Source organism: Phragmites australis, chromosome 6 (genome assembly GCF_958298935.1).
Source record: "Phragmites australis chromosome 6, lpPhrAust1.1, whole genome shotgun sequence".
Lineage (NCBI taxonomy): Eukaryota > Viridiplantae > Streptophyta > Magnoliopsida > Poales > Poaceae > Phragmites > Phragmites australis.
This window is the reverse complement of record NC_084926.1, coordinates 19,331,771-19,403,156: the sequence shown is the minus strand read 5'-3', so window position 1 is coordinate 19,403,156 and position 71,386 is coordinate 19,331,771. Positions and strand designations below refer to the sequence as shown.

The 71,386-nt window shown below is 45.4% G+C and overlaps 4 protein-coding genes, 1 non-coding gene and 1 pseudogene across 5 annotated transcripts; 1 reads left to right on the top strand and 5 right to left on the bottom strand.

Moving 5' to 3' along the window:
• Positions 1 to 19,157: 19,157 nt before the first annotated feature.
• Positions 19,158 to 20,639, bottom strand: LOC133922056 (uncharacterized). The gene is made up of 2 exons (XM_062367213.1): positions 19,812 to 20,639; positions 19,158 to 19,714 (listed from the first exon to the last, which is right to left on the bottom strand). Exons 1-2 carry the CDS (start codon positions 20,275 to 20,277, stop codon positions 19,524 to 19,526), a joined length of 657 nt encoding a protein of 218 aa, XP_062223197.1. The 5' UTR covers positions 20,278 to 20,639; the 3' UTR covers positions 19,158 to 19,523.
• Positions 20,640 to 33,912: 13,273 nt separating this feature from the next.
• LOC133922055 (heat stress transcription factor A-3-like) lies at positions 33,913 to 37,366 on the bottom strand. The gene is made up of 2 exons (XM_062367212.1): positions 36,566 to 37,366; positions 33,913 to 35,258 (listed from the first exon to the last, which is right to left on the bottom strand). The coding sequence occupies exons 1-2, from the start codon at positions 37,052 to 37,054 to the stop codon at positions 34,179 to 34,181; spliced, it is 1,569 nt and encodes a 522-aa protein (XP_062223196.1). The 5' UTR covers positions 37,055 to 37,366; the 3' UTR covers positions 33,913 to 34,178.
• Positions 37,367 to 43,381: 6,015 nt separating this feature from the next.
• On the bottom strand, positions 43,382 to 46,120 carry LOC133923049 (serine/threonine-protein kinase CTR1-like; annotated as a pseudogene).
• A 3,489-nt stretch (positions 46,121 to 49,609) lies between these two features.
• LOC133922053 (PAN domain-containing protein At5g03700-like) lies at positions 49,610 to 51,882 on the top strand. The gene has a single exon (XM_062367211.1). It carries the CDS (start codon positions 49,987 to 49,989, stop codon positions 51,529 to 51,531), a length of 1,545 nt encoding a protein of 514 aa, XP_062223195.1. The 5' UTR covers positions 49,610 to 49,986; the 3' UTR covers positions 51,532 to 51,882.
• A 322-nt stretch (positions 51,883 to 52,204) lies between these two features.
• On the bottom strand, positions 52,205 to 52,364 carry LOC133923286 (U1 spliceosomal RNA). Its single transcript, XR_009910550.1, has one exon. It is a non-coding gene; the product is annotated as a U1 spliceosomal RNA (small nuclear RNA).
• Positions 52,365 to 52,638: 274 nt separating this feature from the next.
• On the bottom strand, positions 52,639 to 58,417 carry LOC133922052 (putative RING-H2 finger protein ATL69). Its single transcript, XM_062367210.1, has 4 exons — positions 58,082 to 58,417; positions 57,769 to 57,991; positions 57,565 to 57,665; positions 52,639 to 53,284 (listed from the first exon to the last, which is right to left on the bottom strand). Exons 2-4 carry the CDS (start codon positions 57,961 to 57,963, stop codon positions 52,852 to 52,854), a joined length of 729 nt encoding a protein of 242 aa, XP_062223194.1. The 5' UTR covers positions 57,964 to 57,991; positions 58,082 to 58,417; the 3' UTR covers positions 52,639 to 52,851.
• Between the last annotated feature and the right edge of the window lie 12,969 nt (positions 58,418 to 71,386).

Below are 71,386 nucleotides of genomic sequence, written 5' to 3'. Positions count from 1 at the left end.
TTGAGAGTGAATTGGATATCCATTTAATTTATTAATCTTATAAATATATATAATATATAAATGACTAATGGATGAGTTCATGCCCGAAGGGGAATGAGCAACTTCCTGTCGCAGTTGACGGCGGTTGATCTCTTCTGAACGGGTGTCTCTACGAATGGGAATGAGCAACTTCCTTTCGCAGTTGATAGTAGTTGATCAAATTGCGTGTAACAATACTTGCATACTGGTACACTAGCCTAGTGTGGCAGTGTTCGACGACAGATACGCCAGATGTCGTGAGGCCATAACAGAGCCATGATGGTTTTCACTAATAGAGCACAACGGCGCAGTGCCAGTGTGGGATATGGGAACCGCTGGCAATAACGTCGTCAGAGACAGAGCCCTGTGTCCACTCGCTATCGATTTGTGGCGAGGCCCTAATGCCGCAGCCACCTCCATCCATGGCAACTTGCGATGATGACTTCGACCTCCTTAGTAATGATGACTTCAATTTCCTCCGTGACGATGACACCCACCACGCGTCCCCCGAAACCCAACCAAACCCCTCTCATTCACTGCCACAGGGCTTCTACATCCCACAAAAGCTGCTTGCCTCCTTTGGCTTTACCAACGATGCTGCCAGTCACTTCTTGCCTGCCGCTCGGGATGACAACCAAACCCCCGACAGCAAGAACCACCAGGTGGCCAAGTGATAGGGCGATGTGGCGAAGGAGGAGCGGGGCGATGTCCCTGAGTACTGCTCCTACTTCAACAATGATGGCTCCCAGAATGGCAATATAGGGAGAGGAGGAGGCGACGCCTTGTCCTCAGGTGTGGACTACTGGAAGGACATGTAGGAGTGGAGCGACGAGGCCATCTGCAGCCTCCTCAGCGTGTACATTGATTGGTTCAAGAAGCTGAAGGGGGGGAACCTCAAGGGCCGGGACTGGGAGGCTGTGGCCACCGCTGTGACCAAATAGCACCCTGCCCATGACGGCAACGGCAAGAGCATGAGGCAGAACAAGATCGACAATCTCAAGAAGCGGTACAAGGTGGAGTGCCAACGGATCGCCGGTGGTGGCAGCATCTCCAGCAACTGGTCATGGTTCAACAACATAGATCTCATAATTGGCAGTGCAACCTCTTTCGCCTCTATGAAGTCTGCCACCTCCACCAACGATGACAAATCGATGCAACAATAGAAACAGAACAACAAGAGGTAAAAGAAACAAAAATCACTTTTATTAGTTCATTTTGAGCACTGGTGGTGACATCAAACATGAGAAAATGATTTGGATTATAGTTGCACACCGTCTAGCGCTAGCATGCTTAGTATCAGTGTTGGCTCCAGATTGACACCTCCCTTGGATGCAAGATGGAAGAGGGCACTCTTGAAGATTAGGGGAAGTGCGCTAGCAGGACCATCTTATGAAAATGTTGACCCAAACGTGTCTATTGATTTTTGAGCCTCTAGTTGAACAATGTGATTATGATGCTGATGATGTTGCTTCTGCCTCTTCTAGGTGATTATGCTAATTGCTAGAGAAGTTCAGGTGGCAAGCCTTCGTGATGTTCTAGGTGATCATGATGTGGAACACATCCAAGCCGGTGATGCCGACCAATATTTGAGCATTATAGCACAACGAGTGCTTAGTGCTCAACCAGCCCATGTGGAGCAAAATCAATGACAAAATATGTTCCAAATTAAGGGTACCATCAAGGAGCGTTCAATTCATGTCATTATCGATGGAGGAAGTTGCAACAACTTGACGAGCATCGATTAGTAGAGAAGATAGCATTGCCTACACGACAACACTCACATCAATGTTACATTTAATGGTTCAATAGCAGCGGTAAGATTAAGGTAACACGAACGGTAAGAGTACACTTTGCTTTGGGCTCATGCTTCATTTAATGGTTCAACAACAGTGGTAAGATTAAGGTAACACGAATAGTGAGAGTACACTTTGCTTTGATTGATATCATGATTTTGTTGAGTGATATGTTGTGCCTATGCAAGTTTGTTCTATGTTATTAAGTAGGCCATAACAGTATGATACATATTGTATGCATCATGGTAAAACTAATCAATACACTCTCATGCATCAAGGAAAGAAAATTGTGTTGCACCCTATGACTTCTAAACAGATTGTTAGAGATGATCTTGCTAGAGCTAGTAGAGCGAAGAATCAAGAATCATCTAAAAATGAAAATCATATTGTAGTAAAAGAATTAGAGCAGCATAAGAAGAAAGATAAACCTACTACAACTAAGGAAGATGAGATTAAATTGAAAGGTTTGAGTTTCCTTGCTAGCAAATTTGAGTTGAATGAACTTGACGCTAGTAATTCTGTTTGATATGCTTTCATGTGCAAAGAAGCTTTGTTTTCATCTAAGGATACTATTCATTCTTTGCCCCTTGCTATCACTAACATTTTGCAGGAGTACATTGATGGCTTTTCAAAGGATGTACCACCGGGATTACCAAATTGATCTAATACCGATGCCTCGTTGCCCAACCATGCACCATACATAACCAATCTAGAGGAGACAAAGGAGATTTAGTGCCAAGTACAATAGCTTCTTGATAAAGGTTACATGCTTGAATCAATTAGCCCATGTGTTGTTCCTATTATTCATGTTCCTTAAAAAGATGTTTCATGGCGCGCGCGCGTGTGTGTATATATATATATTGTAGAGCTATCAACAATATTCCTATCCATCATCTTCATCCTATTCCTAGGTTAGATGATATGCATGACTAACTGAGTGGGTATGATGTGTTCTCTAAGTTTGATTTGCGTAGTGCTAATCACCAAATTCGTATGAAATTAGGAGATGAATGAAAAACAATATTCAAAACTTAATTTGGTTTATATGAGTGGATGGTTATGCTGATTAGGTTGACTAATGCCCCTAGTACCTTTATGAGGTTAATGAATAAGAATTTGTGTTATTTCATTGGCAAATTTGTGGTAGTATACTTTGATGATATTCTGATATATAGTACATCTATAGCCAAGCATGTTGAATGTTTACGTGTTGTTTTTTATGCTCTACGAAATGCGCATTTGTTTGATAACCTCAAGAAGTGCATCTTTTGCACCGATCGAGTATCGTTTCTTGGCTATGTTGTGACTTTGCAGGGAATTGAAATTGATAAAGCCAAGATCAAAGCTATTTAAGGTTGGTCGACCCTAACATCGGTCACCCAGGTGTGAAGTTTTTTAGGACTTGGTGGATTCTACCATCGCTTTGTGAAGGGTTTCAGCACAATTGCCACACCTATGAATGAGCTTACAAAGAAGGATGCTCCATTCGTCTGGAGTGATGCACAAGAAGAAGCCTTCACGGTATTGAAAGACAAGTTGACACACGCTACTTTACTGCAGCTTCCCGATTTTAATAAGATGTTTGAGTTTGAATGTGATGCTAGTGGTATAGGACTTGGTGGTGTTTCATTGCAAGAAGGCAAACTAGTAGCTTATTTCACTGAGAAATTAAGTGGGTCTAGTTTGAACTATTCGACTTATGATAGGGAATTATATGTTTTAGTTCGAGCTTTGAAAACATAGCAACATTATCTTAGTCCTAAATAATTTGTGATACATTCATCATGAGTCTTTGAAGCATATTAGAAGTCAAAGCAAACTGAACTTTAGACATGCTAAGTGCTAAGTGGGTTGAAATCATTGAATATTTTCCCTGTATCATCATACTTTGTTATACATTTTGATCATAAGTCTTTGAGGCATATTAGAAATTAAAGCAAACTGAAACATAGACATGCTAAATGGGTTGAATTCATTGACTCTTTTCCCTAAGACATCAAACACAAAAGGGTAAAGAAAATGTTATCGCTGATGCATTGTCTCGTCGATATACCATGCTTTCACAACTTGACTTCAAAATTTTTAGACTCAAAACAATTAAAGATCAATATGCTCATGATGCTTATTTCAATTATATCTTGATGAATTACAAAGAGGGAAAGGCCTGGAACAAGTACTTCATCAATGAAAGATTTGTGTTTTGTGCTAACAATTTATGCATCCCAGATAGCTTCGTTTGTATTTTGTTGTTACAAGAAGCGTATGGTGGTGCGCTGATGGGACACTTTGGTGTCAAGAAGACAGAGGACATACTTGCTGAACACTTCTTCTGGCTGAAGATGAGGTGGGACGTCGAGAGATTCATTGCTCACTGCACTACATGTCAAAAGGCTAAGTCACGATTTAATCCACATGGTTTATATATATATCTTCATGTTCCTACTACTCCTTGGGAAGATATATGGATGGATTTTGTTTTAAGACTATCTGGAACAAAGAAGGGTGGTGTCGATGATATGGGAACCGGGGTTTCCCGAGTCCCGAGGTCAGGATAGCGTAGTGCCACATGGCGCCCTCCCTCTGGGACCACCTCCCTGAGGGTCCAAGGGAAGCCAGGTCCGGGAGGGGGTGCTCGGGGCCAAGAACAGTTGGTCCCCGAGTACCCAGAGTTCCCCGAGGACCCGAGAAGAGTCAGGTCTGGGAGGGGGTGCTCGGGGCCAAGAGCAGTTGGTCCCCGAGGACCCGAGAAGAGCCAGGTCCGGGAGGGGGTGCTCGGGGCCAAGAGCAGTTGGACCCCGAGTACCTAGAGTTCCCCGAGGACCCGAGAAGGGCTAGGTCCGGGAGGGGGTGCTCGGGGCCAAGAACAGTTGGTCCCCGAGTACCCAGAGTTCCCCGAGGGCCCGAGAAGCCCCATGCCGGTAGACCCCACAAGGACTCCACGATGAGGTGTCGATCGGTGGGAGGCCCGAAGCTTTTGGAGAATCTAATGGACAAAATTGAGGACCAAACTATTATTTTCTACTAGTTGTCATCCCTAAACTTATGGACAAACTGAAGTTGTTAATATAAAATTATCTACAATACTTAAGGCTGTGTTGAAAAAGAATTCGAAAATGTGGGAATAATATTTACCTCGTATTGAGTTTGCTTATAATCGTTCGTTGTATTCTACTACAAAGACGTGCCCTTTTCAGATCATTTATGGTTTTATACCTCGTTCTCCAATTGATTTATTACCTATTCAATCTTCGAAGAAGGTAAATTATGATGCTAAGCAACGTGCTGAATTGATCTTAAAAATGCATGAGACAACTAATGAGAATATAGAGTGTATAAATGCAAGGTATAAACTTACCGGCGATCAGAGAAGGACACATACTACTTTTAAACCCGATGATTTTGTTTGGTTGCATTTGAGAATGGACATATTCCCTGGTTTGAGAAAATCTAAATTGCTGCCTCGAGCTGAGGATCCTTTTAAAATTATTGAGAAGATTAATAATAATGCATATAAGTTTGAGTTGCCTGCAGATTTTATGGTTAGTCTCATATTTAATGCTACCGATTTAAAGCCATATTTGCGAGACAAAGATGAGTTACTGTCGAGGACGACTTCAATGCAAGAAGGGGAAGATGATGAGAACATCGCAGCTGTGATATGCACACTACAAGTAATCGTCCATAATCGGTTATTGCTGCGCCATTACAAGGTCCTATGACACAAACTCGTGCATGTCAATTAAATCATTAGTTGATCTTGTTCTTCTATATTCATAACCATACTTATGAGGATGTGATGTTACTAAATAATTCTTGTGATGTCTTGTTATTTAGAACTATGAGAGAAGACAACTAGAGTCCAACCCTTGTCAAGAATTGTCAAAGCTTGTTAGGAGCTTATCGGATTTCAAGTCTAGTTTCTACTCATTCCCCTACAGTGGGAATGTCGGATCCTAAGTTACAAATGCGCTAGTTGGGTTCCAAGGGAATTATTACTCAAACTCCAAATTTGTTTCAGATTTAACAAACAACCGTGTAACAAAAGGAAGATATCTCTATCATACAGAGTCCAATTAAAGTGTTTAGCCGGATCTTTCCAACAGATCCAACCCCATCATCAGATTCCTCGTCATTAATCTGCCCAAGAAGGGCACCAATGGAAGCGTGTTGTGCTACGATGTACAAGATAAGAGGCCGCTCTTTGAAGGGGGCCATCAGCACATGTGGATGAAGTAGATACTGCTTAATGTCGTCGAAGGCGTTTTGACATTGCTCGTCCCAAATGAACGGCACACCTTTCTTTATGAGCTTGGAGAAGGGCTGAATTCGCTCGGACAAATTAGAATAAAGCATCTGATGTATGCTAGCTTTCCCTGCAAAGACTTGAGCTCTTTTAAATTCTCTGTGGAGGCATGTTAAGGATCGCCTTTATCTTTTTGGGATCAATCTCAATGCCTCGATAGTGCACAATGAAGCCTAGGAAAATACTGAATTGTACAGCAAAGGCATACTTGAGCGGGTTTATCTTGAGTTGGTACTTGTGCAGTCTCTCAAATACGACGCGCAAATCTTCTTGATGATGCTCACGCTCTTGGGTCTTGACCACTAAATCGTCGATGTAGCATTCTATGGACTGGTGGATGAGGTCATCAAAGATGACTGTCATAGCGCACTGGTACGTAGTACCTGCATTTTTCAAACCAAAGGGTATTACTGTATAGTAAAAATTGCCTTTTAGGGTCCTGAATGCCGTGTCAATGGCATCATGTGGATCCATCCTGATGTGGTTGTAGCCGGAGAACCCATCCATGAAAGAGAGGGCTTCAAAACTTGTAGTAGCATCAATCACCAACTCGGTGATCGGAATAGGGAAGTCATCCTTCGAACAAGTGCGATTCAGGTCACAAAAGTCTACACAGACCCGGACTTGCCGTTCTTCTTCATTATCAGTACGATATTAGCAAGCCATCGAGGATATTGCACCTATTTGATGAACCCTGCTTTAATCAACTTATCAACCTCGATAATGATGTCATCTTGTAACTCCGGGCGGAAACACCGCGGATGCTGTTTAATGGGACGAAACTACAGGTCAATTGCTAACTTATGAGTAGCGACACGTGGATCAAGACCTGGCATTTCTTTGTATGACCATGCAAAACAATCTCGATAATTCATTAAAAATTGTTTATAATCTTCACGCTCTTCAGGTGAGAGCATAGCACTTATAAAAGTGGGGCGAGGATCATCCTCACTCTTGAGATTAATCTCTACAAACTCGTCCACAGTCTGCTGCCCGTCATCCTCCAAGTGATAAGAAGCCAGAGCAACGTTGAGGATTTCTCCATGACGAACTAGCGTTGCTTCTTGTATCGTGGCTAAGAGGTATTGCTCATCTCTCAAGCCATGTCGGGCGTTAGCTGCAGCGCAGAACGATCGGGGCTAATGACAGACTTCATATATCTCGCTCAAGTCCTCTTCATCGGATGACGTCTCATCATCATCCTCATGCCCCCATTCTTCACCTGCATAAATAGCGTTACATGTGATGAATTCGGGGTCATCATCCTCCTCTCCATTGGTCTCACACGAGGCGAAGGGACGGTAGCCGAGCCCGTACCTAGTTCGAGGGAGACAATCCTTCTTTACGAGTTGTTCTGACTGACTCTATCATTCTTTACACGCGTTGGGCGGAGATAGAAATTGCTGGTTCCTTTGCAACTTGATTCCAGACTTCTCGAATAAGGGTACCATGCTTAGTGCAACCCTCAAAGTCCCAATAACTTCCTCTTTATCCGCTTCAGGAACCAAAAAATTTAGTACGAGGTTACAACACTGAGTATGTGGAACCTTATAGAAAAGGGTCGGACTTGTGTATCCCTGACGATCGAGAACAGCTCAGACCTCTAGTAGTGTACCAACTGAAGTGTAAAGTGATGGAAGTGGAAGAAGAGGGGAGCTCGAGGCCACCTTCTCAATTTTGGCGACTATGTTCAAGGGGTGTAGAGTCAGCCACTTCGTTGGGCACCTGGAGTGTTTGTGCGTTGATTGGAGGGGCACCTGTTGGGCCCTCATGCGCTATCACAAGAGGCTTTTCAGTATTAGCATTATACTCAAAAAGTAACAGGGAAGATGTGTTCCCCTCGTTTTTAGCAGAAGGCACCTCTATCAAGAGCCTAGTTTCTGACCTCATTATAGTAGTAGTCGTTAATGATGTTGGGGAAGAGGCCTCCAGGTTCCCCACAATCAGGGGCGTCGTGGAGGGAAGCGACGCAGAGTTCCAACTCCAAAACGTGCCTGAACTGTCTTCTTTGATCTCCCCCGATCCTTATTGTTGTTGAGACACAGGAGCGTGCGATCGAGGCCTTCCTCGGTCCCTACTACCATGAACGTGAGGGAAAGAGCCTCTTTGCGTGGAGCATGGTGTGATTAGAAACTTTATCTCAGAATTGGAGGACATCGGGTCAGGTGTAATCACAACATCCATTGTTGGGGTGGAACGACCCAAACGTTCCTATCCATCGGCACTTGGGAAGAAATACTTGGCATCTGCATGCTGAACCTCTTGCACCGTATACGGGGAGAGGTTACCGATGATTCCGTGTTGCTCTCCCTTGTTATCTATGAACTTGAAACATTGATGCAATGTAGATGGGATAACCTGGTATTTGTGTATCCAGGGTCTACCCAATAGCGCCGAGTAGGACGTCATGAACTCAATGACAAAGAACTTTACCTTGAAGGTTAAGGTGGACATTTTTAATTTCACTATGATGGAGCCCAATGCCCTACTCCCATTGCTGTCATAGCCACATATGACCACGTTGGTCGGCCGACATCATCCATTGTGTACCCGGCTCGTGTCAAACTGTGAATAGGCAAAAGGTTGACCGCCGAGCCAGGGTCTATGAGCACACGATGAATGTGCGCTCCCAATGTTGCCTTCGATGTAGAGTGGTCGATTATGGCTATTAGTTTCGACCATCTTGTTTTCTTCGGAGAATGAAATCTCAAATCTCATTGGCTTCAGCAAGGGTACTGAGGAACCGATGTTTGGCTATAGCTGTCTCGTACACATGAGGAGATTGAAGGGCCTTGATTAAGGCCTCTCGCAAGTCTGGCATGAGAATTAATGCATCGTAGACACTCAACAATGCTGGAATGTGCTTCAAATGAGCAATGACATTGTACTCGACATCATCAACTTCTTTTAGCTGCACTTTTGATGATGAAGGCTTTGATTCTGGAATGGGGAGCTTCAAGCGCTGCAACCCATCGGTCTTCTTGACCCGAGACTGTTGAAGCTTTGCGGGTTCGGGAAGTTCTATCCCGTTTCTCAAATTCATCTGCACTTCTTCGATTTCTCCCTCTTCAGCAGATGTAGCTTCCGCTTCTAGAGCTTCACGCTCTTTGGGAGTAATAGCAACTCCCGAGCTTGAGCCTTCATCATCTTCTCTTGCGGTGATGACATTTCATGGCGCCACCTCGGAGGACAGAGTAGCATCAAGAGAATGCCCCTCACTTGACATCGAGGGCTGGCCCCAGGTCTTAGGGAAGAACTGACCCAGTGTAGGCAATATGGTGAATATCTGTGGGAAAGCTTCATCTCCTTCCGACTCGGGAATGAATCGGGGAGGCATACAGCGTCAACTTGGATCATGCCGTGCAACCTTGAATGTACTTAAAGTCACATAGAGGGGGGGGGTGAATAGGTGTTTCTGAAAATTAAAACTCAACAGCGGATTATTCAAAGCTCGGATACTCTGGTAGTCCGAAGTATTCGGTCTAGTCCAGATTATCCGGGTTATACAGGGTTTCGAAATTAAATGAATCTAAGAAAGTTTACTAGAATCTAAAAGATATCACAGGTTCTACTATGAGTAAAATGCTTAAACAACAATAGCCTGCAGTAAGATTCTCACGAATACTAGAATTTGGGAAAAATCCCAAAACTACAACAATTAGTAAAGCTTGCACAAAATAAGGAGACAAGAATTTATCCTAAAGTTTGGCCACCTCACAATGAAGTACCTATGTCTCCGTTGAGGAGCTCACAAAGAGCTGGGTCTTTTTCAACCCTATCCTCTCCTAGCGACCACAAAGATCAAGCTAGGTTTTTTACTCAAATCGATGGCAATTACAAACTTCCCGTGGCACTCCACAATTCTTGGGTGCTCTATGGGCGACGCCTTGCCGTCTAGGAACACGAGACTCCAAGAGATAAGATCACAAATGAGTGCTTGATGACGAACTCAATGCTCAACAACTCAATTACTCTTCCAAACACAATCTCTCAAATTTTGGCTCAAACTAACCACTAGAGAGGTTTGGAGGGCTCTTAAATGCTCTTAGGAAGCTTTTTCAAAGTGGAGCTCAGCAGCAACAGCAAGCATTCAATGCTAGGGGGTGTGGGGGTATATATAGATCACCCTAAAAAACTAGTCGTTATTGTTCTGGTTCACCTAACCCGGAGTATTCGGTGAACATCGGAGTCTCCGGCCTGAAATACAAAACGGGCTCAGAACAGTGTCAGAACTAGCCGTTACAGTTCTGTTGAACGGCCCGGAGTATCCGGTGAACACCGGAGACTCCGAGTGGGACTTAGTCACCTCAAAGAAACATTCCGGAGACTTACCGGACTCTCTGGCCTCTCCAGGTACTGGAGTATCTGGTGAACACCGGAGACTCCAGTCATTTAATTTAAATGCTAACCGAGACTCTCTAGCAGAGTCTCACTCGGAGACTCCGGCCAAAAACTACATCTACCCGGAGTATCCGCTGAACATGGGGGACTCCGGTCTTTTTAAAATAAAAGCTTAACCGAGGCTTTCTGCCAGAGACTTTCTCGGAGACTCCGGCCAAAATTCACCAAACACCGGAGTATCCGGTGAACACCGGAGTCTCCAGACAATTAAAATTAATTCGGAACTGACACTCTCTGTCGGAGTTTCACTCGGAGACTTTGGCCTAAAACACTGAGTACCAGAGTATCCGGTGAACACCGGAGACTCCGGACTCAGGACATTCTGCCTATTTCCCGGTGTCCGTGGGTGAATGTGTCTCTCAACTATTGGTTCTAATAGGTTACTTTGAGCATTGAGACACCATCAAAACTAACAATTGCATCCCTCTTGATAGTACGGCTTTTCCTAGACTCAATTTCAAAGATAAAACAAATTAAATCCTATTGAGTACTACAAACCGCTTCTCTTTTCTTTTCGAGGGACGTCAACGTCATGTATCTTCACCAATGAGACTAAAACATGTTCATAGCTTCAATAAACACATTAGTCCCTTAAACGTTTTGTCATCAATAAGCCAAAACACACTTAGGGGGCCTAGATGCACTTTCAAACCTACACTGGCATTAGAGGAGGAATAGCTTGATATCTTGATCGTTGGGCTCTTGGAGGGCGCCTTCGCGGCACCTGCTGCCACCGTTGCCCTCTCACATGCTGAGTGATGGGCGTGCGTCTGAGCCTCTCGAACTGATCTTCTACTTGGGCGAATGACACCCAAAAATATTCTTCATTTATATGAATGGATGATGAGCCATCATGTTTCACCGTTTCCATGTTGACGGCACGGTAATCTGGGTTCATGGCTTCCAGCTTGAGGGCCAATCTCTTCTCGTCGACCCCTCTTTGCAACCACTCTTTAAAGGCAATGCAATCTTCAATGGCATGCCCTACGTACCAATGGTACGGACAATACAAGGGGTTGTCGGTCATGCCAACCTGCTTGGGCCTTGCTAGCGTAGGTAGATTCACGAGCTTTTGCTCATTCATCTGTTCGAAGAGGCTTTTGATGAGGTCCTGTCGGAATGCATATTGCTTATTTAGCATCTCCCGGAGATTGGGACGCACAGTTGGTCTTGGCCTCCCATTCTTCAGGTCGAAGACTAGGACGACACTCGTAGCATTTGACTCAATGGGTGCCTTTGCCTTGTTGCCATTTCCGGTAGGCTTATTTGAAGACCCGAATCTTCTAGTGTTGTCAACGGAGCTGGCGTTCTTGTACATCTCCATGATGTGTGGTACTTTCTCAAACTCAAGCTTGGTAGCTGCAACGGCATCGCCAAGCGAGCTGAATGTTTTGGGGTCGCGTCTTGATACGCCAACCAACTAATGTTGTAGTATGCCGTGGATACACATCTGCACGGCGTCTTCCGGGTGCATCTCCCTTGCAAGCCGGACATAATTATTTCGAAAGTGGACGATGTAATCTTCAATCGTCTCATCCCGCATTTGCTTGATTTGAGACAACTCTAAGATCAAGATGTCTTTTCTCATGGTAATGAAATGTGACTTGAAGAGCTTTTTCATAGCAATCCAACTGGGCATCGAACCCGCAGGTAAATGGCTATACCAGTGCAAAGCGGCTCCCGTTAAGGAAGCTAAAAACTGGCGCAACAACAACAATGGGTTGTGTGCAGTGTCTCCACACACCGACTCAAAGTAGACGAGATGCTCGGTGGCATCCCCAGTTCCATCGAACAAGTGGAACTTCAGGGGATGCCAACCTGCGGGGAATGCAACTCGATCGTGCCACGCTTCATATGGCTTGTCGAGCTTACTCTCTGATGGTCTTGGAGCTTGCTCGGCCGCTAGTTGATGCATTCTTCTGTTGACCACATCTTCTGCAATACTGTGGTAATCTCTTAATGTTATAGCCAGCACAACATGTGTGGCCGAATTTGCCGGCGCAGCAATGACGCATGGAGGAGTGGCGCCCATCTGATGGCCAGGTGCGCTCCCTGCCCCCATGGGAGAAGGATTGCACAACTGAGACGCAGCTTCCATCTCTGTAGATTGTGGGTCAACTTGAGAAACCCGTAGTGTATTAGATGGTGGTAGTTGTGTGCCTCCTGATGTGAAGTGCAACATCATGGTACAAAGTTGATCCACCCTTGCGAACAACTCACTCACTTGTCTTCCAAGGGCGCTATTTTGCTTGTCTTGAGTGTCCGGATGCGGGGGTACCTACTGGTGTTGACCACTCGTACCCACTGTACCTGCCCCTTCGGGTGGTTCTATATGAGTGTCTTTGTTTTCGTTGGCCATGTTCATAGGCGCAACATTTGTGCCTTCTAGCTCTCCTTCATCCCTAGACAAAGATGTGCGCCAGCTGAGAATAGTGCAGTGACTGGGAGCGTGTTTCAAGAGTCTAATGTATGAGCCTCGGGACTATATTGTCCCTCATCCTCAGATGTGATAGGGCTCCTCTCTATTTTTTGTCGAGCAGTCATCTTCAAGCGGGTATCAGGGCTAGAACGTGTGGCTACCATGTGTAACTGCTCTTTATCTTGCGGCAAATGTGGTGGAATACTCATGTAAGTGTCGTGGTGGTCATACGGAGATGACCCTTCATCAAGTGGCTTGCATCTTCCATATACAGGAAAGCAAGGGGCAACTATAGCCTCCTTTTGTAGCTTTGCAACAAGCTGTGAGGACCTGCTAAAACAAGCCTTCGGATTTGTTACAATCTCTCCATCGGAGGAGTACCCTAACTCGTGTGTGATGGGAAGAGGTTCCCAGTCTGAATCTGATTCTTCGGGATTCAATACCCCGATGGTCCCGCACATCATGACGTCTCCATCATTGGACTTCTTCGATCCTTCGGACGTAGTGTCGTAGTTTGTCAATGCGTCTGAGCCTGGCTCTATAGGCTGCTGAGGTGCATCGATTATAGATAGTGGTGCCGCTTCCTTGGGGACAATTGCAGAGTTGTCCTCCGTTGCTGGATTTTTAGTTTCTTCTGTAACAATGATGAACGAGGGTCGAGATGACTCGCCCCTCTACTGCTGGGTGGCAGGCCCTGGTTGGCGTGGCCTTGGCGCCAGGCGTTCTAGGAGAAAACTGTATCTAGGATTTTTCTCAAGGTTCGGTGTTACCCGAACATTCACTCTCCCATCCTCCGGGTGGACTTGGCCATCTGTCCGGACACAGACTTGTACATGATATAGCACAAGATCTTGCAATTCTTGGAACAATGCTTGCCAGATCCTCTTTCTTCTCTCACGCCTCTGTTGATTCTCATTCAAAGCATACGGGGTAGAGTATCCTGTAGGCAAAGTGGGATGACGTACTGATCGAGTAGGAGCCTCATGCCTAGGGGCCTCATGACTGGCATAAGCCACCTCGTAGGGGGACCTCCGATCGCACCTAGAAGGCCTTCTTGCATATTCTTGATGCCGTGACTCTAGGTCCCATCTAGTAGGCGGCCGCATTTGGCGTAGTCGATAAGACGAAGGTGGATAGCCTCTTGGCTGAGCAGTCTCGGCATGTCTGTCTTGTTGCTCATGACGATTTGAAGGATGGGGATTGCCCCCAGTCCACAAAGTCTCTATTGCAGCAGCGCTGCGAAGCTGCCTCTCGAGACCATTCATTTGGTCTCTAAGTTGATGTAGCTGCCTTTGTAGCTCATCTGGGTGACGCGCCGGTACTTCACTTGGAACCACGATGAACTGGTTTATGTCTTTAGCTGAAGATGGGTCGGACGTCATACCGATGTGGAAGCAAGGCACCCAGTGCTGACAGCCAGCTAGACTGGGGTTATAGAGCCTACGCCACCCTCCAAGGCGTTCCGAGTGGGGAGCTTGGCTTGAGACGCATGGTGAGTCCATGTGCGGGGAATGGCCTCACGTGAAGCCAGTTCTTCTGTTGTAGTGTCAACTTGTGTAAGATGAGAGACAATCCGCTGTCGGAGCCTCTGAGATTTGACGATCTTCTGCCGACAGTTTTGGTGTGCGTGTATTCTTCCACCTGAACAAGCAGTGGCGATGCTTCGATGAAGGTTTTCACAAACTGTGTCTAAGGCCACGATCAGCTCAGCCTCAGACTTCTTAACAAAAGAGAAACTCTCCAACATAGCCCTTGCTTCAACGATGACGCTGTGGCACTCATCCTTGATCTGTGAGAAGGCTCTCTTCTGAATCCTATTTATTCCAAGACCTTCAGCTGGCTCTTTTGTCATCCAGGAGTAGATTGCACCCTCGTGTTGGAGGATGACCACGGGCGGGAGTGTCACGAACTGCAGGATCGTGGGAATCGAGTCGCGGGCAGGGATGAATCCACCTGTAGCCACAACGTCTCTTGGTTAGTATTTTCCCGATGATTTCTTTTGCAAGCAGTTCTAGTAGACTGGAGAGACCATCTGACGACCAGCGCAACGCAGCAAAGATAGGAGGAGAACCATTTCCCACCAGGCATGCCAATCTATTTCGCAGATGCGAAACTTGCCGAGTGTGTTCAAATTGTTGTATTACATAACTGTGAATATATGCGGGCGTGCCAGTATACTGTCGTATACGAAAGGAACATAAGACAAAATGTAATTGAAATACGTAACTTCATTCATTCATTCATTATTGAAACCATAAAGTACAGTTTCATTTATTACAATTTGTTCCACACACATACGCACATGCTATCTGACTAGCTTCTTCTGGCGACTATCTCGTCCTAGTTCCCGTGGCCTCGTGAGACCCCCAGTTAATTACGTCTATCTCGAGCTACCTCCAATTAAGCTGCGCTGCTGGTCGTCGTACTCAGGTCATCTCCGAGTCTGCAAGGCTGTAGTCACATGCATCAAAATAGAGCAGAGTTATTGCGTTAGAAATAAAAGCAATAAAGAAAATGGGACAACAGTCTACCATGAGCTTTAGGGACTGTTTATGTATCCTGAGTCATCATCGGCTAAAAAGCCTCAAAATAGCGTAAGTGATTGAGGCGAGCTAGGAGCATAGCACGACGCATAGCTACAACTGGTACAACAACGAGATCGCAATCGGGAGCCCAACGTCGCGCTTAGCTCACCAACCCCCTCGGGCCTCAGATTCATCCTCATCAGCCATCCAAAAGGCAATGAGCCACACAAGCGAGGGTAATATGACAAAGCCACAAAGGCAGTCGAGGCAAATTCAAAACAACAGTATAAACCAACCATAGCCACATAAGAAAAAGGGACACATAGGCAAAGCCACACAGGCACTGGAGCCACAAAGGCAACATGTAAAGGGCCACCAAGGCAACAAGTAACAGCCGCGAGGACATCAGCCACACAGGCATAAGGGAACCAGCCACAAGGGCATCAGCCACAAAGGCGACAGGTAAAAGACTACGAAGGCAAAAGAGCCATGAAGGCTATAAGCCACATAGGCAGAGGGTGATCACCAAGGAGCCACAAAGGGAGCACATCTCATTAGGCAACAGTAGGGTAGGCATCAGCAAGCCACAAAACCGTAAGTGACAAGAAACCAACAATAGAGAGCTCCCATCAATATTGGAAAGACAACGGCAAGGGCATCAAGCCACTTAGGCATCGGCACAATGATATCACAACCAACCAAAGGGTACATGTGTCGAAGATAGATAAGCAAACTCATCCCAACAGCCGCAAATAACATCTCAAGCCATCATAGAAGGGGACAAGATCCATTTCATCCATAACCAGCCTCCCTCACCACAATCTGAGCTAACAGATGTCCACACCATCTAGGAGGTAAACCAACATAGCACTGATCACAGAAGTAAAAGTGCATTGAGGGGGTAAACCAACATAGCCATGACACATTAAGCCAATCACATCTATCAGGGAGATAACAAGAAGCAGGATTGACCAATTGAATCAACTGGCCACTAGATTAGGCAACAGAGGGCTCATATGCGCCGGTCGAATGCACAGCATGATATCCAAACATAAACATAACAAAAACCATAACAACCGGGCCATGAGCAAGGCACCACGGCGAGTACAACAGAGATCATGGCAACACACGGCCAGTGCGGCATACGCAGCGGCGACCGAGCTTGGATCAACAGGTGTGGCATAGACAGGAGCACACACGGCCGGCCAGCACATCAGTAAGCATGACGGCAGGTCAACCACACAGAGGCACACGTGCATGGCGGCGCTCAGACTCCCAGCCGTCATTCCGGTGGCTCTCTGACTCCCAGTCGGTGGCACATGACATAGTAGAAGGCAAAAAAGGGGCAGCGAACACACCTGCACATGCCGGCCGCATGCCCACCTCCACGGTCACGCCATAAACACTGACCAGAGCTCATCCACATCAAAAGCACCAATGACAACCACATTGACCCGAGCACCTATCCACGGCCACGGTAACAAGACCGGCCGACTTACAGAACAAAAGAGCAGCCAACCACCATATCAAAGCACGGTGCCACTTCCACGATCACAGCAATGCGGACAGCTGGATCACAAGAACAAAAGACAGCCAAACCAAATCACAGTATGACACCACTTCCACGGTCGCAGCAACGAGGCCGGCCAGATCACAAGAACAAAAGACAGCCGAACCAAATCACAGCATGGCACCACCTGTGAGCACAGCGTGACATGGAGGCCGGTCGGCCAAGAGCACCTGCGAGGACGGCGCAGCACGGAGTCCGGCCGGCCAAATCCACAGCACAAGGCTTCATTGGAGGGGAGGAAGGGGTAGAGGGAAGCTCAAATCAAGAGCCCACCACATCCGGTATCTCCTGCGACAGCCATTGGCCGCGGCTCTGGCTTCTCTCTCTCTCTAGATGGATTTTCTCTCTCTCCTCTCTCGCTCTCCACCTCTCTCTCTCTAGCTCTCTCCTCTGATTTGCCCCCCCCCACCGCGAGCACCCCTCCTCGGACTATATAGTCGGCGTCTAGGGTTTCCACGCGGCAAAAATGGACTGAGGCCGTTCAGATTTGAGGGAAATGATAAGAATGGGGAGGAGATAAGCACGGGAAGGGATGAGGACGAGCGCACGCGGCTTGGAGAGGGAGCGACCCAGGGAGCAGAGGGAAGGGGGAAGGAGAAGGGGAGCGGGTCGGCTTGGTCGGTGGCGCATCGCGGGAGCGCGGGTGAGGCGACCGAGCGCAAGGGGAGGCAGCACAGGAGAGAGAGAGGCGGCGCGTGCGAGGGGAGGAGGAAGAGGGCACAAGAGCCGGACGGCTCGGGCGCGCAGGGCAGCTGAGCCGGCTGGAGAGGCCGGCACGCGGGTGCACGAGGAGAGGCGGCGCGCGAGGAGGAAGAGACACAGGAGCCAGTTGGGCACCCTAGGGCAGCTGCGGCGTGGAGATAAGGAGGCCAGGAGCTGGGCTGGGTCAGCCTGACTTGGCGTGGGGGAAAAGGAGCCGGGCCGACCGACGAAGCAAAAGGCAGCGAGCCATTTTCTCTTTTTTTTTTATGTATATGTGTATGTACACTGGTGCAAATATAGCACAAAACGACGTCATATAGTGGTGAAGTGTTGCAATATGCAGCTATGAACAAAACATGCATTAAATGTGTTTCTTACTTGTTTAAGGAATGATTTTCTAAAAAATTTCGTAATATTCAATATTCTGATGGGTTCATATATATATATATATATGGAGCTCCGATCTAATATTGTAAACATATATGACTCAGATATCGAATTTGTACTGAATTAGTAAGCATAAGATGAAACTTTTGCAGCAGTCCGATAGTCCGTTGGTAAAGCTGCCTTCGGGCTTACACCTGCCTGTATTCTGCGTTCTACCTAAACAATGAAATAGTGTACTGGCAATAGACCCTTGGTGATACCTTGATTTTTTATGCTAAATGATACCGTGATTATAACTTTGTTTACATGTTCTGTGAGCGTCTTGTTAGCATATCATTCATGTTTGCATCAGGACCCTTGGTGGAATCCTGCTGTCGAAGAACAAGCTGTCATGCGCATCCATTGAATTGGTCAAACAAAGACTTTCTATCAAAAGATTCATTATGAAGGTATCTTTGTTTTTTCAAATCTCATCATAATCCAGATTTTAGGGGGCAGGCAGAGTCGTGGCATAATGCAAAATTTCCTGTTATCATTCTGTATTAATTATGATATGATAATGGTCCAGGACACTGTCGAAGAACGAATGGAAGCTGTGCAGGCTCGTAAGCAGCGAATGATTTCTGGAGCTTTGACAGGTCAAGAAGTCCGCACCGTACGTATAGAAGAACTGAAGATGCTTTTCTCTTGAGACAACAATAGGGTTATCAAGCATTTGATGACATTTCTTGCACACTGCAACCATGGCTAACACAAGATGATCGGCCTTCTTTTTTCTCAAAGCCGAAAGAGGAAGGTAAAACGAGGGCAAGAATTCCGAATGTTGCCACCCAATTAGCTTCCATCTTCCGGCGTTTAGTTGTTGCACACATGCTTTTGTATATATCATGAACAGCGACTTAAAAAAATCAGAGTCGGCAGAAGAAAAGGTGTATCATTGCATTTTTTTTACGAAATTACATATGAGCATAATTAATGCCTTAGTGGTACCGGCTACCTATCAAGAGTCCAAGACGCATTCTTTGAGTGGGACAGTAACTGAAAGGAACATGGAAAATGACATGTTCTACCAAGATAATCTATTTAACCTCAATAATTCTTTCCAGTTGCTTTTAAATGTCAGTACAGTTGCAAGAGGCTATTCTAATACTAGTAGGATCAGGAGCGGATGACTAATTGAAAGTGAAGTAAAATTCTTAGGAAAAAAGAAATGGATTCCTGAAACAGAAGGCCGTACTGACATTTGCATCCAGCAATCATTGAAAATCCATGGGTAGAAATGAAGGTAATTATACGCTCGATCATTTGCTCGACAGAAAACCCGAGTTTTGTAAGCTGATCAAGCACAAATGTACAACCTACGAGATAACAAGTGTTGTCGTCTGCTATCTGTTTTTACACTGCACTACAGCAGCGACCAGAACTTCATGAACCCAAGCCATGGTACTGTCATCTTTGGCTTGTTGGTAGATGTGGTTGTGGCCTTGCTGGCTTCAGTTGATGAACAAGTAGAGGAAGCAGCAACTGCTGCAGCCTTGGGGCAGAGGAAGAAGCTCCTGCTCCCCAGCTCCATCAGCGTCTCTTCTGGGTCCAAACCTATTTGTTTGTAAAAACAACCATGCCAATGGTGAGGACTAAGGAGTAAGGACAGTAGTACTGGCTCAGGTATGATTGCAGCAGAGACATCACGTACTCTGCAAGCTGAACTGGGAGTAATGAAGCCCGAAGGCCGACGGCTCGGCGGACGGCAGCAGCGGCCGACGTCCTTCCCTGACGTACAGCTCCACCGCCGCAGTGACAAGGTCGGCAACGCGCCACTGGGTGCACGCCATGACGTGCAGCGGCCACATGCTCTGCTGTACGGTCACGGTCACCAGCACCTTGCTCGGCGCGGCCCTCCTGCCGGCGGCCCATGGGGCAGCAGCGTCGCCTCCGGCTTGCCGGATGCCCTGCCCCCTGATGCCCGCGAGCAGGTCCGTATGCGTCCGGGGCCTCTGCCTCAGAAGGTGGTCGCGCTGCTGCTCCTCGGCCACGCCGCGGCCGTGGAACGACGCTGACCGCTGCGTGAGCGCCTCACGAAGCACTACCCCTGCCGCCTTCTCCGCGTGCCGCTGCCGTGGCCCGGCCTTCTGATCCGCCGGCGGCGCAAGAGGAGGCATCTTTCTTGGATCGAGTGGTGTGACTGATCAACAGGGCGGCTCACGGCCGTGTGACAGATCAGCAGCGGATCAATAGAGGTTGGGTGACTGGATGATCATCTGGTTAGTTGGAACTTGGAAGCAGCTAGCTTGCTACGAAGCTTTGCAGCGTTGCAGGACAGGAGGAAGGCGGGCAGAACCCGGGGCCTCTATATACACGAGGGCTCGTCAATCTGGTGATTGGTTTAGATTCTATGCAGGAGAGTGGTCGCGCAAAGTGTGCGGCGCGTAGCAGCGGAGTACCTGCCTGATTCTGGCACTGCGAGGCTGCAATTGCATGCCTTGATCCGTTGTTCGATCCGGCACGGCGAAGAGTCCTGGTGCAGGACCGGAGAGAGAGAGAGAGAGAGAGAGAGAGAGAGAGAGAGAGAGAGAGAGAGAGAGAGAGAGTCCTGGTGCAGCACTACTTGCTGCCTTGTTTGACACATGTAAACTAGGTCGCTATCTCGTCGTCGTGCTCTCAAAACCCAACGATGATGGTGAGATTGCGACTTGCAGTCATGAACTGAATCCAAACAATTTTAACTACCTGGTGACTGTTAATGCTTTTCACTCTGGTTTCCTTTTTTTCTCCCATTTGCAATATTCATGTTTCATGAATAAAATAGCAGAAAAACCTCCAAAATTGTACCTCGTCGTGGCTAGAGTTTTTTTTTTTGAAAATGGATTGGATTTATATTACTAGGAAATTGCATTCCATATTACGAGGCTCTTGAAGAGAAACAAAATTACATGGAAGAACAAAATAAGTACTTCCCTACTTTATCCTCTTCATCACCGTCCATTGCTCCGCCTTGTAGGAACATGGCAGTGAAGAACGTTAGTGGTTGAGACGAAAACTCCTTCCCGGTCTAGCTAAGTGGCGCCAACCCTTAGAAACATCGTAGAAGACAGCATGCAGATCCAACATTGACACACATATGAATCGTTGAACGACCATTGGCCACATCGATCCAGCTCGAGAAAACCCAAAAATAGAAGCCCCAAAAGTGGATCCATCGGCGACAGATTGGAATCTATCCATGTGAAAGAGAGACCCACAACTAGGGATGCATACCCAACCCATCTTCTTAAGGTTGGTCTAGACATACCTCACAAATGACACACCAGAGGTCCCACCATGGACATTGAGGACGCTGAAGGTCGCCCGGAGGTGCAAAAGTCCACTTGGTGTTCACTACGTGAAAAACAGACAAAGGAGATACAAAATTAGTGACGGGTCGTAACATGATCTGTTACTTATGTTAAAAGTGATGGGTCGTAGTTGTGATCCGTCACTGATGATAGTGACAGGTCATCCTAGGCCAGTCATAAGTGACGGGTCAAGTTGTGACCCATCACATCGACTCGTCATCAGTGACGGGTCATCTTAGGCCACTCATAAGTGACAGGTCAAGTTGTGACATATCACTAATGACTGAATCATCAGTAATAGGTCATCCTAGAGAGTTATTGGTGACTGGTCAAGTATTTACCCATCATTAATGACTAGTTTGATGAAATAGAACAGATGAAGGAATCTTAATTAGTCAATTATTAGATGTATTAGTCTTATCAACTCTTCAATTTTTTTTACATAGTTGTGACATATCTAATATATCATTCATAATGTATCAATTATAAATCTAGCTACTATATTAATTAGAAATAATAACTATATAATAGTTACAAGACAATGTATATTTCTTGTATCCAATAGTAAAATTTGCATTTATTTGTAAACCATAAAACGTGTAGTAAAATGGTAAAAGAAAATATCATTTCTAAGGCAATTTGATTTATAGTAGTGTATTCATAAATATTTTTTATTTTTATTTTATTTTTCTCTTATTTTTTTTCTCACCTTAGCAATACTAGAATATGAACCATTGTATATTTCTGCTCAAGTTTGATGTAATGAGAGCCTTCTATAGACACAAACACGCATTCTAAAAATGGTGCAGAAACTTCTGGGGGCGAGAACTCAATATTCCAAACCGCTTTTAGCCTCGAAAAAATTGCCGAACCCAATAAAGTTAGGAAAAAACATATGTACTTTTTTTATATGTCTGTAGAGTAAAAAATATCGAAATCAGAGTCTATATGTAAAAGTTATGCCTGTTTAACTGAAGGCACTCCAGGTCAACTGTTTTGTGTATCAATTTTACCATAAACATTAGTGACGGGTCATAAATGTGATTTTATGACCTGTCACTTATTACAAGTCATAAGTGACAGGCCACAGTTATGACCCGTCACTTATGACCTTCAGCAAAAAGGTAAAAAGGATAAAATATCATGTTCCCTATAGAACGCACACGAGTGTTAGGTGGTAAGGCTGCTACGCACGGGAGGGTATGTTGCGAGTTTGATTCTCACGGAACACACACTCTGAAAACAACTTAAAAAATAGCAAGAGACACGTGACGAGTGGTGATGACCCTGAGTTGGATTGGCTCAAGTGAAAAAATATTTTTTTTGACCTTTTTTGTGTCCAAAAAGCGCGAAAACCTTTCATCAGTCATAAGTAACGGGTTATAACCGTGACCCGTCACTTATTATATTCATTAGTGATGGGGCTAAGTTTTCACCCGTCACCAATGACCTTATTAGTGACTGATCCTTACCCGTCACTTATGACTGATCATCAGTGATGCGTTCGAGGTGATGGGTGCAGGACCTGTCATCCATGGCGATTATAACCCGTCACTTTTGAGCTTTTTTCACGTAGTGGTTGCCGACAATGGCGCCATCAGAAAACCTAGACCTACCAGACTAAAAACTAGTAGTTGCATCGGCCATCGAGAAGTTGAATCCCTCCCGGTGTCGGAGACAGAGCCAAAGGAGAGGAATCGACATAGTCGGTGCTGGAAGTTGGGCTAGCCTCCTTTGCCTGTCTCTGTAGAGAAGGGGAGAAGAGTTGAGAATCATAGTGCTTTAGGTCTAGCAACGAGGCGGATTGGGGCCAAGTTCATCCAAAACGTATCTAACCTAAAACCCGAATTAAAAAATTCGACCTACCCCGAAATGCCTAACAGGTGAAAACCCAACCCCGGCTTTGAACCTGACAGGGATCCGAAACTCGACGGGGTCCCCGAGGGCGGGAGTGCATGATGGCAGTGCGTGGCGAGCGCAAGACGACGACGCTGCTGCTGGACAGTAGCGGGCAGGCTCCGGGCTGGCTTTCGAGCGCCCATGGGTGAATAGGAGCCCCCACCCTCGACCTAAACCTAAATCGAGACCCTAACCCTGGACTCCCGCGGGGCAAATTTTGCCCCCAACCCCGTCCCCGTCGGGTTTAAAACCTACGGGGCCTGACTCAATCCGTCCCGTTGCCAGCCTTAAGTAGCTTGCTCTATGTGGCTAAAGTTTACCGGTTGCTTAGTGAGAGGATTGAAAATGACGGGAATTCGAGCTTTGCCTATGGCCATTTCACTATTCTTATCTAGTCCCCTACATAACTTGGAGAGCATTTAGACGCCCTCATCCAATCTGGCTTTGCAGTGAACTGATGTCATGATGCAAATATGCGATTCGGATTGGCCTAGGGGCGGGGAAAGGAAGGTTGGTTAGGCATTTGGTGATGCACCACGACTTGGGAGAGAGTGGAGTTGTGGCGGAGCTCGTGTATGAGGGAAGCATCTGCTAATGAGTGGTGATGAACCATGATGACTTCGGTAATGGTGGAGGTCTGCTAGCCAGTCATATTACACCCCTTTCGAAAAGAGTACTTTGTGTTCTTCTGAATTTTGAGAAAAAAAATGCATACATGCAGCTCATAAACAACTATATCGAGACACAAAATTTTATTGGAAAACTTGACCATATGCGAGCTACCAAAAAAAACAAGTAACTTGTCTATTTATTTATTTTTGGAAAAAATGCAAATACCCTAACAAGTCACTTAATGTTGCAAATGCCCTCTACAAGTAAAATAATTGTGTTTATCACCCTACAAGTCCAACCCTATTGCGAAATCTCCCCTTAGGGTTACATATATTGTCGCGATATGATATGTGCTCCACGTAGGCTGCCAATATGGAAATGTGGAGATAGGGAAATGAATAATAACATATTATAAAGTCCACTTAATCAAATACATAATTGCAATTTCCTACACAAATTAGACCAATTGAGAATTTCAATGGGTCGTAACACGTAGTTACACTCTCCCCTGATCATCTCCTATCTATACTATTAGTCCACGTGTAGCACTCGATGTCACAACACGGTAAATATGTTAACATGGTCATAAGTGAGAACCCTAAGGAGGGATTTTATAGCATTATTAGACTTGTTGTAGCGAAAATGACCCTATTAGGTCATAATTGTGATTTTGGTGATTAATAACAATATAGTCAATGTGACTAACATGTTTGTCAAGAATATATGTTAGTAGGTCTCATGGATGCAATACATGAAGAAGCTACTGTAGCAGACACGAAGTTTGGTGAATTGGAGAAGTCCTAAGAGATTTGTTCTCATCGGATGGTCCAGTGTACTTGAAGCATCTAGGCCCCTAATTCGAGTTTTGGTAATTAATGATAATATATCTTTGTGTAGTAACATGTTTGAATGAGTTAAAAAAATATTAGTCACAAAGGTGTTACAGAGCTCGAGGTTGCATGAGTGAAAAGCATGAAGAAAGGCTAGCTCAAGGTATATTTGTAGGGCATTTTCTTTTACCGGTCAACGGAGATTAGAGAAGAAAAATTGACCGGATTAATAGGATAAGTGTTGTACTATTAAGAGGGGTTGAAGTGATTGCTTAAAGTTTCTATGGTACCAAATTGCTCAAACTTGCATATCATTTAGAGTTAAATTTTATAGTTTGAGAAAACCTTTGAAAAGACTGCTTTTGTGTGCTCCTGTGTGCTGGCGGTCTGATCGAGCCAGGCGGCGGTCAGATCACTGTATAACATCAAGTGCAGTCTTGCCTCTATAAGAGTGGCCGGTCTCTCCAGGCGGTCTGACCGCTGTATAAACTCCTCCAAAATCCTGAGCAAATCTTAATATCGGTTTGACCGTGGGCCTTGCCGGTCTGACTGAAAATCACACAGAGAGTTTTTGCTCCGGCGGTCTAACTACAGGGTCCGTCGATCTGATCGCCCAGAGTGTTCCAGTTTGATCGAAGGTGGATGGCAGTCTGACCGCCAGGATGTGTCAAAATTTATTTTGACCGTTGTTGTAGCTATTGTACGGCGGCGGTCTGACCACCACTTGTGCTGCGGTTTGACCGCCACTTGCGCAGAGATGTCAGGTTGGCAGTGGCGGTTAGATTTTGTGAAGTTGGGTATATATATGGGGTTGGCTGGCTCATTGATGGCATCTCTTGACTCTAGCACATAAATACAACATTTTGAGCTCTATCCCTCCACTCTCCCTCTCCATTAGCTCGGTGATTACATCTTTGATAGGTTGAGAGTAACTAGTGCATCATTTTCAAAGGTTTGAGTAATTTGGGCACTTGTGATCCTTCAAGCAAGTGTCGTCAACTTATTACTCTTGCAGGTTGCCGCCTCCTAGATGGCTTGGAGGTTGTGGCACCGATGAGACCTACAAGGAAGATTGTGAAGGAGTCACGATGGTGATTGTGTGAGGTTTGAGCACGCCTTGCCGGAGTGGTAAAGTGCTTCACTAGTGAAATCGAGGTTGTGAGTAGTTCTTGTTTATTTCCCACTTAAGGTCAAGTTGCTTGAATGAGCCATTTCTCGTGTGAGAATTGAATACTTAATAGAGAAGCGGTTTGAAGCTTGAACTCACCTCAACATGGTAGAGGTGATCAGCAAATCACCGACACCACAAGAAAAAAAAATCTCTTGTGTCATCTTTGAGCAATTTACCTTATCATTGAATTGTTTACTTTCATGCAATTTACTTCAAGTAATTGTTTACTCATCTCGCTCATATTTATTTCCTTTGAATTATGTGAATTTGTTGTGTATCTAAATTTAAGTAATTTGTCTTCCTAGATTATAAATTGTTGTATGTCACCCTAGGTTTGCAAACCTCAACTTAGGTCTTAGTTGTTCTTCATATTGCTCCAATGATCCTTAGTTTATTTTCGGAAGTTTTCTTGATCACTTAGCAATTAGTTTTAAAACCGCCTATTCACCCCCCTCTAGTCGGTATCCATGATCCTACAATACTGAAGGCTATAATCACCAGAGTATTCTCAGCAGAGGAGAAAGAAGGCACCGGATAGTCCAGTTTTAAGACCCATGTACTCACAGGAGTGTTTCTGCTCAAAAGGTAAAATGGAACAACCTACCGGATGGTCCGGTGATAAGCGGAAGGTATACACTGGAGTAATTCTTGCAAAGAGGGTTACAAGTACAGAAGAGTGATGATTAGTTGGCTGGATGGTACAGTGTTTGGCTTGTGCACACCGGATGTTCTTACCGGAGCATTCCTACCAAAGAGGATACAGCTGTTGAAGAAGAAGGATGAAATCACTAGATAGTCCAGTGATCTCAGAGATAGTTGCACTGGAGTATTTCCTAGAAAAAGAAGAGAATGTTTAACTCACCAGATGATACAGTGTGAATGGAATGAACATCGGATGAATGCACTAGAGCATTTTACATAAAGAGGGCAAAGACGTGGTTTGGCTCAAGAAAACTCACTGGAAGGTCCAATGATGGATTTGAATATACACCGGAGAATCTGGTGTTCAGAAGAAGTTTGAGTGGAGTTCCAATGGCTAATATCCACTGATGTACACAACAGATGGTCTGGTGCTTGTACTAATATTGTTACTAGATTATCCGGTGTTCACAGTAAAGTTGAGCTGTTGGAGCAACGGCTAGTCCACGAGTTTGAGGCTATAAATACCCCTTCACTCAGTCATTTGAAGGTGTGGCATGCTACTAGAGTCCAGAGAATCTCATATACACTTGAGAAGACATCCAAGCCACAAAAGTGCTTAAAGTGTTCATCCAATGCAATTTAGCACACCATTAGAGAGTGATTAGTGCTATTAGGTCTAGAGAGAGGTGTTGTTAGGTTCTGCAACCTAGAGAGTCGATCAAGGAGCGATCTAACCATGTACCAAGAGGTACGCCGGCGTCTTAGAGTCTTTGTGACTTGTCGGCAACTTGTTGACCCTCCGACTTGGTGTGGAGTGGCGGTAAGACATGTGTATGGGGACACAGAGACTCTTGCTTTGGTGGCTCAAGAGATAGGCTTGTGGTGAGGCCTTGCCATGGTGGCATGGTGGCTCATCCGGGTTGAGGTCTTATCTTTGTGACTTGGTGGCTCAATAGCCGTGACTGGATATCGATCGGGAGCATACCTTTGGTGGAGCTCTAACGTGGACTAGGGGTGGCATTCATGCCATCGATACCACGAAAAAAACGTTTCTACATTTACTTACTTGCAATTTACCTTCTTAGATAGGTTATAAGTGTTTTGATCGGTAAAGTAGATACAGTAGATAAATCTAGAGAACATTTAGATAGAAATTGAGATAGGTTTACCTTGTGAAGTCTTCGGAGCCAATTTGATTTATGTTTCTAAGTGTCCTAATTCACCCCCTCTTAGGACGTCACCGTTCCTCACAATTGGTATCAGAATCAGGACTCACACCTTTCATCAGAACACGCCATTCAAGTAGCTTTTGAGACCCCATCTTATTTTAATCGGTTAGGCTTCACCGTATAGTGAGTTATGACGTTCGGGTTGGGATAGATATCTATAGTGCTCCACTTTTCGATGGTATAAATTTCTCCGTAAGAAAATTCTAATGTTTTGTTATTTCCAAGCCAAGGGTCTAGATGTTTGGAGGGTCACCGAGGAAGGGATGAGATCTCGCATCACCAACAAGGAGAGATAATTAGATGCATTGGTAAAAAATATCCTTTTATTATCTATATGTCTCGATACATTTAATCGTGTTTATTCTCTCACCAATGCATATGATATTTGGACTAGTCTCATTGAAATACATGAAGGCACAAAAGATGTGCGCAATGAGAAATATCATATGCTTGCTACTAAGCTCAATGACATTAAGAAACTACCCTATAAAAGTGCTAATGATATGTATTCTCGTTTGAATATTCTTTTCAATGAGATCAATAGGTTAAGTTTGACGCTAATTGAAGATGATCAAGTGATGAGAAGAATACTTCAAACTCTTCTTCCAAAGTATAAGTTGATAGTCTCCATCATCTACGACAACAATGATATCAAAAAGATGACTCTAAGTCAAGTGCTCGGCAAGATCATCGCCCATGAGATGATAATGACATGGAGGTGGAAGTTTCTACCTCATCCAACGCCAAGAATCTTGCCCTCACAAGCAAGCAAGCTCAATACTCACACATGAAGGCAAAGATGAGGAGGTAAGAGTAAGAGTCAAGCTCAAGTGAAGATGATGGTGATCAAGATGAAGATAATGATGAAGAGGATGATCAAAGCACATCAGGTGATAATAAAATTGATCATAAGATAGCCAAACTCTTCTCTAAGACAAAGAAGAATATGAAGAGGATCAATACCAAGACTGATCATCCTATCTCCATTAAAGATTTTGTCAACACAATTGATCATATCAAGAAGGAGAAGAAGATCAAGAACAAGAGAGAGACAAGGAGAAGAGCTAAGGCATTCGCAAGCTTAGAAAGATGAGTGGACGATGATGAAGAGTCAAGCTCAAGTGATGAAAGCTTCATCATCCTCCCCTCCAAGAAGAGCTCTTCCTCAAGGTCATCATCACGCAAGTCAACACGCAAGTCATCTCATAAGTGCTTTATAGCTAAATGTATGGATAACGATGTAAGTAATGATGAATTCAATAAGGATTCTCCCTCCTATGATGAACTCCTTTATTTTATTAATGAGCAACAAAGGGTCCTTAAAAAACAATCTAAAGAGCTTAAGAAATTTAATACACTTAATGACATTCATATTACCTTTATTTCTAATTATAAACAATTATTATGTAAATTTAATTTGCTAAACAAGAGTATGAAGAGCTTAAGGCTAAATTTGAGTGTATTGAATCTCAAACTAAGGTTTCTTTGAAGCAATCTACCTCTCTATTTAATTTTAATCATAAGATAGATGATTTCACTTCTTGTGATCATTTAATTATTTTTTCTAGCTCACCCATTTACAATGAGATTTGTGTTGAGAATATTTTTGTAGACCATCTAATGAATTCATTACACAAGAAAATGATTAGCTTAAGTAAGAAGTGAAAAAGCTCAAGAAGGACTTGACAAGATTAAAGGGCAAGAACCATGTCCAATCTCCTCAAGATAATCATGGTACCATGGTGAAGAAGTTTGCAAAGGGATTTATCATGACATGCTTCAAATATCATCAAGAAGGCCACAAGTCCTTCCAATGTAAGTAAGTAAAGAAGAAAGCAATGAACTTCTCCAACAAGGCCTCCAACATCTACAACAAGCCCAACTACAAAACCAAGACTAAGAGCAACAACTACAAGCTCAAGAAGAAGAACAATGGCAAGGTGGTTGCATATATGGTTGGGAGAAAGAATCGGGGATGGAACTAGCCTATTTGTGTGCCTAAGGAAGTTATTATCAACTGAAGGGACCTCAATTGGTTTGGGTTCTAAAGAAGACTTGAAACCCAAAGTGGGTATGGGGATTCGGAGGCTTGGATTATAAAATGAAGTGAAGATTCAAGCAAAGAAGCCAAATGTACAAGATGGACGTATTGATGAAGATCATGATCATCACATACCCAAATCTCCATCCATAGGTAAAAGAGGTAAGTGTAGCTAGATTCTTGCTCATGCATTTTGTTTTGCTTCTAGCTCATTTGTCTTGTCTAGGATTGCATATGCTTATTTTAATTTATTGCAATGCCTAGTGTAAGTTTTCATATAGTAGGTTGCTTGTGTTTATTTCTAACTCATGAGTAACCTACATGATTTATTAGTTGTAAGTTACTTATATGGCACTAGTTTATATTTGGTATCTTTTATGTGCCATGATCTAATAAATCACCATTGTTATCGATAACAAGTTCATATGCCTCTCAAGTGTTCAACACTTGTATGCACACATTTAGGGGGAGTATATCATATAGGTTATGATTTTAAGACTAACATATATTACAAGTTATATCTTTTGTAGTCTTATGGAACAATCTACAAGTCCCCAGAGGTATGCAATGCTTAAAGGCTTTAATTGGTATCATTGTCAAATTATTTTGTTCATTTAAGCTACCTCCATGCGTGATATAGCTTAAACTTTCTATCTTGACATATTATCTAGTTGTGCATATGTTTCTTTCTCATCATGTGTATGAACACTTATAGAGGGAGTTCAAACTATATTATGCGAATTTCATGAATTGTGATATATATTATTTTCATTTCAATTGGTATCATTACAATTTGTATCATTTTTATTGGATCACGATTTGTGAAGCTCTCTCAAATGTGCTCTAACGTTTTTTTTCTTGACTTCAACATGTGCTTATAGCCTTTTTAGGAGATTGTTGACAAATGAGGAGAATTTTGATGACCAAAGTAAGATGAACAATGTGGGAAAGATTATAGCAACAAACAAGATGTCTAGGAATGCAGAAGTTGACAAAGGGAGAGAATAAGAAGATGCTAGAAACAACATAAGACACCTAGATTGACAAAAGAGAAGCTCTTGCATAGGTCGATCAAGGGAGATAGTGACATTGGAGAAAGGGAGAGCCACAACAAAGGGAGACTATGTGATAAGAACATGCATCCGAGAAATGTGGTCAAACTTTGTGCTCTTTTATGATCTTGTCAACTGGTATCATTCATCGTTTGCCACTTACTTTGGTTATGTTGTCATCAATCACTAAAAAGGGAGAGATTATAGCGAAAATAGCCCTATTAGACCATGATTGTGATTTTGGTGATTAATGACAACATAGTCAAGGAGACTAACATAGTCAATGAGACTAACATGTTTATCAAGAATACATATTAGTATGTCTCATAGATGCAATACATAAAGAAGTCACCGTGGTCGGAACAAAGTTTGGTTGAATTGGAGAAATCCTAGGAGATTTGTTCTCACCGGATGGTCCGGTGTATTGAAGGCTATAATCATCGGAGTGTTCTCAGCAGAGGAGAAAGAAGGCACTGGATAGTCCGGTGTTAAGACCTGTGTACTCACCGGAGTGTTTTTGCTCAGAAGGGAAAATGGAATAACCCACCGGATGATCCAGTGGTTAGCGAAAGATATACACCAGAGCAATTCTTGCAGAGAGGGTTGCAAGTGATGATTAGTTGACTGGATGGTACGTTGTTTGGCTTGTGCACACCATTTGATCTCACCGAAGCATTCCTACCAGAGAGGATACAACTGTCGGGTGATCTCAGAGATAGTTGCACCGGAGTATTTTCTGGAAAAAGAAAAGAAGGTTTAACTTACCGGATGGTCTGATGTGAATGGAATGAACACCGGATGAATGCATCGAAGCATTTTACATAGAGAGGCTGCAAAGGCACGATTTGGCTCAAGAAAACTCACTGGAAGGTCTGGTGATGGATTTGAGTATACACCGCAGAATCTGGTGTTCAGAAGAAGTTTGACTGGAGTTCCAACGGCCAGTATTCACTAATGTACACACCGGATAATCCGATACTTGTACTATTGTTGCCACCGGATCATTCGATATCCACAGTAAAGTTGAGTCATTGGAGCAACGACTAGTCCGCGAATTTGAGGCTATAAATACTTATTCACTCAGTCATTTGAAGGTGTGGTATGCTGCTGGAGTACAAAGAATCTCATATACACTTGATAAGACATCCAAGCCACAAAAATGCTTAAAGTGTTCATCCAAGGCAATTTAACACACCATTAGAGAGTGATTAGTACTATTAGGCCTAGAGAGAAGTGTTTTTAGGTGCTGCAACCTAGAGAGTGGATCAAGGAGTGATCCAACCGTGTACCGAGAGATACGTCGGCGCCTTGGAGTCTTTGTGACTCGTCGGCAACTTGTTTACCCTCTGACTTGGTGTGGATCAGCAACAAGACACGTGTACAGGGACACAGAGACCCTTACCTTGGTGGCTCAAGCTCTGAAGTAATCACAACAGCAAGGGACCAGAAGAAAAACTTGTGATGAGGCCTTATTTTGGTGGCTCATCAGGGTTGAGATCTTGTCTTTATGATTTGGTGACTCAATAACCGTGACCGGGTGTCGACCGAGAGTATATCCTTGGTGGAGCTCTAACATAGATTACAAGTAGTATTCATGCTATCGATACCATAGGAAAAATCATTATGCTGAGTTTGATATCTCTACTTTATTTATATTTCTATATTTACTTATTTGCAATTTACCTTCTTAGATAGGTTGCAAGTGCTTTGATCGGTAGAGTAGGTATACTAGATAAATCTAAAGCATATTTAGATAAAAATTAAGATAAATTTATCTTATAAAGTCTTTAGAGCTTAGTTTCTAAGTGTCCTGATTCATCTTTTCTTATGACATTATTGTTCCTCACATTTGTAGGGTGATAGATTTAACTATAACCCTTGTATAGGGTACTTGCAAATTCGAGTAACTTGTAGGGGGTATTTGCAATTTTTCTTCTTTTAACAAATGTGAGACAAGTAATTTATCTTTTTTATAATATACATATATTATGTCAACATAGTTCTGTACTCCCTCTATTTCAAAATATAGACGTGCGGTTTGACATGGTGCGTTTAAATTGTTCCACGAATTAAAGTAAAAAACTAAGACGATGGAAGGAAATTATGGCGATCATCGCGTCATTCAGGAAGAACCGATTCAATTCCTCCACTGACCTGTCGAACCAGGTTTCCCACCTTTGTGAAAGAGTTGCACGTACGTGGTGAAATCTCCTCCCAGTATGTGTCCGCTCGGCTACTCCTTGTCGACATGAACCCATAAATTAGGAACGAGCGTTGCAGGGATAATTCCCAAATGAAATTGAATTTGTTTTATTAGCGAACAGATTGCATGACAAGAATCAGGCAATCAACTTACAAGTCAAACCGGCCAACATCATGCGGTTCACGGCCTCTTTTCACCGGACAGCGCCAGAGGTTGATCACCACTAAAACTTGCTGTCTTGACGGGCGTTGGTTGAAAAATCCATCGGATCGTTCTGCGTATCTGGCTACGGGTCATGACTCATGAATCAGCCAGGACTTGTATGATTTTTACTATGATCACCACTGGGGCTCTGGGAGGCTACACCGGTTACAGAGTTCCCAGATCAACAAAACAACTCAGCTTAGCACCACAACTTATTCCGGGTAAGTTTAGCCTGTATTGTACTACTTGTTCATTCATCTAGACAAATCTAGAAATAAGTTCGCGCAGGTTTCATCAGGATAATTGCAGGAGCACCAGAAATATAACAAGCATCGATCAGACCACAGCATAGCACACTGTTATGCACAAACAACAGTACATCAGTCTCAAAATTCAGCCACTTCCTTTCTGAAGGTAATTAATTCAGCCATCTGATAAAGAAAAAAAGGAGACAAGAATGCATCAGCATTCGGTAGTACACATGCAAATTGCTTGGCTCCGAGAATGGAACAAAGTTTTAATTCCATTGCTCATTGCAAGACATTCACAAGGAAAAAACAAAACCAAGAACAAAAAGAATCAGCCGGAGCAGTTATCAGCTGCTCTGAACAAATCATAGGATATAAGTTTCCATTAAAAAACGCTAGCATGAATGAATGGGAAACAAAAACGTATTACTATTTCTTAGTGCCATAGTGAACATATCTAGGAGTTCAGAAGCATCCTAAATATCAAAATAACTACAGCTATGTCCATAGCTAATTGTAGTACTTATGTGGATAAAGCATCACACCCTATTCTCTCACACGGTAATTGATCTACGGTTTCTTCATATTTCGTTGCTGTTACTGCTGAAGACTAGGGTCGTCAATAGCACACTTGTCCAGCTGCAGATCTCCCTCATCCAGTGCCTGGAAATCAAGGTCCCAGAATTTCTCAAGCTTGTTGGTCATGTCCATTAGATAGGTATCGCTAGTGAGGCTACTGAAGGCTTGTTGACAAGTGCCACTGCCAGAGCTTTGCAAAGCTGATGAAACATCCACACCCCACATTTGCTCATCATCAGCGCTCATCATCTTGCCTGTTGTCTGTAATATGGTGCCTGGAAACACCCCCATATTGTCGGATAACGATCCTAGGCAGTCGGCTTCAGAAGAGGTAGCATCCAATCCTGGAAACAGCACATTCTTTCCCGTGGACCAGACAATTGTGGGATCTTGGCCAAGCGGACCAGAAGCTGGAGGCATCTCAAGTAGCTCAGCTCCACTGCCAAGCTCAAGTTCCTCTTGTGTGTCAAACCCCTGAACCAGTGCATCGACTCCTTCAAGCCCAATGTTGTCTGGATGCATACCACAGTTGAAGTCGTCATCTTCCAAAAGAAAATTCTGAAAGTCTGCAATGTCGTCGTGCACGCTTGTAGCCATAGGGGAACTTGCAGGAAAATACGAACCACTCTCTCCGGTATGCTGTGAGCTGAACTCACCTGAGTCTATGCTGCCATGTGGTACATGCTTCAGAAACTTTCTTTTCACCCTTGTGGAGTCGATCTCCTTCTGCTCCCTGTGCAGCTTCAGTTGCCTCACGAAACTCAGGTTCTGAACGAGCTTAGCCAGGAAAGAGATCATCTGCTTCTGCCGGTCATCTGCTGATTCCAGCCTGTTATTCAGCGTGCTCATGTGCTCAATTGTCTGACGATGCTCCTGTTTTAGCCCGGCCACCTCCTCAAGCAATGCGTTCTTCTCTCTTCTCAGCGTGTGGAGCTCAGGGTCCAGGCAGGATTCTCCAGAAGAAGAGCTAGGCTGAATGCTGCTCTGTTGCATTGGGGAGGACCTGCGCCTGACAATCCTCTTCAACAGATGCTTGCTATCTCGCAGGAAATCCTCATGAGCAAACTCCCATCTGTCAGCATGAACTTTACGGAAACCCTGAGTATGTCAAGGAAAAAAGTTAAACATACCAGAAAAGAAAGAAAAAAAATGGAGCATGTAGAAAAGATCCAGCATCAATACTCAGAACAGTGTAATAATAAATACTGTTAAAAAAGAAAACGAAACAAGTTTCATTTGATGTAGTCATTATGCCAAAGCCTCAATGATTCTCATCTAACCCAAACCTACCAATAAGCTAAGCTTCCGTTTATCACTAATCAAGAACTGAGCTTCTATAAAGAACTAGTACTGTTTGCCCCTAACCAAACTGCAGTCTACTTAGAGACCAGTTTCAAGTTGGACAGGAAAAGTAAACCAATAGAAGTAACTATATAATCTCCACTCCTGGCAATTAACCCCAAATAGACACTAGAGGAGTACAGGTCCTAGGTTTTATGCCTATCAAGCAAGAAGATAGGACATGACTACATTGGTCCAGGTTTATTTAAATTGCCAGTCAAACATGACTACATGCCTATCAAGCAAGAAGATGGGTTTTTAGCATAGAACCAAATTGGTCCAGGTTTATATAACCTCCCTTTCCAATCCGACTACCACACTGGAACAAAACATGTCTTAGCCAATAGACTACATCAAACGCACTATGCTACAAAATTACAAGTTATATGAAGTGCTAGCCATAATGTATTTTCTAAACTATTGCCGCACAGGGTAATGCTCCAATAGATAGTACGAATTTAGCTAAAAAATATGGAGACATAGTGAAATAGTAAGTTGCAGTAAGTAGACCTGCACTACACCAAACCTGTTAATCAGGGGGGCAGAGGAGTTGGGGGGGAAAGCATAGCACATAAGGCAGCAAAAAACGAATTTGCAGTGTAGGCTTATTGCTGCATACTCGTAGATAGAAAATCGAATTGCAATAGAAGTGCGTATGCACATGTGGATCGTGAAGCTTACCTTCCAGAGCGTCGCATTCCATAAAACGGATTAAGGTTGCCCTTCACAGGATATACTCCTCAGGATTGTTTCAGTCATGATCCGATTTATATTTTTCACACGGCCAGTTTCGCGTTACATTTTGCGATTCCGCTCAATAAAGAAAGCAAGAAAAGTACACACTCCATTTACAAGGCAGGTTTTACAAGATTCACAGGATACCACACCAGGAACCAAAAGTACCCAAAAAAGAAACAAATCGGCAGTCTACACGGAAGCATGAATCTCAGGCATCCAAGGGCATCAATAACAGAACAGGGGACGATGGCACAGGCAGAGTATTTCAAGAACAGATGGATAGGTCATAATGGGGGAAAGAAAGGAAGAAAGGGTCGTGTACGCACATAGGTGTTGAGCTGCCTGACGAAGCTGGAGAAGTTGTTGTGCTTGAAGTGGTGCGGCAGCACGTCGCGCGCGAAGGTGGAGGGGTTCCAGACCACGAAGCTGTTCCCGGCGGCGCCCCAGGAGATGACCCCGTCCAGCGCCGGCTCGCTCACCAGGTCGTACGTCTTGGACAGGAAGGGCGGCAGCTGCGGGCCCTGCAGCAGCGCCTCCAGCGGCCGCGGCCGCGGCGGCTCGGCCGGCACCGCCACCGCCGGCCCCGGCCCCGGCCCCGGCATCAGCTGGTCCAGGGGCACCAAGGGGCCAGTGGACGATAGTTGCAGCGTCGCCTCGTCCTCGAGCTTGGGCTCTAGCAGCAGCGCGGCGGCCTCCATTGAGGAGCCGGCGGCGGCGGCGTAGGGCGCGTTGGGGGTATTCGCGTCGGCATGGGCGCCGTCCATGGCTGCATACGATGGGTGCGGGGTGCAAGCGCGCCGGGAAGGGGAGGACATTGGCGGCGAGGAGCGGGGCGGTGGTGAATTTATAGGCTTCGGGTGGAACCGACATACAGTGAAGCGCCCATCAGCGAACGCTCCGCGTGGACAGCCGGGGACAGCAGGGAGACCCGGCGCTCCGCGCGCGCGTGCGTGCGTGCGGCGGCTGGCACGCTGAGACAACAGGGACGGCTGTGTTTTTGAGAGGTATTGGCCGGGCAATCGCAGCGGGGCCCGGTTTGGATTCCGGCCACTTGGCCGGCGTGGCTGCGGACCACAGGGCGAGCAGGCGAGGCACCACACGGGAGAGGGGAGGCGGGTGGGGTTTGCTTGGGGGCGAAGACAGGACGGGATATTTTGGGTTGGGTTCAGGTGGTGGTGGGGCTCTGTGCCGGGTCCGCATGTAAGCCGCCGACCGGGGAGGCTGTTGGAGACGGCGCAAAGAAAAGGACGGGGCAGGTCACACCGATAAGACATCTCTAACTATATTTCTTTTATATCGTTTTGTCTGATTTTTCTCTCGTTTCTATTCTTTATATTTACTCTTATTTTCAACAGTTTTCCTTCGAGAAAAATCGTGAAAAAAAAGAGAAAAAATCCTATTCTAAAAGGAATGACCCTGAGAATCCCTTCATAATGGAAACCGTGGAGTGAAGTCATTGGAACGCTGAAGGGAACGAAAATACCTTCACGACGAGATTTTCGCCCGCGACAGGACTCCCTTGGGCGTGGTCTAACAATCGGTACATTTTTCTATTGTAAAGTAAATCAGCGTTGCCACCTATCGCTGATCCGTTTCCCGATTCTTAATCAAGAGGCGCCGAGAAGATACAGATAGATCCTCGAGCACAACACATGAAAACCACACAGGAGACATGAGTGTAGGCGAGAGTATTGTTTTAAGTAAATTTTATAAAATCTTATTCTACGAAAGATTTTTTTTCTGTGATGATATGTGTTTTTTTTTCTTAACTATTAGATCACTTGATGAATAATATGAATAAGATCTTACAAAAATCTTTCTGAACAGATCCTATTAAATTTACTTGCGTCTTTTAAGTCACTCACTCGTTGAGTACAAAGGGTTACTACTATTTATCGACTCTACCCTCCAGTTCCAAGTTTTGTATTAAGCCCATAAACCCCTCAGCCAGGGGATTCATAGCATTTCCAACTATTGGATAGTAGTAACATTCATTCTCATCTTTAAACTTTACATGCATGTCTTTGCAAATTCGAACCGTATCTTTTCAGCAATTAATAGCCCTAAGGACCCCCTACTGCAGTTATGCGTCCTCTAGAAAAGCCGGAACCGAATGGTCATAGATTAGGTTCAACTGATCGGCGACAATATCACTATTTTGCTCAAAGAACACATCCTCCTCTTGATCCACCGCGCGCTACGCCGTGTTTCCAGTGAACCCCTACTTGCCTGGTGTGATGTAATCTTTTGTGTAAAATAGAACCTTAAGCGCACTCCCTCCTTTTCATGAGTGATCGGAAATGTCCCATGGATATCGTGAAACTTCAGGAAAATGACAGGAAAGGTGGGGCAAGCAATCTCCATGACGCGTTAAGGAGGAGATCGGAAGAGGAAACTACACTCGCACTCGCACTTTTTAACATAGTGGCAGACAGCACTGGTTTTAGTAATTTTGCACTCAACTGTAGGAACACTAAAAGTAGAGGTAAAAGGTGTTTTTCTTGGAGCATTCGTTATGTTTACCTTCCTCTCCTACCCTATCCACTGACATATTCGCAACCTCATGCTACGTCACTCAAACTACAGAGACAACTAGCACTATAGAGAGGACTAGCATAGTAAGTACAATATCTATGAACTATATCCTGGAGATTGCCGTCGGGTGAGCGACCCAAGTTTGAGCCCCGACGCTGTCTCCTCGGGGCGCTCATACAGTTCTGTGTGACTGTGTGAGTGTGGGTTTCGATTCTGGAAAAAAATCTATGAACTATATACAATAATAGGACAATTTATGGCGGATCAAGACTTTGTTTAGCATCTAAGTGTAGCGATAGTTATGAATATCTCTCGTCAGAAAGGGCAGACGAAGATCCTCTTTGGCCACATTGTAACTTTGCCACTGGTCATGCTCAGGTAATCTCTCGACAGTTTATGGTAGTTCTAGAGATTTCGTGCAACAAGTTTGCCCTTGTCTAGAGATAATTAGTTGCGAAAATCCTCATGGGAAAGGGTAGGCGACGATCCTTTTTGGCCCCAAGGTTGTTTTGGTCGCGCTCTGGTGTTCTCGACATATCATATGTCTGTTCGAGAGGTTTTGTACAATAAGTTTGCCTTGCTCTAGAGATAATTATTTACGAAAATCTCTCATGGAATGGGTACGAAAATGTCTCATGGGAGAGGGTAGGCGAAGATCCTCTTTGTCCCCAAGGTAGCTCTGCCGCTGGTCATGCTCCGGTGATCTCTCTCGACAGACTTCGGCTGTTCTAAAGTTCAGTGCAATAAGCCTTGCTCTAGAGATAGGTTGGAAAAGTAAGCAATGCTCACAGACATTTCAATTCATGCGAGGATCTTCTTAGGCAATCAGAGCAGCCACAGGTTGTGCAACTCGTGTCAACCTTTGGAACAAGTGCCATCTTCTCCTCACGAAACAAGTGGGTCGAAAAAATGGCCTTGGGGTGGCCTGGCCCATCTGTTCTCGACAAACCAAGAAGGCTCTAATGCTGACAGAATTGAGTTTTTTATTTTTTATATTTTCTAACTTAAGAAATTAAATAAATAAACTTTAGATGAAGAAATTTATAGAAATAAGTGTCTACCGCCCTCCAAAAATGCTGCAACCCTTTAAAAGAATGATAAGTATGTTACAGTGGCAAGTGGAAGCCTCTAAGAGGGCAGTTAGCCCTTGCAATTACTGAGAGTGCGGTTAGTAATGTTCCCGTGGTAAATAGTACTTAATCGCTCAATTTTTTCTGTTGGAAATAGTGATCTTCTGTTGCTCTAAAAATTCTAATTTTTTATACATGTTCCATAATACATGTGTAATCTATTTTAATTTGATTCACCTAAAAATCATCTGTAAAATTTAAACTAAAATTCTCTAAAAAAAAAGGGTACTTTTATAATTTCAAGCAATTGTTAGGGCACCAAATAAATTTTCAAAAATCTGAAAAGATCACTAGAATTCTTCTTATATGATCAACTAATTTTTAAAACTATTTTCAGCCCTAGGTTTGTATATTTTTGAATTCAAAATGAGTTTAAATAAGAATATCACATGCAATTATAAAAAATATATATAAATGAAGCATTACAAAGGAACTCACTTTTTCACCATATAACTTAAAGCTAAAAATAATTTTAGAAATTATTATATCACATAAGAACAGTATTAGTGAATTTTCTAGATTTTTGTGAATTTATTTAAGGCCCTAATAATTGCTAGAATTTATAAAAGTAGTTTTTTTGATAATTTTAGTTTAAATTTTACATAGAATTTTTTAGATGAATCCAATTAAAATAGGTTTAACATAGAGTATGAAATAAGTACAATAATTTCCAAGATTTTTGAAGCAACAAAAAACTATTATTTTAAACAGAGGATATGAGAAGATGAAATTGAGCAGTTAAGTACTGTTCACCCTTTAAGAAGGGTTAAGATATGTGTTTATCAGCGTGGCATACTTACCGCTCTCTAAAATAGTTAAAACCTTCTGAGAGGACGATATACGCTCATTTCTATAATTTTTTTCATATGGGATCTATTTATTTAATTTTTAAGTTAGAAAATATAAAAAAAATCGACAGAATTTGCAAGTTGCGAGACACACGGCCCAGCAGGTGCGATCGCACTCGAGTGGACGTCTAGACCAGCTGCCATTGTTCTCGCAAGAGGAACGATAAAGGGAGGGGAAAGGAGAGGGGGGAAAAGGCATGTTGAAGCCGTTTGGGTCCCATCTTCATTATAACTCAACCTGGGCCCCATCCGGACCGTCGGTGTGGACGGTCTAATTCACATCTCGTGGCCTAAATTGAGCCAAGGAGGCGGATGACTCCACGTATCAAAAGAAGGGCCTACCTGATCCTATGGAGAATTGAAGCTAATCTTCAGTCTTCACCAGTCAGATGCCCTGATGCAACAGTTCAGGTACTATCTGGCAGGACTGCTGCTATAACGGGGACATTGGGTCTCGGACGTGTGCTTGGAGCCGAGGAAAGATGAGAGTTCCTAATGCTACCTCAGGTAATATGGATCCATTCCTTCTTTTTCTTATGCTTTGAATAGAGCGATAGCTCGATTGGTACACCCTTTAGATCATGCCCAACTGTTTTCCTTCAGGGACCAAAATCCCGTCGTGAAGGGATTTTCGTTCCCTTCAGTGCTCCAACGGTTTCCCTTCATGGTTCCCTTCACGACGGGATTCCCAGGGTCATTCCCTTCAGGACGGGATTCTTTCTCCTTTCTCTTCGCGATTCCCCTCGAAGGGAAGCTGTTGGAGATGAGAGAAAATAAAGGGAATGAGAACGGGAAAAGGAATCGGGAAGGGAACGAAATGAAGGGAATATAGTTGGGGATGGTCTTAGTTGAGGGGTAGTTCATTTGTGGCGGAATTTTAATGCTGGTAGGTCGCATTGGTATTTTCTCAAGAATTAGTTTCATCGAATTTACTGGCTAATCATGGTTGGATACTCCAACACCTTTACAACAAAGCTTGAGGACCTCTCTCTTTCTGTGTTCCAGTTTTTTTCCTATGCTTAACCAAACAAAGGCTTCAATTCACATGCGGTTGATCTTACAATGTGTACCCCTGTTTTCTTCAGCAAACTAAACACACAATAAGTGCTAGGGTAGCCGGTTGCCGAATCAACTCAAAAAAGGAAAATTGTAGTCTCTTTTTATAATTGGTAAGGGATAATTGTACTATCAACAGAGGAATAAGTGTGTACGTAGATCATTGTATATATGGGTCATATGGTTGGGTAGAAATGATATTGTGTTTAGCAAAAAAAAAAAAGTACATATGTTATGCAGATGTTACTCAGAAGCGCTTATTGGCTACTGCATTGAGCTTTGTTGCAGTGAGTGGAAGAGAGGAAAAATATGCATATGGCATGCTAAGCATTAGAGATGGTCATCATTGGCTTCTTCGCTGAGAATGGACGGCAGTTTACTAATAGGTTATGTTGTGCTTGATTTGGAAACATCATGTTACTTGTTATTTATTTTCCTAAATGTTCCCGTCTTGAGCTGTAATGAACAAGATTATGTGCATCACACGGTGGAGAGATCAGAATAATTTAGTTTTTCTAAAAAAAAGAACATAGTACACAAATAGCTAGAAATGTTTTATGAGTGACCATGACTATATGTAGTAAGTGACCAACCAAACGTAAGGTCGTTTTGAGGTGTAATTGTATTCATCAGATATGAGGTTCACGTCAGAGAAATGGACAACGATGTGGCAATGTTTTTGTTTTTTTAAAGCCACAGAGTGAACGGTTATATTAGAAGAAGAACAAGACATCAAATGTGCCAAACAATACAAGCTGATGTAACAAAAGAAAAATAAAGAACTACAACATCACAGAAGAAATGGAGGCTCAGGACAACAGAGCTAAAAACAAAATACTATCTACCACAATAATGTTTTCATTGCGACCGATTGGCCATAACAGTAACACGCACCACAGGAAGCACACCATCATCACCCTACAAAGATGGATCCCATCTCATGTCATGATTATCAAGCTCGTCGCATTAGCTTGAAGCCGGCATAACGCCAAACAGGGCTTTCGCCTTAGCTTGAAGCCAGCATAACGCCAAACTGGGCTTTCGCCTAAAGCCCTGCACCACCCCACTGCACATGTTGTAAGCGCCAAACCACCTTACAGCCTCTGCCACTCTAGGCACCTGTTGGCCACCCGGATTCCAGACACGACGACAGTGGTGGCCCGAAGGAGCAGCTGGAGCGCCGACGCGGGCGCCATCCTGACCCCCAGCGGTCGTAAGCCTCCTGGGTGCAGGGAGCACCAGATACGCCACGGGACGACATACTAGGCCGCCGCCGCCGCCCAGATTGACGCCCACGCGCGGAACTGGGCCAGTCGACGCCACTGGGCGTAGAACTCCTCTACCGCGGCCCATCCACCTCCACCGCGCCACTGCGGGCACGTTGGGACACCGCTTCGGCCTCGCCGGAGAGCCACGTCAACACAGCTTCCTTGACCGTGAGGTCACTGGGGTGCGGCAGCACGGCTCAGACCTGAGCAAAAAGGGAAATATAGGAGGCCCCGACCTAGACCCCTTGAGCTCCCCGATGGCCGCCACCGCCACCGTGGCGGCCACAGTGGATTCCTCCGCCACCTCTCCTCCCTCCCTCACCCTCGAGGTGACAAATTCTGGTGCTATATTTTTTTCACACAAATTCAGTATAGAGGAGATAAGAGTTCATAAGGAGCGAATTTAGCATGCCTATGAGGTAGGAACATTAATTCGATGCCAGGCAATGAAGATCATGTTACGCTCGAACTGAAAGAATTTATTTTAAGAGAGAGCTTGTTCATTTCTATGTACATTATATGTAGTATGAATGTATGACGATAAATTCAACATTGAATAACTTCGGTCAAACATAGTAACTTAAAAATTTACTCTACATTTTCTGTTCATCCCATCCTGCAAAGTTTTCAACAGTTCATAAAAGAATATGATAATAACAGTGGCACCAACTTCATACTTAATTATGTTCACTCTCTGCTAAATCACTTATGAAGGTGAGATGCGCTGAGCATATCAGTTTGATCTTTCATCGTACAATTTGAAGACAAGCTGCGGGGTAACATACTCCCACCGTTCCCAAATAGAGTTTAAGAATGTATGATGTCAAACTTTACAAACTTGGACCACTTCTATACACAAAAGTATTAAAATTTGTCACATAAAAACATTATTGTTAGATTTGTCATGAAAAATAATTTCAGTCATTATATATTAAATATCTTTTACTACTATATATGTCAAAAAACTAATGGTCAAAGATTGTTTCGGAGACCGTGTCGATGTACAAAACCACAAGTACAAAAGAACAGATGGAGTAATTACATTATATGACCTAAAGAAGAACACTGGCAACATAGGTTTCAGTTATGTATATTGTTATCCACATTTTGCCTAATGATCCAAATTGTCGGAAGAGTATAATTCATTTTGTCAGGATCACAAACCTATCGTGGCCAAGGCGCACCAGGCAAGAGGCAGCACCACCAGCTTTGCAGTACTTGCATCCCTTCACAACGCGACAGGGGAGATTGATGGAATCCGCTAGGGTCTATTTTTTCACCCCAAATATAAGAAAATAGGATCAATGGGAAGAAAATGGAATAGAGAAGAGTAGGGTCGATGAAGAAAATGAAATGGCGAACCATATACAAATTAAAGTTTGAAAGTAGAGAACTTTCCTTTTGCTTATGAAATGATCAATTTCATTGGATTGATATAATTCTTCATTGTACGAATGTTTACAGAGAGAACGATAATGCCACCCAAGAGTTGTTTAAAATCATAAGGCAAGGAAACAATTCCAACTCTAACACAGAAAATGCCTTTCTATTATGCCAGAGGCTATTGGCAATTGAAGTGAATAACATAATGACATATATCTATTAAGCATACAGTGTACAAGCAAGGCTACCTTGAACAGTAATTCCCGGTGCCAGCAATGGCCAATTGATAACTTTCCAATGGGAAGCACAACACACCCTGAGCTAATCTTCAGGAACCCAACAGAGTCTCTCCACCGGGGACCCAACTCGTGTTCTTCGGTGGATGCTACTGATCCCCTTCAACAGAAATGTGCATGTAAGAAGCATAACCAATGTACCAAAACGACACATACAACTGCATTACCCACCCCATCTTCGTGGACACAATGGCAGCAAGTCGAGTGGCGATCTCCTTCGAGTCAGCACGGTTCCGAGAAACATCAATCGACGAGGTTATCAGCTGCCTGAGGTCATAGTCAGCCACCTTATCTATGATGACCACCTCGATGGAAGATTCGGTGTGATTCACAGCCCTGAGGGACTCAATGGAGGGTGTGCGGCCGCTGTGCACATCGTTGCAGAGCGTCCATACGAAGGGATCCATCCCTGGATGAGGTAGAAACCGTCCGGGACCTTATCGGAGTAGGACAAGCTGCCATTGCCCTGCACGCGATGCGGTGGTCACATGGATCACTCGGACATTTGTCACATTTCTGGTAATGAAATGGTTACGGGAAGAGAGAGGTGCAGACCCAGAAGCGGTGGGAGAGCGATTGGGGCGAGGCAATGTGCTGGAGGTGGTCGGAGGCGGCGGCGGTGGAGGAGTCCAGAAAGTTGAGGTCCGCGGCAGAGGATGCCGCGGAGCAGAGGCGGAGCGCGAGGGCGAGCTGGAGGTGGTAGACCTCCTCAGCCTGCTGCGCCCAGCTCTTGCTGCTGCTGCCCGGCGGCCGGTCCGTGTCGCCCTTCTCCTTGTACTCCGCGTTGGCGAGGGTGGACACGGTGGAGGAGCCCTCCCCGTCGTCCCCGCCGACGCTGCTCCCGCTGGACTGCCGCTGCAGCAGCATCCAGTCCGCCACGCCGAGCTGGGGACTGCCTCGTTGCTGCTGCTGGAACGTCGGCCTCGTGGCGACGGCCGCGTCGAACGAAGAGGGTCCGTCGTCGTCGGACGCGGGAGCGGTAGTGCGGCAAGCAGCCGTCGTTGCTGACGCTGGTGGGCGGGGAGGTGGTGAGGAGGTTGTACGACGCCCCCCACCCTGCGGCGGTGGCGGGGGCGCCTCCCGCCCTTCGCGTTCGATGCAGGTTGAGGTCGCGGCGGGCGGCTGCTCCGCGTCGATCGATCTAGCGACCTCGTAGCGTGCAGCCGTGCGGGCGCTGCGCTTTTGCGTGCTTTTTCACTCCTCGTTCCGCGCATGTGAGGGGCGCCGACGCGGACGCTGGCTGACCAGTGGATGGACGGAGGACGGGTGTGAGGAGTCGAGTCCACCACTCGAGGAGCGGGTGCCTGCCGGGTGGAGTGCGACGGCACGCAGGCGCAGCGTGCGGCGTTGGGATTCTCGGAGCATGTCGAAAGAGGAGAGGAGAGAAGGGAGGCCCTGCCCGCGCGAAGCGGCTGCCGGTGGAAGGGAACCGGAGGAGTGGGAAAGTTTTTTAAGGACAAACGTACACACGTCCTACCACCAACGCCCTACTATATAGACTCGATCACTCGAACCCAGGAGCCTTTAGAGCGTTTTTGATCCTCCAACAAAACAAGCGTTTGAATAGATGGCTAGTTTGTGTTAGAGCTTGCGTTGGTAAGGTTTTTTCTTGCAGCTGTGAGAAAGCGAATTTCACTCGTCTGATCCAGCAAGGATTCGATCATCTAGCGTAGCAAGATGAGGCAAGCAAACGGAGGATCCAAAAACGCCCTTAGCCACCCGGGTAAGGAGCCGTTCGCGGAGGAGTCTCCATCAGATGCAAATGCATGCATCGCCCCAGGTGCTCCAGTCCCGACCCTAGGCCGAAACCCGGCCTGAATCACATTGCCTGGCGTAAGCCAGCCCAGATAGCCTGACACGTCCAATGGGCCGGATCCAAGTGCCTGTTTCGTCCAAAAGAACGGCAAATTCAAATGTTTCCTCGGTCCTTTTCTTCTTATTTTTCCAAAGTCATTTTCTGAACTACGGACGAGAAAAGCAGCATTTCTATTTGAGCTTCTCCAGCTTGGTAAGTTTACAAGCCTACAACCTTCATAGAGAAGAAAAGCATCGCCTCGGTCCACCATGGCATGCGCCGTAAGTAGTAGTTGCGAGTTTCCAACCCCTGGCCGGCCTCGATAACGAACTGACCAAGTGACAGAAAAAGTCCAGAGCCGGCCAATAGTCCAATCGGTACGACCTGTGTGTCGTATGGTTATTTGTAGTTCTCTTTTGGATTTAATCCCGTGCAAAATTCTCTCTTTTTTAGTCGTTACGGAGATCACAGCCGACGCCTTGCAACTGCCATGACGAGGGCCTCACCTGCCAACTGAAGCTGAATCAACAGCACGTTAGGCGGTTGGCAGCTCAACCACTGTAGCTGGAACCTGACAATCTATTCAAGTTGCGCAGCCATAGTCAGCAGAAACTTGCAGACTGCGTGATGCAGAAACCATTATAGAAAAATGCAGTTGACGAATACGAGCGCAGCTGCTGAGCTGCACAACGAGTTCTCATCTTTGACCCAATGATGCGTCGATCTGCAGCGGATATCGTAGCATGTGGCTCACTCTGCATGCGTTGCTGATCAAGTCACAGAGTTCCAGAAGTTGACTTGTTTGGAAGACTGCAAGAAAGAAAGAAAAAATGGCCTAAAGACTGAAACAAATTCCTGTTTCACCGCAGAAATAATGATAGAATGTTGGTTAGGTTCTTCAGACTCGCCAGAGAAAATGAAGGGCAGACTAGTGTACTCTGCCCCGGCTGAGTACACTGCATAGTTGAAGGCTCGAAGTAAAATACGACGGCTAATGTTTTCCTTTTCTATAGCTGTGGAGTAGAGCATTATCCTTGCCATCGGACTCCATGTGCAGATCGAATGAACTGGACCAATAATATCCGTGCCATGCAGCAATACACATTCAGAATCCAGCATCATACGATGGTTAATGTCACTATCCAACGAAGATGATGAGTGTTTACCAAGTAGGCACACTTGTTTTGACTTCTTTTTGAAGCTGTACAGTAGGGGATCCCCTACGGAAAATACAAAGCCTATCTTGGTCACCATTTCTTTCACCTGTTATTTCACCTGATAATCATTTATCTATTGATTTTCTCACATATCCCTTCAACATAAATCTCAACGTGAACAAACGGACATGATAAAACATGTATCGGCATGCCCTAGCGTAAATTTCCCTGCTATCCCCTACTGTGACTTGTTTTGACTTCTTATTGTTCCTGCGCAGGAGGTACTGACGAAAGCACTGATCCGAAACACATTTCTTCTACTTTGCATTTGCATGACGTTGCAAGAAGTAGCTGCATTATGCAAACTACACAATAACAACAAAAATAAATCAAGTGAACCATTTAACTCTGAAATCTGAGCATTTGCATGAAGAATTAGAGATGACCAGCGAACTATGAAAAATGGGACTGGAAGGCACACTCTGGAATATAAAATGATTAAAATAAAATGCAAAACCTGGCATATCGAATTGTGAAACATCAACAAATAAAATGCAAAACCTGGCATATCGAATTGTGAAACATCAACAAATAAAATGCAAAACCTTGCATATAAATCTCTTCATTATAAGAAGAATTTTGACTTATGAATAAAAAAGATAGTGAAACGTCGATAGAAGACAACCATGGAACTTATGAATAAAAAAGAGAGTCTAATAAAGGAGCCTTGTTCAAATTGGCTACATGCATCTTGTCGGGTGGTCAACGAAAACAACATATTTTGCAGGGTTGGTATGAACATGATCGCGAGTATAATGTCCGTTTCGGCCAAGATGATTACAATAACATATTGAAGACAGGGCTGGTGGGCAGAGTTTCAGTTGAAACATAGTAGCTTGTTCTTCGCTAAGTATGATGGTTATGTAGTTATAGATTACAAGTTTTATGACATTCTATTTTGATTTATCTTGTTTCGTCCTCGTGTGATATTAGCTACATAGACCGAAATATTGTAATAATCAAGTGTTGGTTATACGCATCTCCGGATGCTTTATCCATTTTCTAAAAATACAACATCAAATTTGACGGTTGACCAGCCAGATTATCTTGTTATGTAGATCATATGATTCAGATCGCTAAGGAAATATTAGATATATACCATTGCAAAGATGTCTATATTGAAAAATATCTCGGCTATAAGGATGACATATGGGCATTGAGTTCACATGTCATAAAGATGCCGATGGTATTTTCTAACTTGGCTGATCTTTAAAATGGTATTTTCTAAATTCGCCCTATCATTAATGGTGTGTTTGGTTCCCTAGGTGAAATTTGGTAAAGTTGTATCGTATAAGCAGGTTGAATGGAGTCATATCTGTTGAAAAAGAAGTGTTTAGTTTGGTGTATCTGTCTAGACAGGTTAATCTGAGTTTTTATTTATTTGATTAAATCTGAGCTCGCGGAAGAAGATGCAAGAGTTAATATTATGATTGATCACTCATATGAAGATGATTTTATGATACTGATAAGTGGGTCTGTCTGAATCTGCCGAATCAAGCTACGGAGTGAAGCTTGAACTCCTAGATCAGAATGATGTTGTATATTTGTATCTATCCAGTCAAGCTAGAATAGTATATACCTGTAATTAAATATGTTTCTATGTGAGGTTATAGACATCTATCGGACCAGGCTAAGGATGATTTGAGTAACCAAAAATACCCTAATTTCACCATTTGATTTGGATCACTAGTTTCACCACTGGTCAATTCCCAACAGAGAAGAGATTGACGAGGATAAAGTATAGATACCAAAAATGTTAGTAGGCGAGCGACTCCCAAGTCCACCCACACATGGATTGGACTTATCACTCCTCGAACTGCAAGTGGGGAATAAGATCGAATATATATCTTGGGGTTGCAAATTATAATTTCATGGGGAAGAAGACGCCAGCAATGATCTATGCAGTGTGCTCACTGACCAAACTACCAATCAGCCCCATGTCGGCTTCTTTGCTTTATCTTCCGAACCCCTCTGTTTACCACTCACTTGCTGAGCCACGAGTGGCACACGACCATCCTGATGCTCTGCAATTCTGCATCACTCTCACTCACAGTTGCCTAGCTCGCAGCGGCCACCTCACCATCGCAATGGACAAATAAATATTCTCGGCTCTTGTCTTCTCCTGCTCGCCCCTGATCTTTGTCCACCATTATCTACAGCCTTTAGCTTCATCAACTTTTCAAGAATCCAAACTCAAATCCAAGTCTGTGAAGACAACCATGGAAGCAGTGATGGGAAGGATTCATCTTGTAGTGCTGTGCATGGCTGCGGCGGCGCTGGTGGATTCTTTGGGCGCAGCCGCCGGCGAGGCAGCGCCGGCGCCGGCGCAGGAGCTGCGGCGAGGCTTCTCGGCCGCCCACGACCCGTCCTACTCGCAGTTCCAGCCGGTGCTCTCCGACCCCACGGGTGCCTTCGCGCTCGGCTTCCTCCGCGTCAACTCCACCATGCTGGACCTCGCCGTTCTCCATCTCCCGTCCTCCTTCCCGCTCTGGCGCGCCATCCCCGACCGCCCGGCGCCCTGGTCCACTGCCGCCTACCTCTCCTTCGACGGCGGCCTTTTTCTCACCGACCGCGCAGCCAACAAAGTGATCTGGTCCTCCGCCGCCGCCTCTGCCGCGGCCGGCGACCGCGCCGTCCTCCTCAACACGTCCAACCTGCAAATCCAAAGCTCTGGTCGCAGTTCACCCGGTGTTGTGTGGCAAAGCTTCGACTACCCGTCTGAGACCATCGTGCAGGGTCAGAACTTCACCTCCGCGGCGGCGCTCTACACCTTCGACCGGCGCTTTGCCATGCGGCTGGGGAGCAACTACTTCGCGTTGTACATCGAGCCGTCGTCGGGCCGCGTCGCCGCTGCCATGTACTGGAAGCATACGGCGCTGGAGGCCAAGGCCCAGATCGTGCCCGGCGGCGGCCCGACCTACGCGCGCATTGAGCCCGACGGCTTCCTCGCCATGTACCAGAAGGAGGGGCCTCCAGCCGACGTGCTCTCCTTCGACACCTTTAACCGCGGCGTCCGCGCCCTCCGCCGCATGACCCTCGAGCCCGACGGCAACCTCCGCGCCTACTACTGGGACGGCGCCCGGTGGGCCCTCGACTACATTGCAATCACCGAGCCATGCGAGCTGCCCACCACTTGCGGCGCCTACAGCATCTGCGTGCCGCCCGGCGGCCGGTGCGCGTGCATGGCCAACGCGACCGACGGCTCGGGCTGCGCCGCCGCTACCGCCACCTCCGTCGGGGGCGGCCTGTGCGGCACCACGGGCGGAGAGCTTGGCGGGCTGTACTGGGCGGTGCGGAGGCAGGGCGTGGAGCCGGTGAACAAGGAGCTGCTGGGGTTCGAGCGCGCGGCATCGGCGGTGGACTGCGAGGCGCGGTGCGAGCACAACTGCAGCTGCTGGGGCGCGGTGTACAGCAACGGGACGGGATACTGCTACCTCATGGACTACCCGGCGCAGCTGCTAGTCGAGGGAGACGAGAGGAAGATGGGCTACTTCAAGGTCAGGAATCTGGCGGAGGAGGAATCTAAGCGCGGGCGCAGCGGCAGCTGGGCGAGCGGGGCCAAGGCGGCGCTGCTGGCCGTCGGCATCACGGCAGTGGTCGCCACGGTTGCGTTCGGGGCGTACAGGGTGTGGGATAGGAGGCAGCGTCGCGCCGCGGATGCGAGGCGGCAGCTGGGAGCCGCCGATGACGGCCTCTCGCCGGGGCCGTACAAGAACCTGGGGTCCTTCAGCTCCGTCGAGCTCACCAACTCCTTCCGGAGGTAGCAAAAGTCTGAGGCGACGAGATGTGGAGTACTCCAATAGATTGGTGAGGTCGCCGGGATTTCTCCGCCTTCACGCGCTGATCGGAGAACGCAGGGCCCGACGCACCGGCACCGCGTGAAAGGCGGCGGCGGCCGCTGGTCGGACAAGACAGGACCAACCCGTGTCGATTTTGCGGAATTGAAGAGACCTTCAATTTTGGTCATGGGCTTATTTTGATAGGATTGGGGCCATTCTCTTTTTTAAGCCCTGGAGTAACGCCCAACTGTTTGCCATGTTCGGCCTTGTGCGGACAGCCAATCTAAATACATAATATCTTCCTCCCAAAACATAATGCGTCTTACATTTTTTCTAAAAAAATTATAAATATTTAAAATATACAACACTAATAAAATATATTTTAAGGAATACATAATATCTTCCTAGATATTTATTATTTTTAAAAAAAACACAAGATCAAAATTACTAGTCATAATTTTCGCCAAAGGAAGAAATACAAGTACGTTCTCTGCCAGAAATAAGTTGCTAATTTTTTGGATACTTCCTTATCTTTTCGAGTTATAATTTTAAAAATCATGTACTTGATTGGACCCTAAGTCAAAATATGCGAATGGCCCCCTTGTCAACCACCAAAAAGCAAGCCCAGAGGAACCAAAATTTAGATTGGATGAATTGGCAGGGGCCGCGCGAACGCGTACCCCCTCTACCACAAATTATGACGTCCACTCTCCCACTTGGGGAGATGGTAGGCCAGCGCACCCACCAAGTGCAATGTGGGCCACAAACCTAGGCCATGACCCTTCTTGTTCGGCCATAGACCCCGTCCAGGTAAGTATGGAAGATCGTCGCCCTGGCCTCTATTTTATAGCAAGCTCTCCTGTTGATCACTCCTCAAACCGCCGAGGTGGTACTAAACGAGCGCATCTAGCGTACCGTCTGCTGCGCCGCCTAACGGACCGCACTGGACATGTTCGTGGGCTTCCCCTTAATGGGCCGGCTTTGGAGCATTGCATCCGGTACAGCTTTTCGAGCCAATTTCGATTACGCTATGGAACGCCGTGGCAGACCGTCAGTTCTGATGTCATAAGGGCAAGGAAGACTCTGCAGGAATGATGAATTCAACAAAGAATATACAAGCAAGGTAAAATCAATGAGCTGATCAAGTGAATCATTCTCTCAAATCAGAAGCAAGGTAAAACCAAAGTAACTCCCGCCCAAGGCTAGTCCCTAATCACAGCCCAACCTGGCAGTAGTGTGTCAGCAGTTTCTCTTCTTTTTTTCTTTCTTTCCCTTGCACTCCTGCAGAACTTTGGTCAGCACTTGCTAGCGATGCTCCGACGAGCTGCTGCTGCTGCCCGTCGCCTCACCGCAGCCATAGTGATTACCACCACCGGCAGCGGTGCTGTGGTCGCCGGAGGAGGCCGGCTCTTCGGAGACGATCTCCAGCCGACTATCTGCCATGCCCGTGCCTATCTGATGGTGATCCGCGGCCGCTTGGGGGGAGGCGCTGAGGTCGGACGAGGACGCGGGGACCTGGGAGGCCGGGGGCCTTGCTGCTGTGTCGGCGGCGGCGAGGAGGCTGTAGTCGAGCGGCGTGGCGCGGTGGTTCTTGGCGCGAAGGGAGGCGCGGCAGACGGGACAGGTGGGGTGCTGCCTGAGCCAGGCGTCGATGCACGCCGCGTGGAACGCGTGGCCGCAGACGGGCAGCATGCGCACCACGTCCTTCGCCGCGTACTCCTCCAGGCACACCGTGCACCTGCGATCACGTCGTTCACTTCATATAAAAAATTTCTGCGTTTTTCTGGAGATCGTGTGTTGTGGGCACATGTTAGGGCATTGAGCAGAAAGATTACTGTACAGGGGCTAAATTAAGAAAGAAGAACACGGGTCAATTGGACAGATGGACAGTCTGAGAAAATGCAGTCATTCAATTGAGAAGTTTGACAGCAGGGTGCAACGTTTACTTTCACTTTGACCTATGCCTATGCCAAAAGTCACTTTGATTTTTGATTTTTCCCCTATAGCCCATTTTGTTGCAAATGACCTCCTCTTATTTCGTCTTTGTTTGATTTTGCCCCCTCCACTCATGCGATATGTTGCTTTAGATTCATTTTTTGTCACTTGACACGACTAGAGGATAGCTCGGGACCTTGGGCTCGATGCGATATACTTGTATGATTCATTCTTTACATAATTATCATCATCACTTGTTATTTTATCGTTGTCTCTAGATCTTTGATATGCATCTTTAGACTCATAACTGCAATCAGTTAGCACGTGAGACCTATCTAAAAGTAGTGAGATGCCATCCAATCATGTCACATTAGTGAAAATCACGTCCGCTGAGTAATTCACAAGCATCCAAGGGGGAAACCAAACCAAGCTAAAATATTAGGTGGGATTTTTGCCCCAAAAAATAGTTATAGGTGGAACTCAAAATCAAAGTAAATTTTGAGGTGATTTTTGCAATTTTCCATGGGATAAGTCGGTTCAAACACAGAGGACCTAAGAAGTTGTTTGGTTGAGCTATTTTGGGCTGTAAATGGTTCACAGGGATATCACATAACATTATTTTCCATGTGGTTAGAGTGTCTTGTAATGGGTTCACGGAGTGATCCAATACCAGGTTGTGGAAAGATGATACCACCCACATCCCAGCATGAAGGGATTACATTACTGGCCCACGATCTCTTCCCTCCCCATCGATCTCTCTCAATTAGAACTCCTCGTGAGCTCACAAACGACGGTGGCGGCGTCCTCGCGTGAGCTTCATTACTGACGACCTATTACTTCCGCCCATCTCGGTGAGGAGCACCCGCCTCCCTCTTCCTCTTCCTCTCCCTCCCCCCTCCCCCTTCTCTCCCATCCCTCTCCAACCAAACCTTCTTCTCTTAACCCTAGCTTTTGTTCCAGATCTTGAGGGTACTTCTGCTCCGGAGTCTATGCAGGTTAGCTGATTCCCTCCCTTCCCTTCCCATTAACTAAGACATTGTCCGTAGTGGCTGAGCTTTCTATTGTTGCTCGCAGGATTTGGTCTTTCTTGCCTCTGTTTGAGTGGGGCGGAGGTTGTGGTTTCGATTATGAATGGGATCTTTGTTCCCGGTGATTGCGGTGTGTGTACTCCGAATCTGTATCAGAGTTAGGATTAGGAGGGGGCATTGGAGATTAGCTCGGTTATTGCAATGGATTGAGATGGCAGGGGAGTTGACCTGACTTTTTTTTCATGCTAGACTTGTTCAAGCAGCTCATTCAGGGTTCTATGTTCCTATTGGATGTCCTAGTTCATGGTGTCATAATGATCCATTGATTTTTCCTATTCTGCTTTATGTTATGTTGTTGCTTATAGTTTGGTTGGTAACTATTGTTCAGCCACTTGAGTCCATAAATTCTAGATGCACTTCGGTTCATGTAGGGTGGACTGTAGGAGGGAGATGTTGTTTCTTAACAAGGTAAAATAAGTATCATCAGTTGTTTTGACTTTTGAGAGGTGGTTGTTGACAGCAAATGCGTGAGCAAATGACCTACTGTAGCGTATAGTGGTTCCTACTTTTGCTGGACAGTGGTTCTGAAGATTTTGGTCTCTTCCTTTTAGTGATTTTTTGATGTGAATCTCTAGGACAAATAGCAGCTAGTATTTGAATCGTTGATGGTACTTGTTATAATCATCCCTTTTCTGCTACCTTTATCGTAAATTTAGAAATATCTTTGTCCATGTCGAATTCAGCTTGTTACAAAGATATATGTGGTACTTGTTATAGCTTTATTACAAATATAATTAATTATTTATTATCCAAATGTTCAATTGAATTTGTATTGCTTCTATAACCATGATGCCTACTTATCTTGACCTTGACCAGATCAACCATGATGCCAAATATTGACCTTGATCAGGTGGTTATGATAGGAAAGGCTAATTTACGTTTTTTTAAGAAGAAAAGGAACTAGCCCTTGCTCTATTTTACTGTTTCAGCTCCAGTGCATTTATGTGAAAGAAAACTTTACAAGCTACATGTATTTTTGATAAGGATTATCATCTAATCCATCCTCACCCTTTTCCCTCAACTCTTTTCATTTTGAGATTTTAATGTCGCCACTGTATTTCTATTGTACCATGTCTATTATTATGATGACTGTACTAGCACACCATATACCAATATAATATTTCTGTTCGATTGTTTGTTGGAGTGTAATAACTCTTACCATATGGTAATCTATAGAAGTTTTTGGTCGTTCCCTGAACTTGTTTTTGTCACAAACATTGTTGTCAACCCTTGCTCGGATTCGGAAAGTATCTATAAAGTTTGGTGCACTAATTTAGAGTCCATATGTTGTTCTCAAACAAGTTCACAATTCTCTTTTAGTAGCAATTCTGTATGGGACATTCGGTTGTTAAAATGCATGTTTCTTTCAAATTTGCCAGATTAAATGACTTGAAATATTTACATGACCAGTTTTGGTTAGCACTGACAAATTAAAGAGAAGAAAAATATATTATGTTTTGTATTGGTTGGCTTGCCAATAGATCAGTTCTCACGAGTAGTATTTAAATGATGACTAAATTCTGTGAACTACACTACAATTGCCAAAACTATCACAAATTACATTTTTAGAAAACTATTTATAGAACTACACTTTTTATGTCCTTTGTATCATAAAACTATACATACTTTACAAAAACTATCAGAAAACTATACTTTCATGTGACTTTATCGAAGAACTACACCATTTTTGCAAAACGGTATCACACACTCCTGTTTTTCAGATCTATTCTAATGGCTAGGCTCCACCTAGCATACTCAGTGGTATGTGACAGAGTCCATTTGTTGACGTGACATCTATTGCCACACGAGCTCCGACAATGCACGTAAGCAAGTTGACTTGACTTGGTGAAGGTGCGACTAGGAGCTGTTTAGACAGCAAAATTATCGTGTTGCCAAAATCTGCATTTCCGCTTCCACATGGCACTTCAATAGGTATTTTTTAGTGGCCCAACACGTACTCTAGAGCTTATTCTCATGCAACACAAGCACAAAAACAATTATAGCGTGTGTTGCATGAAAATAGATCCTAAGTACTTGTTGGGCTACTAAAAGATACCTAAGAAATGACATGCGGAAGCACAAAAATAGATTTTGGCAGCGCGATAATTTAGCCGTCCAAACTGCTCCTAAGTGTGCCTTCACTAAGTCCAAATCGACTTGCTTACATGTATTATTGGAGCCCACGTGGCAAGAGATGCCACCTCAGTGAACGGACTCTGTCACGCATCACTGAGTATGCCATAGCCGTCATAATGGATTTGGAAAACAAGAGTATAGCTCTGCGATACAGATGGTTAAAAATGATGTAGTTCTTTGATAATGTCACATGAAAGTGTAGTTTTCTACTAGATTTTGCAAACTATGTGTAGTTTTATGATAAAAAGATAGAAAAGGTATAGTTACGTGAAATAACTTTATAAAAGTATAGTTTTCGGATAGTTTTGATGATGCGTAGTGTAGTTTTACAAAATTTACTCATAAATAATGTATTCTTATACCTGAGATGCCAACCAAACGCCGTAATATTACTCAATACCGTTACCTCATTCAGCCAAACAAAATAGGCAAGCAGTTATCCCACCAATATAACCTCTGTAATCTAATTCCAATTCCTTACTTACCTCAGTGCGAACCAAACACCACGTAAATTCTTTTACCAGCGTATCTAAGCCTCTTCTGATAAGCTACCAAATTGGTTCTGTCTGTGGGCTGCAAAAGGTTTTTTTTTTTTGGACGAAGCAAAAGGGGGATATGAATTCTCTACTGCCATGGTTAGCACACCGAGGCTGGCAAATGTGGCGAAAATGCAACTTTGCTTCGGCAATGATCCATCTACAACTAGGTGTTACTGCGAGTTGCTACGAACGAGCATGTGCGGTTGAGCACGACGCACACATCAGAAGGAAGCGGATTTTGCATCCATGTTGATGCCATTATCAACGAGTAGAGCTGCACGCGGAGAAGAAGAGGAGGTAGAGGGAATCGATATCTTAACTGCGATTCCTCCACCGGCGGCCACTCCGGGCCGTCGCCGAACTTGACCGTCGGGAAGCTCGTCACCACGGACGGCTCCAGCCCGTTGATCCGCCGCTCCACCTGCCCATGCAACCAATCGGTGCGTCCCCGGACAAGTCACAATCCAAGAACACGGCAAGGACAGCACGCCGAGCAGGGAGGGGATCGCGAGAGGGCGCCTTACGTTGTAGGTCGAAACGGCGAAGGCGTCGCCGGCTTGGTCCGCGGCCGCGGCGGCCCGGGCTAGGTGGAGGCGCGCGCAGAGCAGCCTGGTGAAGACGAAGAGCACAAAGAAGGCGCTGACCGAGAAGGCCATCACCGTGGTCACCATGTTCATGCCCATGCCGCCGCCACCCTTCGAATCGGCCGGCGATGACATTGCTCCAGCATCTCACTCCAGCCCGCACCTGCACAATCAACCAACCACTCACAGCTCTGCCTCCTCCGTCTCATCAGAGGAATCGATTCGACTCCCTAACACTGTGAGCAGAACCTACCTGGTTGATTTCTTCACCCCTCCGCGTCGCCGCCTTGGCTGCAAGAACCCGTTACCTTCTCACCATCTCACTCCGTTGACTGCTCTCGGGTAATTAAAGAGGAGGAGTAGAGGAGGAGGAAGAAGCAGAGGAGGGGGGATAGCGGATAGAGAGGCATGGCGATAGCGAGTGTGCTCTGTTCCTGCAGCGCCTATGGAATTACTACTAGTTTAATCTCAGCTCCTGCTGCTGGTAGTAATCTACGGTCACCTGTGGATTGATGACACGCCAACCAGGCAACCATTCATACCTCGGGGAAACTAATACTACCATTGTTGAGGGCTTGAGGCGCTGATTGGGTTAGCCGAAACCTGCAATTAGCAAGTCAATCGTGGAGGGGGCCCAGCTATGGAAGCTCTCGCTTTCAGTCGCGGTCGTGCCCCGCCCGTCGAGGTATCAATTTATTGTTCTCCGCTGTTGATCGGTGGTTCGGTGGTGCGTGCGGGCTCGAAAGGGCGGTGTGATCCTGGCCGCCGCGCCGTGCAGATTTTTCCGCTCGTTCCCGTGGACGTTTGCGAGGTGGTTTCGGTAGTTTCGGCGGACCCGCCCGGGCAAGCGTGTGCGAAAAGCCTAGCGCCATCGGAGCAGATGGCACGGCGTGGCGAGCGAAAAACAACGTGGGAGTCCACATGATGAATCACTACTGACTAGGACGTTGTTAGCACACGCTCACGCGGGCTCTCGAACCAGAGGCATGGAAAGAGAAGAGAGAACCACTTGAAGAATAAGAAAAACAGAAGGAGATGAAACAGAGCTGGAGAGGGTATAGAGGCATAATTAGATAATAGAGGTTATTACAGTAATCATCTTGACTCCCTCAATACAGTTCATCATGTATTTATAGACGACTCATACCTAAACGCACTCCGCTCCACACAGCTTGCTGTTGGGCTTGGCCACACGCGAGTTTCTCCTCGACCCATTCGCCTCCAGCTGATCCTTGCATACCTTAAAAAGTGGCATTTTATTCTCGGTGTCCCTAACAATCCCCCCTCTTGAAATCATGCTTGTCCCCAAACAGAAGCATAAGGAAGTTGTTGCTTCAATGCTTCCAGATTTTCTCAAGTAGCAAGGGACTTCGACAAATTGGACCACTTGATCAATACTTGAGTCACTGACTAGACTTCTTTAGTGATTAACCTCTTCTGCAGAATTTGCTCAGGCACTTGCAACACATCCAAATGAGGAGGGATGACAGGAGTTACCTATTGGTAGAACCCCACAACTTTCTTCAATTGAGATACATGAAAGATTGGATAAATAGAGCTTGAAGCAGGTAGCATTAACTGGTAAGCCACTGATCCAATACGAGCAACCACTTGAAAGGGACCAAAGAACTTGAAAGCAAGCTTCTAATTAGCTCGAGGTGCTAAAGAAGATTGGACATAAGGTTGCAGTTTGAGAAAGACCCAATCTCCTACTGCAAAGGTCCTTTCAGAATGATTCTTATTAGCCCGCTTCTTCATTCGTAGTTGAGCCCTTTGGAGATGCTGTTGGACCAATCTGGTCATGACAGACCTATCTTCAAGCCACTGATTCAAATCAGATACAGGACAAGAATTTGCAGGTGTGATGCCAAAATGTCTAGGGGTATAGCCATATAATACTTCAAACGGTGATCTGCCTAAAGCTGAGTGAAAACTGATATTATACCAGTATTCAGCCAAACCAACCAGTGAATCTAGTGCTTAGGACATGCATGAACAAAGCAACAAAGAAAAATCTCCAAGCACTGATTAACTCTTTCCGTCTGTGTAGCGAAAATGGTCTCATTAGGTTATGATTGTGATTTTGATGATTAATAACAACATAGTCAATGAGACTAATATGTTTGTCAAGAATATATGTTAGTAGGTCTCATGGATAAAATATATGAAGAAGTCATCGCAGCCGGGACAAAGTTGGACTGAATTAGAGAAGTTCTAGGAAGATTTGCCTCACCGGATGGTCCGGTGCTCCAGGTGTTTGAAATCACTGGAGTATATTTGTCAAATGGGAGAGAGGCCTGAAGACCTCACCGGAAGGTCCGGTGTTTGAGCAGAGTACTCACCGGAGCAATTCTTCCAGAGAAGGTGCTATGCTGAAGAATATGCCTCATCGGATAGTCCGGTGATCAGAAGGATGAATGCACCGGAGAATTATTACTATAGAAGGATGTAGCCGCTGAAGATTGAAGATTCAACCCATCGAATGGTCTGGTGCGAATAGAATGAACACCGGACAATAAACAGTGCAAAAAAGCAGAATGAAGTTCAACGCAACGGATGGTCCGGTGATGAAAGCAGTGTAACACCGGAGCATTATTTTCAGAGAGGGTTGCATTGGCTCGGTTGGCTAAGGTTAACTCACTGGATAGTCCGGTGATGAAGTGATGTGCACCGGATGCATACACCAGAGTAATTTACACAGAGAAGAAGGAAAGACTCAGATGGCTCAGGATAACTCACCGGATGGTCCGATAATGAAGATGAAGTATACACCAGACTGTCCGGTGTTTACAGAGACTTGAGTGAGGTTCTAACGGCTAGTTTGTGAGAGTGTACTCACCGGATGATCCGATGTTAGTACTACTATTCTCACTGGATCATTCGGTGTTAACAACTTTTCAGAGCCGTTGGGTTAACGGCTAGTGCGCGAGTTTGAGGCTATAAATACCCATCCACTCAGTCATTTGAAGGTGTGGCGTGCTGCTGGAGTCCAAAGAAATTCATGTATACCTGAGAAGACATCCAAGCTACCAAAATATTTAAAGTAATCATTCAAGGTAATTAAGCACACCATTAGAGAGTGATTAGTGCTTATAGGCCTCGAGAGAGTGTTGCTAGGTGATTGCTGCCTAGAGAGTGGATCAAAGAGTGATTCAACCTTGTACCAAGCGGTATGCTGGCACCTTGGAGTCTTGTGACTCACCAGCGAGCTTGTTGACCTTCCGACTTAGTGTGGAGCGGTGACAAGATGATTGTGCAGGGACATGGAGACCCTTGCCTTGGTGGCTCAAGCTCCAAAGTGATCACGACGGTAAGGAACCGAAAGAGAGGCTAGCAGTGAGACCTTGCCTTGGTGGCTCATCCGGGTGGAGGCCTTGTCTTTATGACTTGGTGGATCAAGAGCCGTGACCGGGTGCTGACCAAGAGGATATTCTTTGTAGAGCTCCAACATGGACTAGGTGTGGTATTTATGACATCGATACCACAGGAAAAAATCCTTATATCAAATTTGCTCTCTCTACTTTATTTATGTTTTTGCATTTGCATTCTTGTAATTTACCTTCTTAGATAGGTTGCAAGTGCTTTGATCGGTAGAGTAGACACACTAGATAAACCTAGAGCACATTTAGATAGAAATTGATATAGGTTTATCTTGTGTTATTTTTGGAGCCGGAATAGTTCTAAGTGTCCTAATTCACCCTCTCTTAAGATGTCACTAATCCCTTCATTTTGCCTATCAGATTGAGGATGGTATGAAGAAAATATTCTCAATTGCACATCAGCTAATCTAAATAATTCTTTCCAGAATTGACTAGTAAAAACTCTATATATGATAGACATAGGCATACCATGAAGCTTGTATATGTTGTTGAGAAATATTTTTGCCGCAGATGCAACTGTGAATGGATGACATAATGACAGAAAATGTGCATACTTAGAGAATTCATCCACAACAAGAAGAATAGTGTCAACAGTAACGAACATGGGTAGTCCTTCAATAAAATCCAATGAAATGATCTGCCATGATGCAGTAGGAACAAAAAAGGGTTGTAATAACCTAGACAGTTTGCATCTGTCAGGCTTAGCTTGTTGACAAGTAACGGAAGAGGACACAAAAGCATGAACATCAGATTTCATAGCTCTCCATGCAAATAATTGTTTTAGCTTCCTATATGTGACAGGAACACCAGAATGACCTCCCAAAGCACTTGCGTGAAAAGCATCAATAAGTTTGGTCTACAGGTTAGTATTGGATCCTATCCAAATTCTGTCTGTGTACCTTTGGAGTCCATTATTATAGGTGAAATGAGGAACAACTGTAGAAGATACTGCCAATTTGGAGATCATCTATTTTGCATGATCATCAGTTTGATAATTGTCAATCACCTGGTGCAACCATTGAGGTGTGCAGGAAGAAATAGATAAACAAGCTAGCTGCTCATGAGGTCTTCGAGACAAAGCATCAGCCACTCTATTATCCGACCCCTTCTTATACACTATTTAATATTGAAGATCCAAGAGCTTAGTGAATACTTTCTTTTGCCAAGGTGTATTCAACCTTTGATAAGAAAGGTGGACCAAGCTTTTCTGATCAGTATGGATGATAAATTCAGCTTGTTGTAAGTATGCTCTCCAATGGTCTAGAGCAATCAAGATAGCTAAATATTCTTTTTCATAGGTTGATAATCCAGCAGTATTGGCCCCAAAGCCTTGCTAATATAAGCTAGAGGATGCCCATTCTGCATCAAAATAGCACCCGCTCTATTTGTAGAAGCATCAGTTTCAATAAAAAAGACTTGGGGAAATCTGGAAGGGCTAAAACTGAGGCTTGGCTTAGAGCATTTTTCAAGGTATGAAATGCCATAGTATGCTCTTGTGTCCAAATGAACATCACTTCTTCTTTAAAATTTTTGTCAATGACTCACTAATGATGCCAAAATGCTTAACAAACTTTCTATAGTAACCTGCCAATCCTAAACAACTTATAACTTCCTTAACATTGGTAGGAATTGGCCAATATACTATTGCAGCAATTTTGATAGGATCAGTAGCTACACCCTAAGCACTGATAATGTGTCCTAAATATGCAATAGATCTTTTGGAAAAAGAGCATTTAGAAAATTTCACCTTCCAGTGATCTTGGGCCAGAATTTGTGACACCAACTTCAAGTGTAGGACATGTTCTTCATATGTGTTACTATAAACCAAAATATCATCAAAGAAAACTCAGACACATTTTCAGAGGAGAGGAGCTAGTGAGTCATTTATAGCTTTTTGAAATGTGACAGATGTAGCGAACATGCCCTTAGGAAGATTGTAGTGGAACATCTTTAGGGTATGTATGTGATTTTGGTGATTAATAATAATATAGTCAATGATACTAGTATGTTTGTTAAGTATATGCTTTAGTAGATCTCATGGATGCAACAAAAGAGAAGTCACTGAAACCGGAACAAAGAGATGAATGAATTAGACTTGTTTCATGAATTTTGATGTGATCAAATGGGATGGATTTCTATAAAATCTTCTAGAGATTTTCACAAGCTTTCTATAGAGCCCAAGATCATCAAAATTGGAGTTCAAAGCGAAAAGTTATACCCAAAATACATAATACTATTCTGCTGAAATTTGACTGATCAGATAATCCAGTGCTCACATCAAAATTAGTCCGGTGCTACACCGGATAATCTAGTGAGAACAATAAAAAATAGTTTGGCGTTCACAGAAAGTTTAAAGCAGAGTATTTTGCCTCACTGGACGATCCGATATTCACAAAATGATAACACTGGACTATTATTTCCAGAGAGCTCCAAAATAAACATATGCACATAGGATAATCTGGTGCATTTGTTCGGTATTCAGTGACTCATCACAGGATAATTCAGTGTTCACAGATGAATTTGAGTGGGTACCAACAACTAGTTTCTTCTAATGTACTCACCGGTTGATTCGATGCTTATAGTACTGTTATCACCAAATCATTCGGTGTTCATAATTTTTCTGAGCCGTTGGGGCAATAGCTAATTGGAGGATTTGAGGCTACAAATACCTCTCAACTTAGTCATTTGAAGGTGTGGCATGCTTCTGGAGTCCAGAGAATCCCATATACACTTGAGAAAACATCCAAGCCACCAAATTGCTTAAAGTGTTCATCCAACGCAATTTAACACACCATTAGAGAGTGATTAGTGCTATTAGGCCTAGAGAAAAGTGTTGCTAGGTGCTACAACTTAGAGAGTGGAGCAAGGAGTGATCCAACCGTGTACCGAGAGGTACGCCAACGCCTTGGAGTCTTTGTGACTCGTTAGTAACTTGTTGACCCTTCGACTTGGTGTGGAGTGGCGGCAAGAAGATTGTGCAGGGATGCGGAGACCCTTGTTTTTATGATTAAAGCTCTGAAGTGAAGACTACACACAAGTGATCAGAAGAGTTGTTAGTGGTGAGACATCTCCTTGGTGGCTTGGTAGCTCATCGTGCTTGAGACCTTATCTTGGTGACTTAGTAGCTCAAGAGCCGTGACCAGAAGACACTTGATGATCGGGAGCATATCCTTTGTGGAGCTCTAACATGGACTAGAGGTGGCTCATGTGCCACCGATACCACGGGATAAAAATCCATTATGTCAAGTTTGTCTCTCTACCTTATTTACGTTTCTGCATTTACATAGTTGCAATTAACCTTACTAGAGTAGGTTACAATCCTATTGAGAGGTAGAGTAGATACATTAGATAAACTTAGAACACATTTAGATAGAAATTGGTATAGATTTCTCTTGTGAAGTTTTTAGAGCCTTTAGTTTTTAAATGTCCTAATTCACCCTCATCTTAGGATGTCACTGTTCCTCACAACAGGGGCTCTAGTCAACCCAAAAGCCATCACCCTAAATTCATAATGTCCACCATGAGTTTGAAAGGCAATTTTGAATTTGAAAGTACATTTATGCCCCCTATGTGGATTTTGATGATTGACGACAAACGATTAAGGGACTAATATGTTCAATAAGTATTTGAATAGGTAAAAGTCCTGATGATAAAAGCTAAATGACGTTGGCGATCCCTAAAATGAAGAAAGAAGATGGTGTATGGTTATTCCTATAGTTATAGCATTTTACTTTAATTTGAGTATAGAAATGTCATACTATTAAGAGAGGTGCAACGCTGAAAGCATTGTCATGATCTTAATACTCAAAGTCAATCCTTAGAATGAGAGACATAATCAACAACACGGACACTTGTTTTTAGAACGTTCTGTTGGTATCAGAAGTTTTGATAGGTCATATCGGAAGTTCCGATACATGTCGGAGTGTTCGGCGTGTTAAAATTTTGAGTGCTTGGGAAGTTCTCTATTGAATCGGAAGTTTCAATGTTTTGGATCGGAAATTTCTATGTTGATCGGAGTGTCCGGCGTGTTAAAATTTTGAGTGCTCGGGAAGTTCTCTGTTGAATCAAAAGTTCTGATATTTTGGATCAAAAATTTCTATGTTGATCAAAGTGTCCTGCGTGTTAAAATTTTGAGCACTCGGGAATTTTTCTGTTGAATTGGAAGTTTCGATGTTTTGGATTGGAAGTTTCTATGTTGATTAGAGTGTCCGATGTGTTAAAATTTTGAGCGCTCGGGAAGTTCTCTATTGAATCAGAAGTTCTGATGTTTTGGATCGGAAGTTCTGATGTTGATCGGAGTGTCTAGTGTGTTAAAATTTTAAGCGCTCGGGAAGTTCTCTGTTGAATCAGAAGTTTCGATGTATTTAGTCGGAAGTTCCAATATGTGTATATTTCTAGTTTTAGTTTGAGCAGAGTAAGGCGTAGCTATTACTTTGAATAGATCGAAAGTTCCGATCTTAAGATCGGAAGTTCTGATGCGTGCTGGAAAAGTACATAATGACTAGTTTTAGAGGTGGTTTCGATGTAGAAGTGGTTCTCTACCACCTAGAAGAGGTGGTACCTCTAGTGCTCAGGTAGAAACTGTAACACCCAAAAATTCAAATTTTTGCAATAATTTAAAACTTTCTTAGAATTAACTCAGGTGTTGCAACTTAGCTCAATAGGAAATTAATTTCTAAAATTAACATGGCCTAGGATAATTGTTTGATTGCATTCATGCCGTTGTAGATGCAATAAGGTTTTATTGGGTGGAAAAAGTTTGCAAAATTTCGCTAGGTTTCGCCGCTTTAAAACCCCATTGGAAAATTTGTTGAAATTCAATTGGAAAAAGTTTTGGAAAATCAGAAAGCGCTCTCGGGCCGAATCCTCCTTCTCCCTCGGCCCAAACCCCCTCCCCCTTCTCCTTTTTTTTCCTTCCCTCCCGCGTGGGCCGCCGACCTCCCCTTTCCCCGAGCCGGCTCACCGGAGTCCTGAGCCAGCGCCCGCTCTCGCTGCCGTGTGGGCCCGCTGAGCCCCGAGCCGAAGCCGGCTGCGCCGAGCCAAGCCGACGGCTCCTCTTCTCCTTCCTCTGGCCACGCTAGTGCTTCAATGGCCGCCGGCCAATTCTCTCTCTCGGTGCCCTCTCCTCTCCCTATAACCGCCGAATTCAAACCCTTAAGCTCCACCAAGCGTTCCCCGGCTGTTTCCCTTTCTTTCCCCCTCTCTATTGCGCGGTGATTGCAAGAAACCGCCGGCCATTAAGGCCATGGCCGCCGCCCCTCCCCCTTCAAATTCCGGCCACCCTGCTCACGCTTTCCCCTATTTAAGCCGCCCTCTACCACCTCGGCGAGGTCCCGCTCGCCGCCCACCCGCTCACGCCTCGTTTTTCCGCTCGGAACGCCGTCGCCGCCCCTTCTCTTCTTCGGCTCCGGTGAGATGCGCCGCCGTCGTCGCCCATCGCGTGCGCGCCCTCTCCGGCTGAGCTAACCGCTCCTTTGGACCTGCAGGACCATCCAGAGCCGATTCTTCGGGTCGCCGTCGTTGTTCGGGCGCCGGAACTCCCCTTCTACCGCAGCACCGACCGCCACCACCGTCCTTGTCGTCGGCCGGTCACCTCGACAGCTCTCCGGTCTTCCTTTTGCTCGGGGTAAGTTCGCCGGCTCATCCTCATCGTTTTCCGCCGCTCACCGGAGCATACCGGCCACTGGAGCCTGATTTTCGGCCAAGTCCGGCGACCCCCGCCGTGCCCGCCGCCGTGCTGGGCTGTCAGCCCCTCTGGTCCATCACGGTCTGGTGGACCAAGGGCCTTCCCTCTGGTCCACGGCCCGTGGACCCGGTTCACATGTTTTCCAGTAGCAATTCTTTTTATTTATGACATCAGCAGGTGCAATAAATAGGATTTTTCAGTACAAAAACAATTCGGTAATTCTCTGAAATTCAAATAATTTGCAGAATAGCCCCTAAATCTTCAAAATCTCATAACTTTTTGCTCGTAGCTCCGATTTAGGCGATCTTTGCGCTCATATTCTCGTAGCGACGTGTAGAATCTGTTTATAGGGTTTTTCTCTAGTTTTAGGAATGTTTGGTGTACTGTTCTCATGTTAGATTGTGTGCTCGTGTAGACGATTCAGTCCAGGAGTTCGGCAACTTTCAAGAGGAAGATTTTGAGAGACCTGTGCAACACTTCGACGAAGGCAAGTGTCTTGACCATGTTGCAAACCCAGCTTTTACATCAAGTAGTCTTTCTCAAAATATGCATGATGCTTTACAAAAATGGGTAGAATAGCAAATACTAGTGTTGGATATAGATGCTTTATCCATACAAGATCATCATGTTTTTGCTTAGCCATGCTTTAGATGAACATGTAGCGTGTAGGATGATAAATCTTGAGTTATGAACTAAAAAGAATTGATATAGGAAGAATATCATGGAAAATTAATGTTGTTAAGGGAGTTAACAACGGTGATAATTGGGGTTCTGGGCAAGAAAGGGGTACTTTTCCCGACATGGTTGGTTATTTGGTTGTTGGGTAGTATACCCTTATGGGGTTATTGGAGGTCTTGCCCAGACCATTTTAAGGACCGGTTCGTGGAGCGAACACCCATGGCAAACAAGGCAACCACGAGACCAATATGGTACGGCTTGGCCTAGTAACTAGATGTTCTCCCAGGGTTGTATGAGCCAATCGGATGTGTAGATAAGGAAGGGTTACTTCCCGATTCTACCCGGCACAAGAGGGGGCCTCTGGGGTGGAGGGTTACTCCACTTATGTACGGCGGTGAAACCTCAGTGGGCAAGTGCATTCTGGGAGACTCTCTGGAAAAGCCTCGTAGTGATCTCTTGGCGCACACCCCGGAAGTGTGTAAGGTACCATCAGGTGCCGGCAACAGAGAAGATCACGACTCGTGGGTAAAGTGCACAAACTCTGCAGAGTGTCAAACTGAATATTCAGCCGTGCTCACGGTTATGAGCAGCCTGGACCCTCGCGTGATTAGTCGGGGTGGGTGTTTTTCTTGGTCTGGGAATTGGGTTGAATTCCCGGAGGTTAAAGAAAACCTTTGGTACATCTTTTCTCGGTTAAAATAAAAATTTGTTTCCGTAGTTCAGGGCTAAAAACCAGCTTTTATGCAAATGAAACCCTAGATTAGGAAAACCTTGTCTCAAGCCACCATATTTGATTCATTTGTTTTCCCCCACTTGTTGAGTATTGGAAATACTCACGCTTGCTGTTTCAGAAGGTGACGCATTTGAAGATTTTCCTGAGGATGACTTCCCCGAGGATGGCGCCGAGTTCTAGGCTTGTGGAACCTCTCGGTCGGCTGCCTGTTGGTTTGGGGCTGTGCCGTTCCCTTTTTCCGCTGTGGTGTCCTTTTCTTTAGACCCGTGGGTGGTCATTTTGTAATATTCTAGCGTTGTAATAAGAAACACTGTGTCTGTTACACTAATGAAGTCGCTATATGTATGAATAACTGATCCTGGCATACATATAGTTTACATCTGGTTTTGGTCTTTAAACCGGGTGTGACAGAAACTAAGTAAGATGTTGAGATAGAGCCACAAGAGGAGATTGGACTCTTAAGGATGCACGTGCATGATAGAGCTAATAATCATCCAAGACATTGCATTAGCTACAAGGGCAGATCCATTGTTGTCAAGAAGCAAATAGAATCAAATCCTTTTGAGTTTGACAGGTTCTCCACTGATAATCGTTTCTAGACCTTCTTTCAGCAGGATTACTATGAGTCAGTGATTCTTCCCATGAAGTATCCCACATCTCATATGCAATGAATTGATTAGAGATACATAGTGTCGGTGACACAGGAACCGGGGGTCCCTGAGTCCCGAGGCCAGAACAGCAGAGTGCCACGTGGCGCCCTCCCTCGGGGGTTATCTCCCCGAGGTCCGAGAAGACCAAGTCCCGGGAGAGGGTGCTCAGGGCCACGAACGGTGGTCCCCGAGTGCCCGGGTTCCCCGATGGCCCGAGAAGACCAAGTACCAGGAAGAGAGTGCTCGGGGCTGTGAACAGTGGCCCTCGAGCACCCATGTTCCCCGATGATAAGAAAAGCCAAGTTCCGGGAGAGAGTGCTCGGGGCCATGAGCAGTGGCCCCCGAGCACTCGGTTCCCCGAGGACCCAATCGGCCAGTTCCGCGAGAGAGTGCTCGGGGCCATGAGCAGTGGCCCCCGAGCACTCGGTTCCCCGAGGACCTGAACAGTCAGTTCCGGGAGAGAGTGCTCGGGGCCGTGAACAGTGGCCCCCAAGCACTCAGTTCCCCGAGGACCAAGAAAGGGCATATCCGGGAGAGAGTGCTCGGGGCTGCAAACAGTGGCCCCCGAGCACTCGGTTCCCCGAGGGCCTGAGAAGTCCTTCGCCAGTAGTCCCCACAAGGGCTCGGCGGTGAGGTGTCAACTGGTGAGAGGCCCGATACCGTATTTAAGAGGGCGCGTGGCCTGTCACTTCCAACTGCTACCCCCCACGCTTGCTGTCAGTCCCTGCCACAGCCTGGCATGGAGGCGTGGGGACATTGAATGCATGGGTCCCATCGCGTGTCATCTGACGCGCCTCGGGATAACGTCGCAGAGCTCGAGGCACCCCGCCTGCCGCCCTGCTGTGTCAGACCTGCTCTGACCGGGCGGGCACGCCGAGCTACTCGATGGCTGCCCGGTGGGCCCTCCCCGCGGCTCCCGTTGAAAAGCGGCATGATGACGAACAAGACCGGACGGGGGCACGTTTTCAACCCTCCCCGTCACCTCGCGCAGCAGCCCATGATGGTTGCTTTCCATTTATGGTGCCTTGGAACTCGCGCCATCCTTTCTGGGCACGCTATCTCCCCGGCGGGTATATATGCGGGGCGGGCTCCCCGGAGTGAAAAGAGAGCCAGGTTCAGGACGAGCTAAGTTCAAGTTTGGGATCAGCTGAAGACAAGTCTTGAAGAACAAGGAACACGAAGCTCTAGACTAGATAAATATTCTTGTAACCCAGCAGATACTTAGAGAGACATTCTCTGAGCATTTATAGCATACACACAGGAGTAGGGTGTTACTCTCAGTGCAGCCCGAACCTGTCTAAAAATCCCCTAAGCATTTACTACTTCATGCACCCGATCATTCCATTCCACCTGCATCTCATTTACGCCCATTTATTTCACCTGCGAAACGGATTCAGAATCATCCCGCGGCCGAATCTCAACAGGGGGTCCCTCCGGATCCCCGCTTGAGGAGTTCACCCTCCGACAGCTGACGTGCCAGGTAGGGGGGTTGCATCCCTGAATTCATTTTGTTCTTTGCAGAAAAGATGGCAGGTGGACATCGCCTCCAACGCACCGGCTCCAGCTCCAGTGAAGAAATGGAGCCCATTGCCCAGGAGGCCCCAGTATCTGCTGCTCATCAACAGCAGCAGCCATGGTCCGCCCGTACGGCGCTCCCCTCTCATGGGGACAATGGCGCTGGGCCCAGCAGGGTCGTCGCCCCCGTTGCAGGCACGCCGCCTAACCCTCTGCAAGTGGCAGACACTCCTGCCGCGAGATCCACGTCTGGACAGCGCCGGGCGCCGTTACGGCGCAGGCTCGCCTTCAGTGACGCCAGTTCTGGGAGCGCGTTGCTTGCGGCGCAAATGCTTCTCAGGCACCCGCCTGTCCAGGTGACGGGGGAAACCCCAGATGGCTACTGGCTCTAGGAGGTGGCCACTTTGGTGGGCACGGCTCACCGGCAGGTGCTGGCCGAAAGCCCCCGTGCCACCTCCCACCGCAGCGCTACCAAGGCCGATCCATCCTCAGGTGGAGGCCGAACCGGCCGGGGGCCTCCAGGAGGAGCGCCGCCCCCCTGGCCACGATCGGAGCTCAGAACCTTTGATTGCACCTAAACGAGCGGAGGGCCACCGAAGATACGCGCGTCACCCTCGAGCACCATCGGGAATCCCGACACGAGGTCGAGGCAGAGGACCAGGCTTCCTCTATGCCGGCCCATGACTGTCGGGGTTCCCCAGCGCGTCGGCGTTCGCCTCCCAAGGGCATTGCCCGCGCTGCAGGGTACGGCACAGGCTGCCGCGCGTTCACTAGCGAGCTTCACCGGGTCAACTGGCCCACGAAGTTCTGGTCAGAACTGCCAGAGAAGTACGACGGGTCCATCGACCCTGTCGAGTTCCTCCAGATCTACACCACCGTCGTCCAAACGGCGGGCGGCAGTGAAAAGGTGATGGCC

Excerpts from the sequence above, each read along its gene's own strand:
- LOC133922055 (XM_062367212.1), bottom strand. The coding sequence starts at position 37,054 with ATGTCCTCCCCTTCCCGGCGCGCTTGCACCCCGCACCCATCGTATGCA. Across the intron at positions 35,259-36,565 it reads TCAGGCAGCTCAACACCTAT|GGTTTCCGTAAAGTTCATGC; the intron begins GTGCGTACACGA and ends TGACATACTCAG.
- LOC133922053 (XM_062367211.1), top strand. The coding sequence starts at position 49,987 with ATGGAAGCAGTGATGGGAAGGATTCATCTTGTAGTGCTGTGCATGGCT.
- LOC133922052 (XM_062367210.1), bottom strand. The coding sequence starts at position 57,963 with ATGTCATCGCCGGCCGATTCGAAGGGTGGCGGCGGCATGGGCATGAAC. Across the intron at positions 57,666-57,768 it reads TCGCCGTTTCGACCTACAAC|GTGGAGCGGCGGATCAACGG; the intron begins GTAAGGCGCCCT and ends TTGCATGGGCAG. Across the intron at positions 53,285-57,564 it reads CCGCCGGTGGAGGAATCGCA|GTGCACGGTGTGCCTGGAGG; the intron begins GTTAAGATATCG and ends ACGTGATCGCAG.
- LOC133922056 (XM_062367213.1), bottom strand. The coding sequence starts at position 20,277 with ATGCCTCCTCTTGCGCCGCCGGCGGATCAGAAGGCCGGGCCACGGCAG. Across the intron at positions 19,715-19,811 it reads CTCCCAGTTCAGCTTGCAGA|GTTTGGACCCAGAAGAGACG; the intron begins GTACGTGATGTC and ends ACAAACAAATAG.